At 51.7% G+C, this 68,174-nt stretch overlaps 1 protein-coding gene across 2 annotated transcripts; it reads left to right on the top strand.

The window, feature by feature from the left end:
* Positions 1 to 10,886: 10,886 nt before the first annotated feature.
* SDC1 (syndecan 1) lies at positions 10,887 to 34,465 on the top strand. 2 transcript variants are annotated; one of them, XM_072647011.1, is made up of 5 exons: positions 10,887 to 11,088; positions 29,428 to 29,506; positions 30,657 to 31,087; positions 32,010 to 32,145; positions 32,943 to 34,465. In XM_072647011.1, exons 1-5 carry the CDS (start codon positions 11,020 to 11,022, stop codon positions 33,107 to 33,109), a joined length of 882 nt encoding a protein of 293 aa, XP_072503112.1. In that variant the 5' UTR covers positions 10,887 to 11,019; the 3' UTR covers positions 33,110 to 34,465. The 2 variants fall into 2 exon arrangements, with proteins under 2 accessions (XP_072503112.1, XP_072503040.1); XM_072646939.1 differs by having other exon boundaries at positions 29,425 to 29,506.
* Positions 34,466 to 68,174: the final 33,709 nt, after the last annotated feature.

Here is a 68,174-nt window from a genome sequence, read left to right as displayed (position 1 = left end):
CTGAGTACAAATCTGGCCTCAGACACTTACTTACTAGCTGGGTGACCCTGGGCAAGTCACTTCACCCTGTTTGCCTCAGTTTCTTCATCTGTAAAATGAGTTGAAGAAGGAAATAGCCAAGCAGTCCAGTGTCTTGCCAAGAAAATCCCAAACAGGGTCACAGACAGTTGGACGTGACTGACAGAAACGAGGGAATGAAGCAAAATAGCCAGACTTTTGCTTCTCTGAGGGCAAGAAAAGAAGTCAGATCATACATCAGAGTCTGTGAAGGCATTTCAAGTAATCCACTTACTCATGGAAGACTCAGAAAATGTTCACGGCCTGATTTACGTTAGCAGATAGCTGAACAGCTGGAGGACAGTGTTGGACTTCAGTCCCCAAGTAGAAATCTTATGTCTACTTTAGTGCTAGGAAATGGAAATGATTTTTCCTTATGCAGCAGACCATATCATTTCTTAAGTCTCCTGTTCCAAATGATGATAAAAGTCATGAATTTGAGAGTATAATGCTGCTTTGTTATCCTCTCTGGTGATTGGTCCATCAGAAGATGGTTGGGCCCCTGGAAGTCATTTCCTCCGTTTACTACTATTGTCAATGTCACTTTTCTCTATAGTTAGACAGGATCTAGGCCGACTGAGCAGAGCCCAAAGGAGCAGCCCCCTAAGGACAGAGTCTTCTTGATTATAAATCTGCTATGGCCTGTACACTGCACTGGGACAGAGGGACTGTGGTTTGCATTCTAGACCTTTTCAGTATTTCCTCTCGTTGGCACATTTTAACTCCAGAGTAGAAAAAATACTTTTCCTTCTTTTCTGCCAGACTTTTCAGCCTCAGTTTCTTGAGGATGTAAAAACATCTTCAGTTGCAGTGTGGGGATCCACTCCTTGCTTTATTTTTTCCTTCACATCATGACTTTTTCTTCTTTGACTTTGTGAGTCATTTCTTTAGGAAGGAAGAAATTCTTCCCTGAATTAGGGAATGAGAGAAGCTGAGACTCATTCAAGGGTTGGTCCCAGATGACTTCAAACTGATCCAGTGATGCTCTGCACCAATGGGCTTGTGGCTCAAAATGGTAGGAAAGAAACCCACTTCCACCTCAGGGCTCCATGTTGTGAGCTCATGATCCAAAGTGTCTTTCTTACCATGACAACTGCCAGCCCCGGTGACCTGGCTCTCCCCATAGCTCAGACTCAGAGTTTAAATTCCTCAAGAGCTTGGAATTGTCTTTGCTTTTGTAGTTCTGACACCAGAGCTTTGCACCTAGTAAGGGCTTAACAAGTTTTTCCATTGATTCGTTCACTCCTCATCACCCTCCCACCCACTGACCATGCTCTCAGAGAAACTGGACCAGTAGGAAACTTCATTCAGTCAGTAGCAGGGAGAAGCTGAAGATGCCATGAGGACCAACACAAAGTCAGAGAGACAGCCAACCGAGGGAGAAAGGCACTTCAAAAGGTACCATTGCCACCAAGAAGAAGGCTGACCACGGACTCAGGAAAGGCTCTCTGAGGATCGCACTGACTGCATCCATTCTCTGTCACTTTGAGTGCGGTCAGTCTTCCCAAAGACCCTTGTGTATTTGAGAGAGAATGTGCTCCAGGCCTGTGAGTGGATGTTTGGTTTGTTATTATAAATATATTTGTAAATGCCCTTTTCTCAATCAGCACACATTTTTTAAGAGCCTACTCTGTGCCAGGCCCTATGCTAAGTTAAATAATGTCTGGTGAGCTAAGGTTAATGGTGAGCATGACCAGGGGGCTCGTAAGAGTTAGTTCTGAGAGTTGAACCGTTCAAGATTACCCCTAGAGCTGTACATAGTAACAGTCAGCTGCCATTTGGAGGGAATCAGGAGGTCAATCAGCACAAGATTTGCCAAATCCCTACTATGTGTGTCAGGGCAGGGGATACAAAGAAGGGCAGAAGACAGCCCCTATTCTCAAGCAACCTCACAAGGGAGACAGTCTGCAAACCACAACATGCACATAAGATGTGCACTGGACAAACAGGAGACAATCTCAGAAGAAGGGTGCTGGCGCTGAGCAGAGCAGGGGAAGGCCTCTGGCAGAAGGAAACACCTGAGGTGAGTCTTGAAGGAAGCCAGGGAAGTCAGGAGGTAAAGCTGAGGGTGAGAGTATAGGAGGAAGGAGAAGGCAAGTGCTTCCCTTGGTCCCATGAGGAAGAGAGCCTTCTCCTTGGCTCTGGGAACCCCAATGTGTGCACAGCTGTCTGCTCCCTCAGCATCTCCTCCCTCTCCCTTGCCTCCAGTCTCTCCCCATATGCTACCTCCTTCCCCCATTGGTTGTTGGCCTTCATGCTCAAAGAGGACCAAAATGACATCCCAATGTCGCAGTCAAGGTACACTGTGTCCAACTGTGGCTGATCAGACCAACGTGAGCTTGGAAAGCTCTACCACAGTCTGGGCACAAATAGTCTGTGTGAACATTTGGAATGGAGGTGTCTGAATTTGTGCATCCTGGATTTCCTTTAAGCTGTTTGAATTCTGCTTTGCTCAAAGAGCACAGCATCCTTTCTGATGTGGGCATGCCATGCTGAGCTGTCCTGTGCCAGTGTCTCCCATGTCGCATAATCAAATCCAAAGGTCTTGAGAGAGACCTTGAGAGTGTCCTTCTATCACTTCTTCTGACCAGCTTGTGATCGCCTGCCCCATGTGAGTTCTGCATAAAATAGTCTTTTGGCAAGCATACATTTTGCATTCGAATGATGTGGCCAGCCATTGGAGTTGCACTCTCTGAAGCAGAGTTTGAATGCTTGGCAGTTCAACTTGAGCAAGGACCTCAGTGTCTAGTACCTTATCCTGCCAGGTGATCCTCAGCCTCTTCCTAAGACAATTCAAATGGAAGTGATTCAGTTTCCTGGCATGGCACTGGTAGACTGTTTGCAGATGGCTGTGCTCTCGTAGCCTCTGAGGTTGACATACAACAAAGGATAGATTGATTCTCTGATGCTTGTGTTAATTTTAGTCCAACAATTAAGAAAACATAGGTTCTCCATCAGTCAACACCACATCATCCATACATAGAAACATTAGTTACAGCAAAAGGAGAAGTTTTGAATCCTGTGGATAAGTTCACTTACCTTAGTACTATACTTTCCAGAATGTACACATTGATAATGAGGTTGATATACACATTGCCAGAGCTAGCTCCGTGTTTGGGAGGCTCAGAAGGAAAGTTTGGGAGAGAAGAGGCATTAGACTGACTACCAAACTGAAGGTCTACAGAGCCATTGTGCTGACCTCATTGTTGTATGCCTGTGAAACTTGAACAGTTCACCAGCGCCATGCCAGGAAACTAAATCACTTCTTTTCCTCTACTGCCTCAATTCATACACAGGTCTTCCCCATTCTCAAAAAACTCGCTCGATCCATCCATCCCTACTAGCTCTCTCTCTCTCTCCATATATATATATGTGTGTGTGTGTGTGCGCGTGTGTATGTGTGTGTGGTGTGTGTATGTATATATGCACACATATAAGTATATATATATATGAATATATATGTATGTATGTGCATATCTGCCATATTTCTCCTCCCTTTTGTGGTTGAATTCCTTGGGAAGGCTGTTTACAGCAGATGCCTCCAGGCCCTTTCCCCTTACTCTCTTAGCTTTCTACAGTCTGGCTTCTGACCTCATCCTTCCACCAAATGCTCTCTCTCCATAAGGTACCAATGACCTCTTAATGAATTTTTCCCTAATCCTCATCTTTCTTGACCTCTCTGCAGCCTGTGGCACTGCCAATCACTTTCTCTGGGATGTTCCTGCCCCTTTTATCCTGGATCTCCCTCCCATCTCCTTTGCTAGATCTTTAGGTTATGCTGGCTGATCTTGAGTGTCCCACAGGACTTTGTCCTGGGCCCTCTTCTCCCTCTATGCTGTTTCAATTGCTGATCTCATCACTTTCCATAGATTCAAATATCCAATATCATCTCCAAGTCCTATCCCCTCTGTTGACCTTCAGTCTCACATCTCCAACTGCCTATTGGACATCTCAAACTGGATGGATATAGATGTCTCAAACTCTATGTGACTAAGACAAAATTCATTTTCTTTGCCCTCAAGACTTCTCCTCTTCCTTTCTTCCTTATAACTGCTAAGGGCACTACTATCCTGCCAATCTCCCTGGCTTGAAACCTAGGTGTCATCCTTGCTCCCTCTTTCTTATTCTCCCATATTCAATCAATAGTCAAGGCCTGTTGATGTCACCTCAGCATCATCTCTTCACTACTCCCCGGCCTCTGACACTGCCCTCACCCTGGTGCAAGCCCTTATCACCCCATACCTAGTCTGTTGCAATGGCCAGAGTCAGCAAATTATGGCCCCTAGGGTTTTTGTAGACCTTCAAGCTTAGAAAGGTTTCTACATTTTTAAGTGGTTGGAACAAATAAATATCATTAGAGTACTTCTACATGAAAATTATATGAAATTAAAATTTCAGTGTCCATAAAAAAAGCTTTGTTGGCACATGGTCACACTCATTTGTTTACAGATGGTCTCTGAGTGCTTTTGAGCTCCAACAACAAGCAGAGTAGCTTTTACAGAGACGCACTTGGTACTTCTCATTGATGGCCACTGTTGTCTGGTGAATTATAAATGACAGGGACAGCCTTTCAACTGCCACCTGTATTGCTGTACTGAGACTTTACAAAATTACCAGCACAAACTCATTATGTCAAAACAAAAAAAGAAGAGGAAAAAGTTTTCTTTTTTGAGCTCAGGGCCAAGACTGAAATTTTTCTGAATGAGAACCACCGTCAGTTACCATTATCAACACTGACTGAATGACTTGGAGACTTCCTGTTTCTTAATGAATTAGACCTAAAATTACAAGGCCAAACTGCACATATATATGAAACTTATGCTGGAGAAAAGCCAATTTGATGACAACTAACATTTTAATCACACATGTCAAGCTGCTCTAGACATTTCCTGTGCTGCCAAAATATAAAAAGAGAAGTGAGATCTCCATTCCCACACCAAATTGCACTGGACACATTTTCTGAGCTCAAACTACAGTTCCAACAGCATTAATCAGATCTTGCTGCCTAAGCAAAAGAAACATCTTTATTTCACAATCCATTCACTGTGCAATCAAGAAGCTTCTATCTAAGCTGAAGGATATAATAGCTGTTGCTGAACGGCAAATATCAGAAGAATCTAAGTGAGTTCTGTAAATGCCTTCCAAGCAATGAATGTGTTCAATTTAAATCATGTGCTTTTGGACTGTGCCCCTTAATTTTGTTTTGTTTTTTTTGTATCATCCCATCATCTAACTTATACCCACACCCTCTGTCTACGTAGAATCCTTCTAACTGTCCTAATAATGATAATGTTCTTAGGGGTTACAAGTATCCTTTTCCCATGTAAGAATGTAAACAGTTTAACTTTATGGAATCCTTTATTTTTTCTCTTTCTTCCTTACCATTTTATATTTCTCTTGAGCTCTGGTCTTTTCATCATTTCAGTAAATACTTTTTTCCCCTGAAGGATTATACTCAGTTTTGCTGGGTAGGCAATTCTTGATTATATAATCTTAGCTCCTTTACGTTCCAGAATATCATATTCCAGCCCCTGTGATCCTTTAACGTTAATGCTAACTCCTGTGTAATTCTGAACATGGATCCATACTATTTCAATGATTGCTTACAGTATTTTCTCCTTGATCTGGGAGATCTGAAACTTGACTATAATCCTGGAATTTTTCATTTTGGGATCTCTTTCTAGAAGTGATCGGGGGCTTCTTTTGATTTCTATTTTATCCTCCATTTCTAGAACATCAGCATAATTTTCCTTGATAATTTCTTGAAAAATGATGTCCATCTTTGTTGATAATGTCTTTTAGGTAGTCCAATTATTCTTAAATTTTCTCTTCTGAATCTTTTTTTTCAGGTCAGTTGTGTTTCTTTTCCTTCCAAAGATACAGTTCATATTTTCTTCTATTTTTTCCATTCTTTTGATTTTGTCTTTTGATTTCTTGATGTCTCATGTAGTCATGAGCTTCCAGTTGCCTAATTCTAATTTTTAAGGAATTATTTTCTTCAATGAACTTTGGTACTTCCTTTCCCATTTGGCCAATTCTATTTAAGGAGTTTCTTTCTACAGTGAGTTTTTATAAATCCTTTTCCAGTTTTTGTGCTTCCTTTATCAAGCTGTTGACTCTTTTTCTAATGATTCTCTTGAATCACTCTCATTTCTTTTCCTAATTTTTTCTCTGCATTTCTTATCTTATTTTTAAAATCCTTTTTGAGCTCTTCCATGAGTTCTTTTGGGCCTGAGACCAATTCACATTTTTCTTTGAGGTCCTACAAATAGCTGTTTTCACGTTGTTGTCCTCTTCTGAGTATGTTTTGATCTTCCCTGTCATGACAGTAACTTTCTAGGGTCAGGTTCTTTTCTGTTTGTGTGCTTTTTTGCTCATTTTCTAGCCTACTTCATGATTTTTATTTATGTTAAAGTTGGACTCTGCTCTTGAGGTGAAGGGGGTGCTATATCAAACAACATGCACTGGAAGTGCAGGGCTGGGCTGGGCTTCACTCCCTCTCCACTGGCCTGCTACAGCAGGGGCTGCTGGTCCTCACTGCTGACTTGCTGGAGTGTGGCCTGCTGCTGGCTTACCTGGAAGCCAACTGTGTGAGCTGTACTCCCCTTTTACCCAAGTGAGACAGACTTTTCTTGCCAGCCTTCTAGGTTCTTGAGCTGGAAAAGTGTTTCACCTTGTCATTTTGTTGGTTCTGCTCCTCCGGAATTCATTTTGAGGCATTATTTTATAGTTGTTTGGAAATGCACTTGAGAAAGTTCAGCTGAGTTCCTGACTTACTTTGTTTTCTTGGCTCTGCCCCTCTTTACAGTCAGTTAAAACAAGACCTGGATCAGAGTGTGACTCAGATTTTGAGTTTCTTATTGGAAAAATTGGACCTAAATGGAAGAAAGTAGGGAAACCATCAGACCATATAGGTACAACCTAAATAACATCCCTTATGAATATGAAGAGGAGGGGATAAATAGATTTCAGGGATTAGATCTGGTAGATAGAGTGCATGGAGAACTATGGACAGAAGTTGCAATATTGTAGAGGAGGCAGCAACAGCAACAAAAAATATGCTGAAGGAGGGGAAAAGGGCAAGAACACAAAATGGAGTCTGATAAAGCTTTACAAAAAGCTGAGGAAAGAAGGAAAGTGAAAGCAAAAGGAGAAAGTGCAGGATTCCAGAGAACAGCAAGGAGAGATAAGAAGGTTTTCTTAAGAGGAAGAGAATGAGAAAAACCAGAGATAATTAGATAATTATCTTCAAGATTATTAGGGATATCAAGGGAACATTTCACAGAAATAATGAGCATGATAAAAGACAAAAACGGTAGGGACCTAACAGAAGTAGAAGAGAAGTAGTAACCAGCCCGTAACTGACCTAGAGCCAGACGTTCTGAGGAATGAACGGCCTTAAGAAGCCTAGCTAACTGTAAGACGAGTGCAGGTGATGGGATTCCAGCTGAGCTATTAAAATCCTAAAAGATGATGCTGTTAAATGGCTGCACTCAGCATGATAGCAAATTTGGAAAACTCAACAGTGGCCACTGGGTTGGAACAGATCAGTTTATGTCTCAATACTAAAGAAGGGCAATGTTGAGAAATGTTCAAATTACCAAACAATTGTGCTCATCTCCCACACAAGCCAAGGAGATGATGCTTAAGATTCTGAAAACTTGGCTTCAGCAACGTGAACCAAGAATGACCAGGAGAGCAGGTTCGTTTTCATCAAGGCAGAGGAACTAGAGACCAAATTGTCAACATTCACTGGATTATGGTGAAAACAAGGGAGTTCCAGGAAATCATCTACTTCTGCTTCATTGACTACACGAAAACCTTTGACTATATGGTTCACAACAAAATGTGGCAAGTTCTCAAAGAGATGGGAGGACCAGATAATCTTACTTGTCTCCTGAGGATCCTATATGAAAGCCCAGAAGCAACAGTTAGAACTGATCATGGAACAACTGATTGGTTTAAAATTGGAAAAGGACCAGTGTGGAGTTGAACATTGAAAAGTCACAGGACAGTACAAGAAAGAAAAAAACAGGCACATGCTAATAACCACATCTTTATGGCACCATCTCTCCTAGAAACACTTCAGGAATTTAGAGATTTCCTGCATTCTTATACCAACTGCAAAAAACAAATGAAGGAGAAATTCCTTCTTTCTTGACATCACCACTATGAAGTCATGTGGTTAAAGCAACATGAGAAATATCTACCTTATTATTTCCACCTGTTTGCCTGGTCAGCTAGCAGGACTAAACAGATAGCTTCCAAACAGAGATCAAGATACAGTTTATTTAAGTTCAATAACCTCAGAACTACAGTAACCATAGTATCCTTTTACTAAGGTGCTGGAAAACAAATCTGTGTGGGAGAGGGAGAAAGAAATGGCCCAAGTCACAACTGGGAATCTTTTCTCTTGTAGCACTTCCCTCCAGGGTCTCCCTTCATGTTCTACAACACAGTGGTCTAATTTGAGCTCAAGCCTTCACATTTTAAGTCTGCTCAAAATATTTTAATCCTAATCATGTAGCTGCCTATAGTAGATGAGTAGAAGAGATGTCCTTGAGAGTCCCTTGGACAGCAAGGAGGTTAAATCAGTCAATCTTTAGCGAAGTGAATTCAGGCTATTCATTGGCACATCAAATACTGAAGCAGAAGCTTAAACACTTTGGCGGCATAATGAGAAGACAGGATTCACTGGAAAAGATGCTGATATTGGGAAAGATTGAAGGCAAAAAGAAAAGGGGACGGCAGAGGATGAGATGGATGGATGACGTCATGGAAACAGCAACTCAGCTTGGACAGACTTGGGAGACAGTGGAGGGTAGAAGGGACTCGCACTCGGAACCGCTGAACAGCATTAGTAGACCTGAATTACCATTCTCAATGACCATTATTAGTTTGAATTTCATCAACATAAAATTTGTGGAAATGTGTTTTCTCTCTTGTTATGTAAGTAACTGAAATAATATCCTTGGTTTTTCCTCTTGGCCTGAAAAGCCTAAAATGTACCACCTGGCCCTTTACAGGCAAAGGTCGCCAACCCCTGCACTGCCCTGCTTCTTGGTCTGCCTGCCCCCCTGCCCCTTGATCAAAGTGATCTTCAAGCTCAGGTCTGACCATGTCATTCCCACCCCATCCCACTAAATTCCTGTGGCTCCCTATGACCTTCAGGATCGAAGATCAAAGCCTCAAGTTCAAAGCCCTAGTTCTCCCATCTTAAACTCTGTTCCCACTCCCCAGTGTACTCTGCACTCTTCTTTCTCTTTCTCCTCTGTTTCTCTCCCTCCTCTCTTTTTCTCTCTAACTCCTCTCTGTCTCTCTCTGCCTCCTCTCTCTATCTCTCTCACTCTCTCTGCCTCCTCTCTCTCCTTTTCTCTGTCTCTAGACATCTTTCAGGCCCAGCCAAAGGCTCTCTTTCTGGAAGCTGCCTGTCCCAAGCCTCTCTAGGTTTAGTGTCTTCATTTCTGGAGGTTTTTCTCCATTTTATTCTTTCTCATTTTGGTTCTTGAAGTTGTCTGCATGTTGTCTCCCCCATGGACTGTGAGCTCCTTACCACCAGGGCCTTTCTGTGCCTTTCTTTGCATCCCCAGAGCTTAGGCACCTGGCACATATTAGACTCTGACCGACTAAATGAAATGCCCCCTCCTACAACCTCTCCCTTGTTGATCATTTCCAATTTGCTCTGTCCACACTGTGTTTGTACCTGGCAGTTTGCACATTGTTAGCTTGGGGAAACAGGGCAGGGACTGTCAGTGACCCTCAAACTTAAAAAAAATATTAATAAATGCTTAATAAATATTAGCTGATTGAGTGACAGCTGGAGAAGAGAGAAGCCTTTCAACCTTATGTTTCTTAGAAGTGGATCAGTAAGGGGTGAGGTGAGGGGACAGAAAGGCGGGTTGGACTTTGCAGGGGACAAAGTAGTTACTTTTCTTTGCAACTTTGTAGAAGGCAGAGGCTACTGTGTCCCAGAGGGAGCCAGGTGTGGAGGCTGGCAGGTCTTGGGGCAACTGGTGAGCTGGGGGGGGCCCTCCAGGGGAGGTCTCTGAGCAGTTTGGGGGTGGGGAGGGCGGTCTTTCGCAGCCTTGAAGGGTCAGTTTCAGCATCCGCCAGGTAAGGGGTGGGATTCCAGGGTCCCAGCCATCTTAGAGCCTGCCAGCCTAGGCTCCCTTTAGTGGTCCGGACCACGTTCTCTTGGGTGCAAAGGCCAGAACAGCCGAGTGCAGCGTTCGGGTCCCGCGGGTCTTTGCTTTTTCCGGACGAGCTGTGGTTCTCAGCCAAGGTTCCTGCGCACAGGACGTGCCCGGAGTGTGGGGCATGGGCTCGCCCAGACTGGCAGAGGGCCTTCGTGCACACAGTAGGTGCTCAGGAAGTAGACTGGGGATGGAGGTGGGGGGCTGGATAGGGAGGGATGGGCAGCTCTCCCCCAGGAGTCCATGCCCCATCCGACGATACCCGCGCCCTGCCCCGGCCGCCACCTCTCGGGGCGCCCGAGCAGGAGGGATGGCCGCCAGGTGAGGCGGCCCCGGCCCCGCCTCGGAAGCCCGGGGGAGGAGACTGTGGGCCCGGGCTGGGGGGCGGGGCTGCCGAGGGTCGGACCCTGTCAGGGGAGGGGGCGGACAGGGGGCGTGGTCCGGGCAGGCGGGGAGGTAGAAGCTCGGAGGGCACTTAGGGCTCCGCCTCGGCTTTATTAGGAGCGCCAGGAGGCGATCGAGCGAGCCCCCGGCCCTGCCAGCCCAGCCGCGCCCAGCGAAGCCTGCCCCGGCGGTCAGAGCGGCCCCCGGCCCCAGCCCAGCCGCGCCCAGCGAAGCCTGCCCCGGCGGTCAGAGCGGCCCTCGGCCCCAGCCCAGCCCGGGCACCGCGGCGGCGGCTCGATCGATCCAGCCCGAGCCCGTCCCGAGTCCGAGCCCGAGCCCGGTCCCGAGCCCGGTCCAGCCCGAGCCCGGCGGCGGCACCGGCATCATGCCCGGCGTGGCGGCGGCGCTGCTGGGGCTGTGCGCCCTGGCGCTCTGTGGGCAGCCGGCTCTCTCGGTGAGTGTGCGTGCCCCGGGACACGTGGGGCCCCCCCACCCCGCCCCCCCATTCACTTCTTCTAAGCGGCCGCACGTGCGCGCCCCCCCTCCGCCGGCCCTAATTCAAACCAGACCCCGGCCTGCAGCGCGCCTCCTCCGGAGCAGATCGGATTCCTGCCCCCCTCCGCCCTCCCGGCCCGTTCCCAGGCGTCCCGGCCCTCGGCTTCCTGCAGCAGGAAGTTTTCCAGGAGGCGGTCCGCGGGCTCCCTTCTGGCCTCTCGGACCCCCCTCCCTCCGGTGGGGCTGGGGGCGCTGGCCCTGGAGGGAGAGAGCTGACGTGGGGGGCTGTCCCGTGGAGTGGAAGGGGCGGCTCTTGGCCCGGGGCCGCAGCTTCCCCTGGTGACCCCCTCCCATGCATTGAAGCGCCCCCCACCCCCAGGGAGAGCCGAGGAGGGGGCGGGGGTGAGCCCCACTGCGGTCCGGGGGTCGTTTCTGCCGCCAGCCCCTGCCCATCTCCAGCGCGCCCCTCTCCCTGCCGTCTCCCTGACTGTTCCCCAAAAACTGCAAACTTGGCCGGGTCGCCCCTTCAGCGTTCTGAGCTCTCGGGTGGACGGTTCCCCTGGCTTTGTTCATCTAAGACAAAATGCAGAATAAACTCCCCTCCCCGCCCCCACCCAGCCGACCTGGGCCAGAATGGGGCCCCTTTGGAATCCCCTCAGCGGGACCTGCAAACATGGCTGCCAGGTGGACCCACTGGGCATAGAGCACATCAGGAACTTTCCCTCCATGCCACCCAAAGCTGGAGTCAAGCCTCCCCAGAGGTCCAGCATGAAAACTAGAGCCCAGTCAGACCCCTCCTCTTACCGATGGGAGAAACTGAGACCCAGTGAGTTTCCAAAGGGGGCCTTAGAGGGGAAACTGAGGCCTAGAGAGGTCCCACAGGAAGTAGCCTCACTGAAAAGAGAAGCCAGTAGGCAACAGGTTTTCCAGCAGTCTCCAGCTTTCTCTGTAGGCTAGGTGCCTAGGGTGACGGCACTCTCCAAATGAAGGGCCCCTAACTACTTCTCCCCACCTCAGTTAGCCTAGTAAGCAGGGATGGGGACCCCTTGGGAGAGTCCTCCTCCTTGGGCCCAGCCTTTGCTAGATGCCGCCTCCCCTTGCAGATGGCAGAGGAGACATGCTGGCACCTTGGGGGCAGGTGTATGTGTGTGTCATGGAGTTGGGGAACGAGGAGGGGGCTTGTCAGTGAACAGCCTGGTCAAGAGGCCTCCCCCCACCTACAGGCCACTGTTCTTGGTGACCTTTGCCAGGTCCCATCCTCCAGGGTTTGGTGCCCTTCCAGCCCTGCATACTCCTCGAGGAGTCAGCTGTAGTGGAGCCTTAGCCTGATCTCGGAGCAAGAGTAAGACTTTCATGGTCTTGGCCAACAGGGAGAAAGTGTGTCTGGGTTCCCTTCCAGCCCTTGGAGCTTGGCTGGGAGCCAGTTGTCTAAACTGGCCCCGGCTGCTGGCTACAGTGGCTTGCCCTGCCCTGCCCTGCCCTGCCCATGTCTAGTGATGGATGCCTCATTTGAACCTCTTCCCACCTGGCCTCAGGGCCACGGGTTACCCTAGCTGGCACCTGGGGTCCTATCTTGGATGTGCGACAGGTATAGAACCTGGGCTTCAGGTTGACCTATTTCATGCCAAGCGTGGTGTGATGGGTTAGCTTTGAGACCCCCTGGGCCTCTCTGTGGCAAATGGCTCTCCCAGCTGGAGGTGGCTGACCTCTCTGAAAATGTGTGCACATGTATGTGTGTGGTGTCGGAGGGAGGTCCATGAGCATCACAGGGGAATGTGACCGTGGACAAGTGTCTGAGGATGGACTTGGATGCCAAGGCCAGTCTTCTGTCTTCCATGTCATCCTGCCTCTCAGCAATATGGAAAAAGGATTGGTTAGAAGCCAGAGGACCCAGGTTCCAATCTTGACTGCCCCCTGGCCTGAAATAGGAGGTAGTTCTTTATCTGGAAAATGCTGGGTTCAGGCATGACGGCCTCTCTAGTCCTCGTGTTGGTACCTTGTTTGGGGAGGGAAGAAGGAAGGAAGGGATGACCTGGGTGTTGTGGCCCCTCTACTGCTTAGGGTTAAAGAGTAGTCGTTCAGTTGTGTCCGACTCTTTGTGACCCCATTTGGGGTTTTCTTGGCAAAGACCCTGGAGTGGTTTACCATTTCCTTCTCCAGATCATTGTACAGATGAAGAAACTGAGGCAAACAGGGTGAAGCGACTAACCCAGGGTCACACGGTGTCTGAAGGAGAATTTGAATTTGGGACTTTCGGACTCCAACAGTTTGGGCAGCCCAGGGTCATTTCTGTTACCATGGTCAGCGTTTGTCTCTCTCTGTTTAAAGGATGGTCCTTCCTGGCCCCAACGGACTGAGTGGACGGGAGGGGGGGCATACCCAGCCCCCTGCTCTGATACCGGTGGAGCCCCAGATGACTTGGCTGCTCTGCCCTCCCTTCCCTTCCCAATGTGTTGGGAACACAGCCCAGCTTGTTTGGTCCCTACAGCAAGGACTAGGGGCCACTGAACCAGCCCCAAGAGAATCAGACAGGTCTGTCTGGGGACAGGTTGGAGGGTTGACTGTCCGCTTTCTGGTCTGGCCTTCCATTCTCCTGGCTGAGTTCTTGGTCTAGAGTAACTTTTTCCTTTTCCTTTTTTTTTAAAGACGACTCCCTTAATGATGGGGACTGGTAGAGACATTTCCCTGCGTGGTAGGAGAGGCTCCTGGGGAAGGAGGGGAGGGAGCTGGCTCCCTGGCCTGCTGCTGCTTTCCAGAGATGATGTCACTCTTGGCTCGGGCTTCTGGTTTCACTGGGAAGCCACACTAGGCTGGCCATTCTCTGGTCGTTACCTGTGGCTGGGGGTGGGGGTGCCACTGTGACTCAGACTGAGAGCATGAAGAGCCCGTCCGGTCCCACCTCTGCCTTTTACAGATGAGGCAACTGAGGCAGCCCAGAGAGGCAGTGACTTGCTGAGAGTCACACGGCTAGTTGGTGAGTGACTGGCAGACTGGGAAGCCAAGTCTTCTGGCTGCCCAGGAGTTCGACTGCTATGGAGAATGGCACATGCCCTACGAGTTTTAGCCCCAGAATGTTGGGCCTTGGCTATGCTTTTCCCTGAATGGGTTGCCAGCACATGGAGCTCTGCATACAGTAGGTGCTTGTTTCATCGAGGCTCAGACCAGCAATGTTTGCTGGGTTATAGCTCTGCTATGGGCTTAGGAAACTACATCAAGTTTGTTAGAAATATACGTAAAATAAGGATCAAGAGGCTTGAAGTGAGCTATCCTTTATGGTCCGCCATTTCTTTCCCTCTACCAGATTTGTGTTTTAGACACGGGTTTGTCTGAGACAAGGGCCAGCCTTACCCCTTGTGGGTCGGAGGGTGACCTCAGCCCCCTCTGCTGTGAGGAGGCCAGCGGGACTGGCTTTTGAACCACTTCAGCGATTGAAAGGGCAAGGCTTAGTTTCTCCCAAGGGTAATGATTTCCTGCTTCCTGTCTTGACTTGTCATGGTCCATCTCGGGGATCTTGGGGGAAACTCTATAAACAGAGGCAGAGAACCTGGATCTCGTGTGGGCCAGTCTGCTTGAACCCTGCTCGCAGAAGTTGGAGTTGGGGCTGGAATGGGGGTAGGGGGGCAGTGCAGGCAACTAGATGGATAGAGCTGGGATTGAGGAAGCCCCTGCCACCCCACAGAGGGTGCTGGGTACTAGAGTCCTAGGTTATGCCAAGCGAGCACTCATGGCTGGTCAAGGGGCCATGCGCCGGTCAGTTCAGCCCGGGTTCCTCAGCCAGGCTGGAGTAGGGGGCCAACACAGGTGCCTGGTTGGATGGAGCTGGAATTGAGGAAAGCTGTTTTGCCCCACAAAGGGATGTAGCCCTTTCCCCTCCTGCCACAAACCTGGTGTGAGGGGAGAGTGGAAAGTGCAAAGGGCCTTGGTGCCCAGGGTTGCCCAGCTGGTAAAGCAGGGGGCTGGGGTCCGGATCTAGGCCTCTTGCCTCTGACATCATTGTTGTCTCCAGGATAATGATGAAGGTAATTATGTTTACCAAGCACTTGACCACCATTCTCCCTATTTTACAGGTGAAAAACTGAGGCTCATTTTGGGGAAGGGACTTTGGAGGCATTGTGCTGTGGTCAGAGGGGTTTGACTTTGGAATTAGAAGGCGTGGGTTCAGATCCTCCCACATACTTGACAAATGGTCACCCGGACTTGGCTTGAGGCCTGCCAGGGAGAGGGAAGCCCATGGACAAGTTATCTCACTAGGCCTCAGTTTCCTCCCCTGTAAAATGAGAGTGTTTCTTTGAGGTTCTTCTCTGATCCTACGATTGGCCTGGGGTCACTCCGTGAGAATCTGAGGTAGAATATGAACCCAGGTCTCCATGATTATAGGTTCCTCTTACTGCCTCTGGAGGAGGCTTCTGGAATCTTGAGTACATCGAATGTGCCAGACATTGGGCAGGGGGGGGTTGGCAGGAGAAGGCACAGCCCGTTCCCCAGGAATTCACTTCACTCCCAGCCAACATGGAAGGTAGTGGGGCCTGACCCTTGGAGGGAGGGTGGGCTGTCATGACTGGGACAGTCAGATTGGACCCTGCAGGATAGGGAGGGGTCAGAGAGAGGCAGAATCCCCCTGAGGGCAAGCCCATCCCCCAACCTGGGGGACCAGTCTAAAGCAGGGCTTGTGATGAATGGAGTGAAAGAAGGAACAGGTGTGTGTGTAGAGAGAGGGGCGGGAATGGGGAGGGAGCCAGGGACCCACTGGATGACACAGGTTTCTTGGATTTAGTGTGGATCTGGGTTCGAATGCAGGTGGAATCACAGTTCCTTCTCTGTCTCTGGGCTTCAGGTGACACGGAGGGCCCCCTTGTCCTGCCCCCCCCAGATGACGCCCTGGTTGGGGGTGCTCTGGAGGCCCCCCCCCCCCCAGCCATGGCCAGCTTAGGGGTTACAGAGCAATTTGGCCGTCTCTTAGCTGCTGGGGACTGCTGTTGATGTCTATCCAGCTGTGGCACATCTGTCTCTCCTTTCTGTTCCCATCCCTTTCCTCCCTCAGGCCTCTCTGTTAGGGCCTCAGTGGCTGCCTGACTCTAGGTGTTTAGCCCTTCTTCCTTCCTGGGGGTGACTCACCCAGGTATGGGCCCCAGGGAAGGCAGTGGGCTGTGTTTGCCTGGGGAAATTTGGGAGAGATACCCAGAGTTAAATCCCTGGCCCCTAATGAGAGTAGAGAGTAGGGGGCTGATCGAGTGGTACAATGAGGGGCAAGTGGAGATCAGGGCAAATCCCTTCTGCTCCCTGACTCTCAGTTTCCCCATCTGCCCAGCAAAGGTTGGATCCATTGGTCCCCAAGGGCCTTTCTGGCCCCACCATCCCATGGCTCTTTGTCCTGTGTCCTTTGCTGGGATGTTTGACCTGAGTTTCCTGCAGAACTCAGTCTAGTCTGTGAGGGAAATGGAGACCCTTCTTCAGGAAACTTTCAGTCTGAAGGGGCTGAGGGTGAGGATGGTGCTCCCTGACTTGGAACTGAGAGAAGGGGGCACCCCTGGCATGGTGCACTGAATGAGCAAACACAAGGAGATGAGGTATGGTATGGCAGGACAAGGTCAATGGCCGAAGTCCACTTGGACCAGAATGTGGAGATCATGAGCGAGATCTGGTCTCCACCAGCCCCAAGCCACCAGGATCCAGCCCTTGACTCCATGACCTTGGGAAAGTCCCTTGCCTTTTCTGGGGCTTCCTTCTGTCCCATCCTCCCTACCCTCCAGGGCCAGTGAGGGGCCTGGGCTTTGGGGTCTCCATGTCTCATCCAACTGACAGTCTGGGATTTTGCCTGCCTCCTCCCACCCCAGGAGTTCAATAAGTATTTGTTGATTGAGTAACTGTTCAGTTTGTCGATTGGGCTCCGCTGTCTGTCCCCTGATTGTCAGGTGGCCGACCCTCAGACCCTCAGCTGTAGGAGGACAAAGGTGGACTAGGCCTGGGTTTGAGGCGTGTAAGGAGAAGAGATAGGAAAATATATCGATTTGGGGGCATTAGCCCCGGAATCAAAGCACTGGCCTCTTCCAGGCTGGCTGAGATTTCCCAGAGGCAGCCCTGGGGGCTCTGCTCCTAGCCAGCTGCCCTGGGCCTGGCTCTCATGGCTTGAGGGCTGGAGCTGACCCTGGATCCTGGGATTTTGAACCCTCCCGTTTTACAGGGGCCGAGAGCAGGGAGAACACCTGCCCAGGTCCCACAGCAAATCAGCCACAGAGCCAGAGCATCCTCCTCCCCCCCAGGCAGGTGGCATCTGGCTGCACTGATGCCTTCCTGGGCCTGGCTGACACTGCCCACCCCCCACTCCACGTCTCTGAACCCAGCAGTCCTTGGTGAGGGCATCTGGGTTTAAGCCCCTGGGACCATGGGGGAGGAGCTAGGGGTGCTGGCTTATATCATCTGCTCTTAGTGGGCCCACAAGCCTCCTCCCCATACCCCTCCTCCCCTCACTTCTCTCCCTTTCCTGGGCTCTGACTCTGTTACTCCTTGGAGCCATGGCCCTGGAGACATTGGAGTCACCTCTGTCCTGGGGAGTTTCCCTTCTGCCCCGGAGGCAGGTCTCTCTCAGGCTCAGAGATGGGCCAGTCAGGATGAGCAGGCTGGCCCCTCCTCTCTGTGACCCCTCTGGGGTTTCCAGGTGCTGTGCCAGGCTAGGCAGGGCCCATTTTACTGGGGGAGGGGGAGACCAAGGCTCAGGGCCTTCCTGCAGCCTGCTTTAGGTCCCAGGCTGGTAGTGGAGAAGCCCCTGAACAAGGCTCTGGGTTTGAATGCTGTCTCTGCTCAAAGCAGTCCCACCGTAAATGAGGGGCATGGACTGTATAATGTGGTAAATGTCTGAGAAAAGAGAGGGCAGCGGATGTCGCTGGCCTGTGTCTATGGCTGGCTGTGGGGCTTTCACAAGGGAGGATCCCAGGGTGCTGTCACCTCTGGGTGCCGGGGAGAGAGCCCAGGCCTGGGTTTGGATCCAGCTCTACCCATGACCTCCTGTGGGACCTGGAGGAAGACCTTTCCCCTACCTGGGCCTCACTGGCTGCTCCAGCTCCCACACTTTGGGCTGGGCCTCGTTTGTCCTGTAGAGTTGAGTGTGTGCTGGACACGGGCAGGGGGTGATGAGAGGGTGGGTATCCACACCACGGCCTGGGAGCCACAGAAAGGGCCCCGGTCGCTTCTCTGGGGGGAGTCCTGAGTGGAGGTGGGGGTGAGTCAGCTCAGCTTCCCTCTGAGGCAGTTTTGGGGGCTATCACCCTGAAGTTCATTGTAGGGATAGAAGTCCCTCTGTAGCTGTGGCCCTGGTGATTAGGGAAGGGCCCCTCCCAGGACACTGGCAGGACCTTTTCCCACCCTCGCTTTGGGCCAGTCTGGCAGCCAACGGCTCTCCAGCCCTATCCTCCACGGAAGCGTGGCTTGGGGAGGGGGGTCGGTGGGGACAGCTGTGCCCCTCAGGTACCCACTGGGCCCAGGCAGTTGAGAAGTGTCCAGAGCTAAGGCTGAGCCAAGGTCCTGCCTGGCCCCAGGGAGGGGATGCCCTTAGGGTAGGGAGCATCCTAGGAGTGTTGGCCGCTGGGCTGGCCTGGCCTGGAGTTCAAACCCTGGTGGTCTGGGTCACCTGTGTGACCTCCAGCAAGGCACTACCCTGTCTGGGCCTCAGTCTCCCCCTCTGTAAACTGGAGTCATTGGACTGAGAGACTGATGTTCTGATTTTCTGCTGTGCTGAAGAAACCCCCAGACCTGTGGAGGCCACATTGACCCCCTTGGGAGGATGGGCAGGATTTCCAAAGGGGAAGCCAGGGGGCCCAGCACAAGCAAATGGGGTGTATGTACACATGTGGCTCTGCACATGTGTGCATGCACATGCGTGCTACATACATGTGTGTGCATGTGTGCATCATTGATGCTTTAGGGGACAGCCAAGTGTCCAGTGGGTCTGGCCCCCAGAGGCCAGGCCAGGAGCCGGCCTGCCAGAGGCTGGGTCTGGTGATGGAGTCCTAGACTGGACCTTGTGGAAGGCAGGGGCTGTTTGTGATTCCAGAGTCTGGAGCTGGAATTCCTCTTGGTGAGCCATCTCTTCTACACCCAGAAGGAAACTGAGACCCACAGGGAAGGGGGTCTTGCCCCCAGTACCCGCCCACGTGTGGGGAGCAACATTGCCGGCTTTGGTTCCAGGGCCTCTGTGGCAAGGGGGCTGCAGCTGGGTTTTTGGCCTGTCTTCATGGGGCACTGCGTGGAATGGGTGCCCACCAACACAGACACTGGTGCCAGCTCTTCTCTCTGGCCTTTGTCTGGTCTGAAAAGTGGCAGGTGTATCCTCGATGGAGCTGCCCCTAAGTCCTGCTGGGGCTCTGGCTCTGGATGCTGTTGGTCCAGCTGAGGGTGAAGGCTCCTCTGTTTGCTGGGCCTGCCTCTTCCCAGGGCCAGCTGCTGGTTGTTCGCTTTTGCCCTGCTTTCTGCCTAGCTGGGTGGGAGGGCAGAGGCAAAGTCCAGCAGCCATGGTGGGGAGGCAGGCAGGCTGGCTGGGATGGTGTGCCCAGGGGGTACTGGGCACTGGGCCACCTCAGAGCCATTCAAATGCCAGTGTCTAAGGGCGGGGGCCGTGAGTCTGCCCTTCTTTGTGCCCCTGGGGCACTTAAGACACATCCAGAGCACAGTGGGAGATTGATCACACTTGGTGACTGACTCTCTGTTGGCATGACTGATTGATGGGTGGGGGGCTCAAACCTTGCTTGGTGTCAGGGCTGGGAGAGACTTCGAGACACAGAGCTGACCTTCAGGGGTCAGCTAGTGCAACTTGCTCATTTTAGACCTACATCATGCTAGCTCTTTATGGGGAAACTGAGGCCCCATCCAGGCTTTTGTCTACCCGACATTCCCAGAATTAGGTCCAAGCTGCCCCAGCTGGGAGCCCACCTCCAGGAACCCCAGGCTGAGTCAGAAGGACTTCATAGCCCGACTGGAGTCTCCCCCTACCCCCAACGACTGGCACCTTTTTATAGATGGGGAAAGTAAGGCAGACCTGCCCTTTAGAGGGGCTGAAAGGGACATCAGAGACCAGTGCTAAAAATGCCAGGTCTTAAGAGCTGCAATCTTTTCAGTGAAGGATGTTGCACATTGCTGAAACATTCATCCTTGAGATAAGTGAGATGACCTGTGCCTGGTCTCCTGTGCCCTGCATATACCCCCAGCTCAGACATCCTGCCTTCTTCATAGGCTGTGCTCTACTGCTCTCTGACTGGGGCTGGGAACCTGCCCTAGGCCCTTTCCTGCCACCCCAGGATAGTGCAGACTCGCAGCCTAGAGAGAGGACCTGACTTTGGGCTGCCAAGACCACTTAGTGGCTGAGTGGGCGCAGCACAGGAGAGCTGGGTTCAAGTCCTGCCTCTAGCGGACATCACCTTGCATGAGTGGCTTTACCTCTGAACCTTGGCTGCTTCATCTGTACAATAAGGCCCTTGAACGAGAGGGAAATGAGAGCAGATCCTTTATGAAAGCCGTCCCAGCCTGGCCAGAGGAAGGAGCCTGGGGCCCTCTCTGCCTCAAGTCTCTTGGCCTGCAAACACTATTGATGATGCATTGGGGGGAGCCATGGATGGGCTCCAAGGCCTGGCTCCTCACTCAGGCCCTTCCCCTCCATGGCCTCGGTTTCCCCATCTGTAAAATAAGGGGGAAGGGGATCTCTAAGCTCCTTTGCAGCCAGGGGCTCCAGTGAGCTCCAGGAAGGCAGCTTGGAGGCAGGGCCAGTTCAGGAGCCTGGGATCCTTCTGAGAAGAGGCCAGCACTGCATCCTCGGGGTTTGGAGGAAGGCTGGAAATCCCAGTTCAGATTGGCAGAGCATCTCCTCCAGCAACTTTGTGAGGGAGATGAGGGATCAGAGACTCCCATTTTATAGGTGAGGACACTGAGGCTTATGGAGGTCTATGGAGCCCTAGTGAGTGTCCACACCTTCTGGGCAGCTGCCAATGTCCTGTGGGGTCGTCTTGTGGCAGTTCAGCTGGGGCGGGGACAGAAGGGGCTTTCAGGAAGCCTGGAGGGTGAGTTGGCTCCTTCCAGGGTTTCCTGAGCTGGAGGATGGTGTCCCTGCCCTGATGTGCAGGAGCCTTTCTTTGCAACAAAGGAGAAAGCCAGTTAACCCAAACCAATGGACATGTCCTGAAGTGTGTGCAGCATTACACACCCACAGTCCTCCGCCTGTCCTAAGCAGGAAGGGAAGTCAGACTTTAATTTTTTGTAGAATGGAAAACATTTGGCACTGAATGTTCTCAGGGGTTAGGGGTGTCACTGGGGCAGGACCTAGGCAGTTTGGAAAAGTCTGTCGTGGATGGATTGTACCGAGGGCAGCTGGGTGGTGCCACAGTGGATAGAGGAGTATCTGTCTTCCTGAGTTCAAATCTGGCCCCAGATACTTACTAGCTAGATGACCTTGGGCAAGTTACTTTACTCTGTTTGCATTAGTTTCCTCTTCTGTAAAATGGAGAAGGAAATAGCAAACTGCTCCAGAATCTCTGCCAAGAAAACCCCCAATGGGTCACTAAGAGTCAGCTCCGCAACCAAAGCAGCCTCCTGCGTCTTGGGGCATTGCTCACCCCTCAGGAGACAAGAGGAACTGTGGGAGGGCTGAGAGGTCAGGCCGCCTCCCTATTTTACAGAAGAGGAAGTTCCTGGTGCTTCAGGAGGAGGGCCTGGCACTGATGGTGCAGGTGGCAGGGAGAAGAAGCAGGACTGGCCGACTCGCAGGCCGCCCAACTCCTGGACTGGGCTCCCAGCCAGGCTGTAGGCACTGGGGGAGGCTTGGTCACTGAGTGGCGCTGCCCGGGAGGCAGGGGAAGGGGCAGGGCAGGGATGCCTCACTTTCCCCTGCCCCAAGGATGGCTAGTTGGGCTGGGGTGGAGGAGAGGAGTCTGGGCAGGGCTAGTGTGCCCACCCACGCCCAGGTGAAAGGCAAGCTGAGGAACTGGTCTTCCCCCGCCCGCCCGTTATCCCAGAGCCCGGCTCCCCCATGCCTGCTTCAGGGACATGTCCTGGCATGTGCCGCCTCCACCCAAGGCTGGGTCCTCTCCCTAGGCCTGGGGCCCTCCCTGTGCTGCTGGGTGGGGGGAGTTTGGTGGAAGCCCCTGCCAGGGAGAGCTCTGGCAGGTCATTAGCACCTCAGTATGAATCACCCTCTCTAACTTTTGTCTCCCCCTCCTCTCTGTCCTCCTGATAATTGCCAGCCAGGGCAGGATGGGGAGGTGGGTGGGAGAGCAGACCTGGGCATAACAGTGAGCCCTCAGGAACCAGGTTCTGCACGGCATCCTCCTACTGATCTCTGAGGGGCATGAAGAGCTGTGTGGGGTCAGACCCCACCCACCCCAGCCCCATTGAGGCCCAGGACTGGGGGGTGGGGAGAAGCTCCCCTGGACTCTTTCCTTGAGAAGGTCTCTGTTCTGGTCCTCACTTTTCCCATCTGTGGAATAGGGGTTCTATGGCCTCCGAGGGTCCCTCTGGATCTCCCCCAAAGTTAAGGCTCATGATTATCCCTGTGGGGTGTGTGTGTGTGCATATGTGTGTATGCATGTATGTCTGTATGTCTGTGTGTATGTGTGTGTGTGTCTGTGTGCATATGTATGTCTGTGTGTGTATGTGTATCTGTCTGTGGGTATGTCTGTGTGCATATGTATGTGTATACATGTGTGTGTCTGTGTGTGTGTGTGAGAGAGAGAAAGGATTTTTGCCCCTATTTATGGTGGAGGAAACTGAGGCATTTTACCTGTGCTTCTGCAGCTAGTGCCTTGGAAAGTTGAGAGGGCAGCCCCCCACCCCCAGCCTCTCAGGAAGAAAGCTCTGTGAAGCTAGAACAATAGTTTCCTATCCCCCAGCCCCATCCTTGTTCCTCACTCAGGACCCTAGAAGATGCTCCCTCCCAGCCAGCTGGGAAAATGGGCTGTCAGCTTGGTGACATTGGCTTGTTGGCAAGGGGCGTGTGCCCAAGTGTGATTTTGGTTAGAGCCAGAGTGGAACCAGGTCTCTCCCTGCCTTCCCTGCATGCCCCCTTGTGCCAGCCTTGCCCACAGCACCTGAGCTCTGCCCTCCCCCTTATGCAAAAGGGGTAAGTCCATACGGCCCTGGGCAGATGAGCATCCTGTTCCAGAGTGCCCCAACTCTTACTCCTTTCAGAAAGGCCCCTCCTGGGATGACTCAGGGCTCACTCCTCTGCTCCCCTGCTCCTCACCACTGGGTCCCCCCCACCCCTTACCTTGCCCTGCCCTTCCCTGCTGCAGCCGCACCCAGCCTGGGCACGCTACAGCTTGTCTTGGATTCTCTATGGCAGGAAAGGAAGCTGATAAAGGATTGAGTCTGCCAGGATGGAAGATGGTGATGTCTGCTAGCCACTGGCAGGCGGGTACAGGGGTGGATGGCTGGGCTCCTGCCTCTCCTCAACAAAGTTTTGGGGCACAGGCCTTGAATTCTCTGAGAGTTTCTCCCTTGGTCCCTGGCAACCCTGTGAGAGGGCAGGGTGTTGACCAACAGGGAAGGGCGGCTGCTCTGTGGCTTGGACCCGGCCCGAGGGTACAGATTTCTGGATCACTGACCCCAATGGGCCTCCAGAGCTGGCCTGGGCAGTGCCCAATGAGATGGCAGATGGCAGGGCTGTTCTCTGGTCTATGCCCCTTCCAAAGTAGACCCCATCCTGACAGTGGGACATGCAGGAGGAGAAGTCTGGAGGCCTCAGCCCTGGTCCTGGCTGTGTGACCTCAGGCAAACTCCATTCCCTTCCTGGGCCTTGATTTCCTCATCTTCAAACCCAAGGGAGAGGGCCCCCCCAGCTCTGTCCCAGCTCTGCCCGCTCTGCATTTTGCTCCTGGGTTGTCAGCTCCACCCAGACTCACTGAGGCTGTCTTTCCCTGGAGTGTCTGCTTCTCTCCTCACTAGTTTTAGGGTTGATTTGCAAGTAGGGTAGGTTCTAGAGGGGAACACCCGGCTTGGCCCCCAGGCGGCCCCCAGAACAGCTGCAGAAAGCTGCTCAGGCCCATGAAGGAGCAGCGGGGGGAGGGGCTGGCAGCCAGCTGTTTGAGGACACTTGGTTCTCCAATGGTGAGTGTTGCAATGGTGTCCTTCGGGCTGGGCCTCAAAGGGCCACTTACTTAGTGGGCATTCCTGCTCCAGGCAGGGCAGGGCAGCCACGTTTCTCTGATAGGGAGACATGTGCTCAGCAGTCCTCATGTGCACTTGAGCCGAGCCAGGACCGAGTTCTTCCTGAAGGATGGTTACTGAAAATGAGTAGGAACAGGCTGCCTAAGTGTGAAGAAAGTCTGCCGCATGTGAGGACTTAGAGCAGAGACACTCAGGGAGGCCCTCGAATTCAGCCCCCATTTTAGAGGGGAAACTGAGGCCCTGAGAGGCTTGCCCAAGTTCCCAAGGATCTGAGACCTAAAGCCAAAGGTGCTTAGTAAAGGTCTGGGTACATCTTAGGTGCATAATAAAAGCTTGTTGCCTCACAGGCCAGTTTGGATCAGGAGAATTCCAGGCTTGAACAGACTGAATTATCGCTGGGACTGTGGAGTACTTTCAGGAAACGTGCAGCTCTGTCCTGATTCCAGATCCCCGTTGCTGATGGGGGCTCTTAGCTCCGGTCATCCATTCCATGACAGAGAACTCAGGGAGAGGGAAACTGCCTGGAGCGGCCATGGAGCCAGGGATTTCTTACAAACGTTCGCTGTTGGCCTCTGGGCTGGCTAATTCGGTTTCTTCTTCATTCTCGAAGAAGACCATGACATCAGGAGGATGGCGTGACTTGCACTTGACTTTGATTTCAGTGAGGGACGGCTGTGCAAGGTCACCAGCCTCACCTCCTCCTTGACTGGCTAATTAAGTCCATTTTAAAGGGCAAAGTTTTGTAAGAAGCTTCTGGCCAGGCCAGCAGCCTCTTGGGTGCCTGAGGCTCAGGGCAGGGTCTACAGGGCCTCTGCCTATATTCCCATGATGCTTCAAGGCCCTTCATCTCTCCTCTTCTCCCTCTTGAATCCTCCTTTGTGACCAAGAAAAAGTGAAGCAAAAATCTGCCAGCCGAGTGACCAGGGACCCCACGTATGCAGCACTGTGCCCCTGTCCTACCCCACTTGCCTGGGGAGAGGAGGGAAGGCGCTACATTTCTGTCCTCAGTGTGGACTGCCCAGCTTTTGAGTTTGCTCTGGGTCAGGCCTGAGACTCTGGTGAATCTGGCCCTTCTTTCCCATAGTGAGGAGTGGACCTTGGACTACTTCCTTCCCTCAGTTAGAAAAAGCCCTCTCCAGCCAGGCAAAACCGAGAAGCACAGGCTAACATCTCTGGCCAGAGGCTGAAACCTGACTCCCCGGGATGGCATGCACTTTTGAGAGGGAGGCTCAGGGGCCATTGAATCAGCCCAGTTTGAACCCATAGCCTCTGACCGCAGATCAAGGGCCCTCCCCTGGCTGAATGTTCAGAATGTTTTCCTTTTGAGCCTCTTTCCAAAGATTCAGGGAAGGGGAAATGAAAAGGCTGGTGAAGGAGGCTCCCTTGGCTTTAGGTCCGAGGGTGGCAGGCAGGGCACACACATTTACTTCCCTGGGATTGAGGGGAAGGAGAAGGATCAGAGAGCTCCTGACGCCTCAGGGTCTACATGTGTGCCCTTTGTGCACACTGGGCATTCATGGGTGCCCTCTGTGCCCCAGGACTGGCCCTTCCCACTCTCTGGGTACCACCTGGAATCCTCCCTGAGCAGGAAGTGAGTGTGCCTGCATGGACAGAGGTGGTCCTGCTTCAGGGACTGGACTCTTGGCTTTGCCCCCTGGGTGATTGTGACCAGTGTCTTCCTTCCCTTCAGGCTTGGCTTTTTCACCTGTATAGTGGGAGGCCTGGGTCACAGCTTCCCAAGCAGAGCTGCTTCCTGTCCAGTCTTCTGTGCTTTGCAGGCTCCAGGTCTTGGCAGAGATGCCTGGGCTGGGGGCCGAGATGCCTTGGGGGAAGCTGGCTGACTTTGGGCAAGCCCATTGCCCTCTCTGGGCCTCTGCTTCCTTCTTTGTAAACTGAAGCTCATGGACAAGGGCTGGGCTCTGGGCATTCTTGTTGTGTGGACGACTTGACAGTTAGTCCAAGGAGGTGAAACCAGCCATCCCTGCTTGCTCCTGGGAGCCCAGACATCTTTGTTGTTATACCATTAGCACCTCCAGTGTGCTCAGTGGGGACTGGGGATACTACCCCTCAACCTAGCCTGGGCCCTGTTGCCAGCCCAGTAGAGAACGGGTCATTTGCAACATGTGCCCAGAAAAATCCATCAAGGTCGAGCATGATGGGGGCAAAGGGAAGGCCAGACACAGTGTTCAAGGAACTTTTGGGTGGATGAGTGGGTGGGCAGCAAGAAAGGTTGCTCTCTTTGGGCCTGGAAGAAAGGTCAGCATTTCAGCAGCCAGTGACATGGCTGATCAAAGGGGCTTCCTCCTCTGTTGAGGGCTCTGAGCAGGGACTCCAGGAGAGCTGTGTGCCCACTCAGCCCCCAGAAGAGTTAACGTGCCCACAGAGCCCCCAGGAGAGCTACAATGTTGTGCCCCCTCATCCCCCAGGAGAGCTGTGTGTGCCCCCTTGTCCCCCAGGAGAGCTATGTGTGCCTGCTCAGCTCCCAGCCTCCAGGCAGAAGGGTTTGACGTAGCTGCTTCTCCAATGTGGGTCAATTCCCTGGCTTAGAGAGGGTTATGAAAGACTCTTGCCTAACCTGTTTCCTCTCCACAGGCAACTCATTCACCCCAGCCTTGCCGCCCCCCCTCTCCCCAGGGTCCTGACTCACCAGATACATTTCTCAGATGACTTCCACCCACAAGTGCCGGGGCTCCCATTACACCACCCAGCCCGGCCTCCCTGTTCAGTTAGGCTCCCACTCCTGGCTCCTTCCAGGGCCCCCCTCCTTCAGGAAACCCTGACTGAGGGGAGCCCCTTTGGCTGCAGTGGCAGCTCCTCTGGGGCAGGGATATTAGGCCACTGATCCCACCTACCTCATTTTACAGAGAAGGAAACTGAGGATGAGAATGGTCAAGGGACTTGTCCAAGGTCACACAGCTAGCATATTATCTGAGGCAGGATTTGAACCCAGGCCTCCCTGACTCCAACCTCTGTTCCCTCTCTCCAGCTTTTCTGACTCCTTCCATGGCATTGCCAACAACATGGCTTCATTGAGCATATGTGAAGGGTTGACTTCCAGGGAGCAGATCTTGGGTGGGCTCAGGAAACGGCTTTCTAGAAGCCTACTCCTCTTGTGTGGATCACTGCGGAGGGATTGAGGGTGGCCCCCGTGCTCTTGACCCGTCTTTTGAGCCATGGTGGGCAGGTGGGGGGCCTTTGCCACCCAGACCGCAGCCTCCTCCTTGGCCTCTTGCTCCCTCCTGGCCTCTCTCCTTTGCAGTCAGCCCCTCACTGCCAGAGTCTCCCAGAGGCATCCTCATGATCACCTCGGTCCCTCACTCAGAAACAGTCACTGACTCCCCATTACTCATCAGGTAAATCTTAGACTCCCGACCCTGGCATTCAGGGCTTCTTTCTGTCACCAGCCTACCCTAGCTCCTGGTACCCTCCTTCCCATACTGTCCATTTACGCCAAGTTCAATGACTTCCTGTTGTCACCATCTGCACTTTGTTCTCTGGCTCTGGCTCCCCTCCTTCCTGTGACCGGCCTCTGCTCCCTGCCCTCAACCCACATTTATTAGGCACCTCTCCTGGGCCAGAACTGGGGGAGCTGAAACTTGCCCTGTCCTCTGGGGCCGGCATGTCCAGGATGCTCCGAGAAGCTGAGGGGTCAGCCCTGCCAGGACCAGCCGAAGGCTGCCTTGGAGAGGCAGGAGGCGGCTTGGTCTGTGTCTAACCAACCCTAGCATAGTCAGCGGCCTGGGGTCTAATCCCACCTCGGCTGTGTGATCCTGGACTGGTCACTGACTCTGTCTGAGAGGAGGCTGATCAGCATGGGCACAGCCTCCCAGCAGGGCAGCCAGCAAGAGATGTGCCATGGTCAGTGGACTCCATATGGGAGGTGGGGGCCTTGGTGCTAGCCTGGGCTGGCTTCCTCCATTCACTGGAAAGGCAGTCTGTGGCCCAGCCTGGGAACTTTGGCTTCCACACCTGCCAGGTGACGCTGCTGGGGACCAGCCTCCACCTCTCCTTGCCTGTGGGAGATGCCCAGCAGGAGCCGGGTGCCTGTCCAACACCCTGTACTGGGGAACAGAACACCAAAGAGGAACTTGGCCTCTGCTCCTGGGGAGCTCTCCCTGATCTACTTAGGGCCAGCCCATCTGATCTGGGCTCCCAACTACAAGTCCCAACCTTAGCCTTGGCCTACAGCTCCCAGCCTGGGCTGCCAAGGGCCCCTGGGCAGGAGGAAGTCTGGTGATGGCCAGGCCCATGCCAAGTCAGCCCCCACACTGACCCTCCCAGAATGAGAACCTCAGAGCTAAAGAAGGCCGTCCCAGAAGGGGTCTCCTCCAGCCTCCCTGAGGGGTCTGGGCCACAGTGAAAAGGCCACTTAATTGGCTTCTGATGGCCCTGACTTCCACCTCACCTTGGCAAGGTGGCTCCTTTGGATTCTCAGCTTCCTGAGGGAGAATGAGAGGGTTTGACTGGACGGTTCCAGATCCCCTTCAGACCTGTCTCTGGCCTTGTCCTCTTCCAAACAGAGGAGAAGGGACTTGCCTAGGGTCTCTTGGCTTGAAGGGCAGAGCTGGGATTTAGCAGCATCACTTTGGCATGGCTCCCACGTTGACTGTTCTTGGTCCTTGGCCTTCTGGGGGAGCCTTGGCAGGGAACCCCTGGCTTGGAGCTCATAGGCTTTCTTTCCTCATAGGCAAGTTACTGAAAGTGGCCACGTGGCCCAGAGCCCTCTCTTCTGGGCTTGTGGGGTGTCCATGGGAGGGGACCTGCTGGTCCCCAGGCCACCCTCTTATGGGCCAGCAGAGGAAGCTGAGGCATGCTCAGAGGGACTGACAGGGGCTCCACATTGGGGAGGAGGCCCCTGCTCTTGGAACAGCTTTTCTCATCCCTTTGGGAGTGGATTTTATGGGTCACATCCATCCATTCTGTGAAAAAAGCCTGTAGCGTGGTGCTCAAGGTCCTAGCCAGGGCCTGGATCCAAGGAAGCTGGGCTTGAGGGAAAGCCAGCTCCGCCTTTCTGGGGCCTAGTGTCTGGTCCTCAGCCCTCACCCTTGCCTCCAGCCTCCTCTCCTCCGGTGCTGCCTGGAAAGAAGGGGCTTTGGCCCCTGGCCTGCTTAACCACCCCACTGATATCTCGTTCTCTGAAATCTTTTTACAGCAGATCGTGGGGACAAACACCCCTCCAGAGGATCTCGATGGGTCTGGTGATGATGATGATGCCTTCTCTGGCTCTGGGGCGGGTGAGTTTCTTGTTGCCCCAGGAGCTGGGTGGTGTGCTGTCTCTTCTCCCCCTCACCTCTCCAAAGTGGGGTCTCAGGTTTCTCCCCCTCAATCACAGGCATTTGAGGCTCACTTGAATGAGCTTCTCATTCAAGGTCCAGAAAAGGGAAGGGTCTAGGAGCTCAGGGCCTCTGAGCTCTGTAGACCTTTCTGTGTGCTCAGCCCCATGAGAGGCCCAGCAGAGAAGACTCCAGGGTGAGCCCATCTCCTCTCCCTCCTGGTGAGGCCAGGGAGGCTGGGGTCAGCTGGAGACCATCCCAGGAGTGTCTGTGAGTGGGGAGGTGGCCTGTCCTGTCCTCCAGAACCTTACTCCAAGGAGGTGACTGGACCGAGGATACACAATCAGCCCCTGAAGGCAGCATGCCTGTCCTGTCCTGTCCTGGGAGGGTCCTTTGAAGGCCGGTGAGGTCAGAGTTAGGAGGGAGCTGGAACCTAGAACCCAGAATACCAGCCAGGACCAGGACAGCAGACTTTGGCTGAGGAGGGTCCACTCATGCTCATTTGTCTCCAACAACTGGCTGGGCTGCCTTTGGGAGGTAGTGAGCTCCCTGTTGTTGGAGGTCTGCATCCAAAGACACAAATCCTGGCCTCGGGCTGCTTGTGGTCTATCAGCGATGATAATGTCAGTAATCATCCCCATGATTATTCCGAACCACACCTGTTCGGAGAGCATGGGGAGACTCACAAAGTGTTTTCCTTGCCACCACTGGGGAGCAGATAGTTTGTACAGATGAGGAAACTGAGTCTCTGGAGAGGGAGATGACGCGGCCAGAGTTGCACAGCTGGGAAGTGCCTGGACGCAGATTGGAACCTGCTTTCCAGGGTGGGCTTCACTAAAGCTTTTGGAAAGTCATTTACCCTGATGTATTTGAAGGCCGTTTTCTATAGGGTCTTGCAGCTTACTCCCCTTCCCCCCTTTTATTAGGGCAGGCATTTTATCCCCCTTGAAGTGGGAGGAGAAGCCAAGTGTCTTTGCCCCTGGGTTGTCTTTTGTGAGCCAGCCTGGCCAGGCACCTGCTGCCTCCTCCGGCTCACTTACTGAGGGCTGTAGTGCGCTGTCCCACCCACTTCCTGTGCGTCCTGGGCCGCTGAATTGTCATTGTTCTGCAGGGGCCTTGCCCAGTACGTCAGCGCTGGACCTGGCCCTCATACCGAGGAAGACTTCTGTGTTCACCACGACCTCGCCTGCTGCTCCTGCTGAGCCCACACATGCCAACCTAGGGGAAACATCGTCTGCTGGACAGGAAGCCATTGGAGAGGCATCTGTGCTCCTGATTGACCACGGGACTGAGGCAGATCCTGCTCCCAATCATGAGCCCACCCACTCATCTCCTGCAGTGACACAACCTCCCACCACCCACCGTCCTTTGACGGTGGGAGCCACTGTGGGCTCAGATCCTGGTGTGGTGCACCCAAAGGTGTCTGCACCTGAGCCCCCGAGCTCTGGAGATGAAGGCCCGTTGGCCAGTGGTGCTCCAGAGAGTAGCCAGCCAGACAAAGACTCAAGTCAGCATCTAGGAGAGGAGAGTTCAGGAAGCGGGGTGAGTATTGTTGTGGCCATGGGCAAGCGGGCACAGGGGTGGTACAGGTCTGGGCTGTGTGTATGTGCAAGACTGAAGCAGAGGGTCAGTATGGAAGCTTGGAAGGGCCCTCAGGCTACTTCCCTGTACTGAGTGAGAAACTGAGAACTTGGCCAGGGCAGAGACTGCCCAGGGTCTCCCACCCACGGGGCCCCCACCTCAAGCACCACTCTTGACTCCTTGCTCTTAGAAAAGGAGGCCAGAGTGGTGAGGTATCTGCACCCACTCATAGCGTCTCCCATAGTCTGCTGGCCCCCCTCTTATGCCATTGCTGAACTACCCTAGTGCCCCCCTCCTTAACAGGTGAGAGTTAGGCGAGTGCTGGGAGAAGTGTCTGAATGACCAGACTTGGTCCCAGAGGGAATGGCTGACCCAGAAGGCCCTCGCTGGAGGTCTCTGTGTGGAGGCTGGAACTGCTAAAGGCTCACATGTGAGCCGAGGCTAGACTCCTGACCTTGGAGGGCCCTTCAAGTGTGGAGGAAGCTCTTCTGTGGGAACCTCTGGGGAGAGGCTGTGGGTGGCCAAGCCTAGAGAATGAGGCAGCTGACCGGAGGAGGCAGAGCCTCAGATTTGGGTGGGACAGGGCAGGAAGGACCAGTAGCAATGTGTGATGAGGTGAAGGGCTCTCAGGAGGGATGCACAGCCTGAACAAAAGCTTGGTGGTGGGAAAAGTGGATCAGGGACAAGAATAAGTCTGACAAGGTTCTTGGCTCCTCCCTTCAACCAGGGGAGCAGAGAGTGCTGATGATGGGGAAGGGGGAGCCCAGGGGAGTGGCATCTTGCAGAATGGGAGTGGGGTGGGCAGTCAGGGCAGAGAGCCCCCGTCAGAGTCCTGGTATAGGCTACGTGAGAGCTGACCTCTGCTTGGTGTCTCTTTCCCCAGAGCGATGACTTCACCTTTGCTTCATCTGAAGAGAAACCTGTCACTTCTCTGGAGACAAACATTCTTAACAAGAAGGTGGAACCCGGGGCCACAGGAGCCTCCCAGGGCATCCTGGACCGGAAGGAGGTTTTAGGAGGTGACTTTGTCTTTCATTAAGTGTCTACTGTGTGTGGGTGAGGCTCGGAGTCGGGGTCCTGGGCATAGCCTAGGGGAGGCCCAGGAACAAGGGAGAGCCCTGAATGGAGCCAAGGGAGCCGATTGGAGGCATCTGCTGTTTAGGCAGGGCTTGAGTTCCCCACCTCCGAGTCTTTGTTCCTGCTGTTTCTCCTGCCTGGGAGTCCTTCCCGTCCCCCCTCCAAAGCAAATGAAAGCTCTCAACACTGTTGTTTTCCAAATCTTGCTCTTGTTTGGGATAAGCAGCGGTGGACACTTGTTGGGGTCTGACCGTGGAGGGAGGGCGAGGGACTTCCTGGGACCTGCTGCAGGCCAGTTCACATTGATGTTGGGCACAGGGAAGTCCTAAGCCCCAGTGCCAACCATGGCAAGGTGCTAGCTTGCTCCTGACATCCACCATGCAGCTGGAAGTGGGGTGAGGGGCGCAGACAGGTTGGGAGCTGGGTGAGGAGAGACATCAGCGCATTTTACAGATTGGGAGTGGTGGGGATCGAGGTTCAGCGATGGGCTCAGCCAGGCCCCACAGGCAGAGACATTGCCTCAGTTTCTGAGCTGTGCAGCCGAGAGCTTGTCTTCCCATGGGGAGGGGGAGCCAGCGTGAGCTTGCTCCAGCCAGGGCTGGGTCTGCTGGCTAGTTCTAGTTTTCTATTTTGTTCTTTCTTAAAGGGCTGACTCTGTGTGTGTGTGTGTGTGTGCGCATGTGTGATGTATGTACATGTATGTGTGCATACACGTGTGTGTCCTCTTCTGCTCCCCCAGGGATCATCGCCGGCAGCCTCGTGGGCCTCCTTTTTGCAGTCTTCCTGGTTGGATTTATGCTTTACCGGATGAAAAAGAAAGATGAGGGCAGCTATTCCTTGGAGGAGCCAAAGCAGGCGGATGGTGCCTACCAGAAACCTCACCGGCAGGAAGAGTTCTACGCCTGATGGCCCAGCCATCTCCTGGAGAGTGGCGGGTGTCTCTCCCTCCCCCAGCTGCCTTGCCCCCTTGCACACAGACCCTCAACCATCTCTTCCACTTAGGACTTGGAGCCTGGAGTCTCCCCCACACCTGGCTCTGTCTCTAGCTTTGGCTCTGGTCTGGTCCACTCTGGCCCCAAGCTCATCAGAGGCTGGAGCACAGACTCGACAGCTTCAGGCTGGGTCTCTATTTGCCAACTTGGGGTGGGGTGCAGGGCAGGAGGGAAGACTTAGATGTGATCTTTCAAAAAGAGTGAGACTTTACTCCCTGGTTCTTCCAACCTTGGCCTTGCCAGTTGACACCCCTCCCCTCCCTCTGGCCCCTTCTCCTCTCTCTGTTCTCTTCCCCTTATCTGGCCTCCGCTCACTTCCTAAGCTTCTGTCCCCTCCCTCTAGACCCCTCTCTCTCTGTCCCCCTTCCCCCATCCAGCCCTGCTCCCTTCCTCCGCACCCTCCCTGTTGCTCAGCCCTCCTCCCCTCCTTCTGACCACCTCCCTTCCTCAACCCTCTTCCCCTCCCTCCGGCCCCTTCTTGTCTCTCAGCCCCCCTCCCCTCCCTCCAGCCCCCCTCAGCACACCCCTCTCTCAGAGGGGCCTCATCTGGCTAAGGCTGTAGCCAGTGGCCAGTGGTGTTTCTCCTGCTGGTTGGCACCAGCAGGTGCCCCTGTGAATGCCCGGGCTCCAGGGGTCCCCCAGCAGCCCCTGCCAGCTGGGAGGAGGGAAGAGTTTTGGATAACTCTGCCTTCCCATTGTGTGGGGGGCAGGTCTCCCCCAGAACCCCAGTGATTCTTTGCACATTCCTCTGTGGTCCCCACGTGTAAGTAACTGGGCTTTGTTACTTTGGACATAAGTTAACTTCACCCCCACCCATCCCGTCTGAAGTCCACAGAGCCCCAGGACCCAGGGGTCCGGGGAATAAGGCACGCATTTAGTTTTCCCCCAAATTTGAAGCCAAAACATAGTTTCTGTTTGTGCTGTTTAACAACAGGGTATGAGTGATCTGGTACGTGTTCCCAGGGAGTGCCAATAGCTATGCCTGGGTCCAAGCTCTGCCGCCTCCACCCACTCCGACCTGCGGTACTAAGACAAGGGCACTTGGCCTGTCCCTGGGCTCAGGAACCGGGGCTGACCCATCCCGGGGCCTCCAGCCTCCCTCATTGGAGGCCACACAGGTGGGACGCTTTTTTGGAAGTGGCCCAGCCGGAGGCGGGGATCTCCCTTTCCGAGTGCTGGTCTTTGGCTTTCGGCAAAGCTGTGCTCAATCCAGTGGGTTTTTTCATGTACAGTAGATTTTCAAAATGTAATAAACTTTTAATATAAAGTAGTGAGCTCCTGCCTCTGACTCTCTCTGCACCAACTGGGAACGGTGGCTGAGCTTTGGGGTCCGGGAGGCCCAGCTGGCCTCACTTTGCTCCCAGCTTCCCATGCTACATTGGGGAGGGGCAGAGGGATGACATGGATCCACGGGAGGTTTCCTAAGGCCTGGTATTGACAGGCTCCTTTCTCCAGCTGCTGGAGACCACAGAGCCAAGTCCCTTATTTTACACAGGAAATGAGGTCTGAAACCTCTTGTCCAGGGTCCCAGGTGCAGCAGGCATCAGAAGTGGGGTCTGAGGCTTAGGTCTCCGACTTCAGAGTCGGGGTTCCCTCCCCCAACACCTCCAGCCTTGTTTCTCTATCAGTAAGACACCAACCCAGAGACCCCAAGACACAACCACAGTGTCCTAGGCTATCCAGTTCTGCCCAGAGCCCTGAAGTCACCCAAGGGGGACATGTCCCCCAGGAGAGGGCCAACCCCAAGGGAGCAGCCACCCAGTCCCTGCCTCTCTCTGCTCCCTGCTAGGCCCTGGGCTCACACTCACTCGACCGGGGGCTAGCCTCTGAGCCTCGCCCCAGTGGGCCAGGAGGAATAAATCAGTAAGCATTTGGTAGGTGCCCATGGTGTGCCCCCCACTCCTACGTGCTGGGCATGCAGAGCAAAACAGGGATATGAGCCCTGTCTAGACCTATACCTGCAATATGCCTGAGGTCCTCTTGGGTGGGGAGGAGGGGAGGGTGACCACCAGCATGTGGCGAGGGGCCAGACAAGGCTTCATGGAGGAGGTACCAGGGAGCAGGAATTCCAAAGATGGAGGAGAGAGGGGAGGTGGAAGATGGTGGGCTTGGGAGGACAGTGAGGGCCATGGGATGCACATAATGGTGTGTAATGAGCACACTTGGCGCAGAAGGTTGGTGCCAGACTTGAAGGAGCTTTACCTGCAGATTTTCTGCTTGGCCCTGGACGACATAGGGAACCTGTGGCATTGCCCTATGGGACTCAGTTGGCGATTTAGGGAGATTGATTGGACCACAGAGTCCTGGGTTCGGGTCCTGCCTCTGGGCCCTGGTCAGCGGCTTAACCTCAGACACAACTAAGTTGGGGCTCTGCCCCGGGGGAGGTTCCCCACACCGGCCAAATCACCAGAAGGCCCTTGTTCTGGGTCAGTGCTCCTGGATGCTGGAGGGAGAGCCCTGAGGTGACAAGGCCCATGACCTTGGCAGGTAGGATGAAGGCTGCAGCAGAGAGGCCATGGCAGGGAGGGGCAGTAGCACATGGCAGACACTGAGCCTTTCAGGATGCCTGAGCAAAGATGTTCATGGCCTTTGTCCCCCAGTAGACTTAGCCCCCACCCCCAGGCTCTTATTTGTGGTCTTGTAAAGGGACACGCCTTGGGGCAGCCTAGGGAATCCCTGTTTGAGGAGATTCTGGGGGATCCTGTTTCCAGGGAGCTGGAGCAAGGCCTAAGTATCCTGGTCAGGGACAGACAAGGACAGACAGAGAGACAGCTATGGAAAGATGGAAGGATAGGGAAGGTGGGGTGGAGGGTTCCAGCCAGGATGGAGGGGCAGTGTGTGCCTGCCATCCACCTCTGGCCATGGCAACCCCCCATTTCTGCAGACTGCCCCAGCCCATACCCCACCCAGCTCCCTCCTGGCCCATCCAGGAGTCCCCTCAATTGACCTCCCCTTCCAAGAAGGCTAGAATAATCTGTTTAACTTCTTAGCAGCCAGGGAGGAGGAGGGAAAAGTAGCTGAGAGATGGGGGTGAGTGTGGAGGGGTCACGCCCAGACCCACACCATCCATTCTGGGGAGAGACTGTTTGTTTTCTCATGTACATTGTTTCCTACTCAAACACATCTTTCCTGATTTCAGTGTTTTGGTTTTTTTTAATGTCCAGTTTTGTTGCCTGTCTTTTGGGTTTCCTATGTATTTCTTCCTCATCTCTGGCCAAATGAGCCATCCCTTGTAATAAAGAGTGAAAATGAGATGGAGAGAAAAGCAGTTCAGGCAAACAAAGTTGAGTTCCTGGGTGTGCCCATTCTCAGGGTTTCCGGGGATAAGTCTGTGGGACTTTGCAGGTACCACTCAGTCATGAGCCCCCACTGGTGTGTTTCCTATTATCAGTTAGCAAGTGGCCTAATTAGTTCTTAGGAAAGGCATTTAATCAAATACCATAGCAAGCATAGTAATATCCTCCCTTCCAGGAAGATCTCCATGGCTAACCACCCTGTCATCCATGGACAGCCCATCCTTCCCTCTGGGAAGCTGGCACACTCCATGTCCAGGATCTGAGCTTTTGGGCCATCTTTCAGGGAGGCAGACTGCTCTGAAGTTTTCTAGCGAATGCAGTCCTCATAGGACCCAGTCACCTACCCCCCAGGGCAGCCTCAGAGCCCATCACAGCTCTGGCTTTGCACCATCCTGAATCTGTCTGTCCCAGAGCAGGAATCCAAGGTGTAAGAGCTGTCTGGGGTCTTAGACTGGCCCAATCCTTTCATTTTAGAGATGGAGAAACTGCAGCCCAGGGAAGGGAGAAAATTGTTCAAGGTCACACAGGTGGTGAGGACGAGAACTGGGATCTAAACTCAGTTGTCCTTGATTCCAGATTTGGTGTGCATTCCCCAGGACTGTCTTTCTTCTTCTCATGGCCTTGGCCAGGGTTCACATAGCCCCTGGGGAGCTGAGCTCAAAATAAGTAATGTTTGGCCTGAGGTTCAAACAGCTCCTTAATTTGTCTCAGGTGAGGAAGGATGACCCTGGCACACTAAGGCCCACAAGGGCGAGGCTACAGGAGAGTGGAGAGGGGCATGGTCAGGTCAGGGAGGGGAGAACTTAGCTCCCTGTTGTAGTTAGCTATGTTTGTTGACTGGAGGGGGGTGGTGCAGCATCCTGTGATAGGCCTCTGAAACATACTGCCTTTGTGACCCTGGCAAATTGAATTGCCCAGTTTACTCTCCAAAGCTAGATTTCAGAGGAGGCACAAGTCATCGAATGGAAGCATATCCATGAAAACTCAGGTCTGGACAAAGCGAATGCCATCAAAGCTGATGCTGAGCTCAATCGTTTCTAAGTTGTTCAAAGTGTGGTTATCCTCACACTTTTCTGGGGATGGACTGAGCGCAGGATGGGGGACAGAGAAGCAGAGAGGTGGACTAGGGTCAGGGACCAGAGTCTTCAATTCCATCAACTTTTATTGGGAGCCTTGGGGATGCAGCCCTGTGAAGACCAATCTGACATGGGAGCTTTCCTCAAGGAGCATAGCGTCTCATGGGGGTACAGAGCACTGGGAAGGCAGCTGGAGGACCCAGGATCAGATCCCTGCTCTGCCCATAATTCACTGTGTGACTAGGCAAATCCCTTCTTACTATGTGCCTCAGTTTCCTGGATCTGACCAATGAAGGAAGTAGGCTAGATGATCTCTAGGTGCCTCCCACCTCTGGCATTCTATTATTATTTTTTGAAATAATATTTTTTCCAATTACATGTAAAGACAATTTTTCACATTCAATTTTTATGAGATTTTAAATTCCACATTCTCTCCCTCCCTCTTTTCCCTCCTCCCTCACTAAGATGGCAGGCAATTTGAAATAGGTTCTGTATGGGCAATCATACAAAACATATTTCTATTTTTGTCATGCTGTAAAAGAAACAGAACTAAAGGAAAAAAACTATGAAAAAATTACAGTGAAAGTCATCTGCTTTGACCTGCACTCAGACTCCATCAGCTCTTTCTCAGGACATGGAGATCCTTTCCATCATGAGTCTCCTGGCATTTTGACATTCTTTTTGAAGACAACCTCCATCTCCTGACTAAAGTGTCTTCTAGCTCTGACAAGACATGTCCTGTGGTACAAGTGTGGGGATCCCCACTCCTCTCAATTTGCACAGTGAGCCCCAGAGGAGCTGATCCAGGTTCAAGTGACATATGCATGCAAAACCATAGCTTACGAGCCCCCACCAGTGGGTTTACTTCTACTAGTCAGTAAAGGGTCATAATTAGTTCATAGCAAAGGCATTTAATGAAATAGCATAGCAAGGAATGAAGCACCAGAGCATTCCCTCCCTAATCCTGGGGTGTCTTCTTTCCCATTCTGAGTGGGAAGAGTGGACATGTGGGAAATAAATTTAGGTGACATTTACATTCAGGGCACCCATGTGGAAGAGTGCTGGTAGGCTTAGGTTCTACATGGGCCTTCCTGGAAGGATCCTTCTCTCAAAGCCTGCTGGTTCCTGGCTGGTTCTTTGTGCAGCCCTGGCTCGGATGAAGTTCTTCCTATGGTTTCCTTTAGGATTTCTTGATCATTATTCAGTCTGGTAGCTTTCTCGTTATGTTCATCCTTCGTTGCCAAAGAAGACCATGCCATCAGAGAAACAATGACAAGACTTGCACTTGGCTTTGTCCTGAGTGAGGGAGGGCTGTGCAGGTCACCAGCCTCACTTCTCCTCCAGAGCCATCTGGATCCAGTGACCAGACATTCATCAGGCTGACTGGAGATGACCCAGGATGCACTGGGAGATCTTGGGCCCTTCAGGCCAAGGTCTTTGCAGGTAATCACTTAGGATGAGGCAATGCCCATTCATTGAATAGGCCTGTTTAAGAAGTAGCCAGGGCATGGCCCCTTTAATGAGGTCAAGAAAACAAAGACATCAGGCTGGATGGGAAACAGCAACAGTTACTATTGATAATCACTCTAAAGCTAGCGGGGTCCAGGAGCCCTTGGCAGGGGCCATTGGAGTCCCAATTTCAGAGTGTAGTAGGTTTAAGGTTTGGGGAGAGGACAGGGGACAGGAGAGGAGAGGAGAAGAGATGGGAGGGAAGGGGAAGAGGCAGTAAAACCCGAGTCAACTGGGCAACTTTTGGCCATCCAAATTTACCTTCCTTTGCAGAGGAGAAGGAAGAGGAGGGAAAGGCAGACAGGAGAGGAGGAGGTAAGGTACCCAGCTAGCATTCAGCTGTATCTACCCACAGGATCGAGTTTGTCCTTTGTTACTGAAGAAGACCAGGCCATCAGAGAAATGATGACATGACTTGCACTTGACTTTGTTCTGAGTGAGGGAGGGCTGTGCAGGTCACCAGCCTTACTTCTCCTCCAGAACCATCTGGATCCAGTGACCAGATATTCCTCAGGATGACTTCCTTCTTTCCTCCCTCCCTTCCTTCCTTCCCTCCTCCCTCCCTTCCTTCCTTCCCTCCTGTCTTCCTTTCTTAAAATCCAGACCTGTGATTATTTCCACATTGGGCATTCCATGTGTTGCAGAAGCTCCTTCCAAAACAGTGGTCAGCTCAACAAATTGAATTGCCTAAGGTATTGACCAAGAGGGGAAGTGGCTTAGGCTCCTGGCCACAAGGTACAGATGTGCCTGAGATGCAGCTGGACCTCAGTCTGTCTGGTGCACAGTAGGCACTTAATTAATGAGAGGCCTAGGTGACTGATTGATGAAGAGCCTTGCTGGGGTCAGTGTCTCCTAGACAGTCTGTGTCAGAGATAGGACCATAATTGGGATCCCTGGACTCAGAGATTAGCTTTCTTTCCCTGCCTTGCCTTTCCTTACCACACAACAGTAATTAATCCATGGCTTTAATGGGCCATGCTTTATTCTGCCTACCCAGGGTTGGGTGAATGGCTCGTTTCCAGCTGAAAATGTCTGTGTGCAGAAAGGGTGACTGATCTTAACAGCTTAGTTTTCGTTCTCACAATAACGAGCTAATTTTAATGACCCTGATCCATTCATTAAAGCTGGTTTGTCAGGCTTTATCGCCTGCCGAACTTCACACTGATTGTAGATTTGTGAAAGCCTCTTTCTCCATCAGGATTCACTGAGTCAAATCAATTCTGGAGATGTGGATGAAGCATCTGCTATGTGGCCGGTGAGACAAATGTGACTGGAGAAGAAGGGGGTGTGTGCCTGGCCAGTCATACCTAATACATGGTGGGGGCTCTTTGGGAATGACAAAGCCCTCTCCCCGCTTCCTGGACCCTGAGCAGGAAGAGACCAGGTCTCAGTGGGCCTGCAGGGGCAGTGTCAGCATCCCCAAAGTACCCACTGAGTGCATGTACACAGGTGGTTGGTCAGAAGCAGGAAGGGCTGCTCCGCACATGCCCCATCTGGCCCTCAGTTACACCAACATGAAAAAGACACAACTGGTTGCGCTCAAAGAGCTCCCATCTTGCTTATTGATGGGACTGTGTGGGTAAAATGAAAGGTGGACTGTGAAGGAAAGATCTAAACAGAGTGTCCTTGTTGTTGGGGGCAATCAAGGAAGGCTTCATGGAGGAGGAAGTACTTGAATTCAGTCCCCTAGGAGAGAAGGAAACATGACCTGAGTGAGTGGAGATGGGAGAAAGGGTCACCAGCCCATGCTGCCGCACTGGCACATGTTTGGGACATGTGACTCTGCATGTTGGAGAACCTGCTTCTGGGAGAGTTGGGAGTACCTTCTGAGGGAGCCTGTGTAGGTGTTCTGTAACTGGTTCCTTTTGCTAACCATGACGTTAAGAGAAATCTTCTTGGCTGGATGTGTAGCTGGAGCTGGCGGTGTCTTGGCCTTTCCCTTCTCTTGGTGGAGTTCTGCTCTTGGGGAGAGACAACATGGTCGGGAAGAAGCCTCGGACCCTCTTCTCTCTGAAGAAAAGGGACATGCGGCCTGTGAAAATGGGCCTTGGTCTTTCGCTTCACTGGTTGATCTTCAGTGAAGATTAATCTGGTGGCTCTGACCTTGTGGGGCCGGGAGTCTGGAGTGGGGGACAGCCCAGCATCAACACATCGAAGAGCCAGGAAGATCCTTCAGAGGTGGGACAGAGTCACCCAGCAATCCTGCCACGTCTGACCATGAACTTGGCGGATGCCATCTTGTAGACCCAGCTGAGTCTGGGCCTGCTCTCCCCAGAGGCTGCAGGGATGTGGGCCCCTGGGGAATGGGGAGGAAGCATATGTTCCCACTACTTCTACATAAATGCCCCTTTGCAAAAGCTAATGGATAGTAAGTGGTTCAAAGGAGAGACCCCAAACAGCAGGGGGCACATGCAGGGGAAGCGGGGGTTGAGCCAAAGACTTGGAGGAAAAACAGCTCACACCACCAGGGCAGCCCTAGGACACCCTCCAGGGGAGGGGGTGGACAGCAGCACACTCAGGTCTTCACAAGCTTCTCTTTGCCCCTTCCCCATAGCTGCTGGTTCTGCCCTGGGACCAACGCCTTACTCCCTGTAGGAGACTTCAGATCCTTGAGGACAGCTGCTCATAAACTCTTATTAAGTGCCTACTACATGCCAGGCAAATTGTGCTCAGTGTTGGGGATATAAAGAGAGGCAAAGGACAGCCCCTTCCCTAAAGGAGCTTACGCCTTAATGGGGGAGTTTCTTCCTGTGGCATGATCTTGAGGGGGCTTTATCTGCACTGTTTCCCCCGTTTATGAATCTAATGAAACCCAGGAGCTTCGCTGTCGATGGGGAGTACTGATTCTCCCCAGCCACACTTGCCTCCACCCATTGGGACCAGCTCAAGGTAGGAGAGTTCCTTGGGGTCCCCACCTCTTATCTCCCTCCTTTCTCTCCTGTAGGCGGTAGAGAAAACCCAAAGGCTCCTTGTTCAAAGTAGCTAGTGGTTCGGGAAATAAATAGATGAGCTCAGGACAGCTCATTTGGTCTGGACTAAGGATTCTTAACCTTTCTTGGGTCGTGAGGCACTTTGGCAGTCTGAATAATTTTCAGAAATTTCTCAGAATAATTTTCTAAAATTTATGATGAGAGGAAATACTAAATTTTAGTTAGAGAAAATAAAGCCGTCATTTTCCCCCCATCCTCATTCACAGATCTCCTAATATTCATCTTTGGACTCTGGTTCAGGGATCTGTGGACCCCAAGAACTTTTGATCTACTGTGAGGTCTCCCATAGCATTATTTCTCTGCAAAGCTAGGAAGATTAAAAATACAGATTATTAATGCAATTCCTAAAAGCACCGAGTGCTCAGATGATCCTCTGACCGTCAGGCTGGAAATGAGACATTCTGGCCAGTTAGATTTGTCAGATCCAATTATTCACTGGCTTTTCCCTAGTCCATGTTCTCTATGACAAAGGTACTAACTTAAGACAAAATAAAAATGATCTCATTTTTCTCTAGAAAACCATCATTTACAAAAAAATAACCAGTAATCAAATTTAAAAGATGAAATGACTGGTAAGCGATGCCAGCCAGTTGTAAGTGGCAACAAAGACAAAGAGGATCCACAGGAAAAGAGTAGACTCAGCCCCCTTGCTGCAGTTTCTCTGAGTAGGCAGAACTCTCACTCTCTGCTGGGTTCCCTCTCTTAATCAGCCAAGTGTTGAGCTAAGGAAAGGAAAAGACTGGCTCATCCCAGGTAAGAGTCAGCTCCTGGAAAGCATCCTCCATCTTCTGCTGCCCTGGGGGCTCCATCCCCTTAGCTGATTCTGCCCAGCCTCTCCCAAAGAGACTTCAAACAGCTGCTTCTCTGAAAAAATGCCACCTCCAGTGCCCATAGTGCCCAGGCCACGATAGCTTCATCTCTTCCTGGGCAGGGAAAACCCATCCTTCCCCATCTTTAGAGACTAGGCTCCCCTCCCAAGGCAGCTGGCCCAAGCCTTCTCTGAAGGCCTGTTATAATAGTGGCCCTGTCAGAGAGGAGATGAGGCTGGTCCAGTATAGTCTGTACCCAGTGAAGTCATGCTGAGCCTGAGCCATCACTGCTTCCTTTTCTAAATGCTCAGGAACCATCCCTTTAATAGCATGGTCCTGAGTTCTGCCAGCAACAGAAGAGCCTGTTGTGCTTTTCTCTCTCTCTCTCTCTCTCTCTCTCTCTCTCTCTCTCTCTCTCTCTCTCTTTCTCTCTCTCTCTCTCTCTCTCTCTCTCTCTCTCTCTCTCTCTCTCTCTCTCTCTCTCTCTCTCTCCCTCTCCCTCTCCCTCTCCCTCTCCCTCTCCCTCTCCCTCTCCCTCTCTCTCTCTCTCTCTCCTTCTCTCTGTTTCTTTCTCTCTCTCTCTCATACACACTCACACATTCTCTTTCTCACACACAAACACACACCCATATACAATCACACATGCACACAAGCGTGTGCATGCACACATACAGAGCGAACTCTTCTCACTCTGTTAGATGGCATGGAGCCTCATAACCAGCCCCTATCTACTGGAACAAGAATTCTCACTACAGAAGGACCTTGTAGCTGCTTCCTGAAGATCTCCAGGAGGGGAAGTCCACTCCTCTCCCCAGCAGCCCATTCTCCTTTGGAGCAGCTCTCATGGTTAAGAAATGCCCCCCAATATCCAGCCTAATGGGCCACTTTCCAGCTCTCTCCATTTCTCCTGGTTCTGGCAGAAGACACAAAGAATATAAAAGGGAGAGGCAAAAACCCAAATGAATAGCCAGCATTTGCATAGTGTATTTTTTAAGGATTTACAAGTCATTTTACACACGGAACAGCCTGCCCCTCCCCCAACCTTCTGCCTGCCTGCCTCAGTTATGCTCTACCTGCTTCTGGCTGCCAGAGACTCGTGGCGGGTCGTGGCCCCCCAGGCCCCAGTTGAAAATGTTCCCAATGAGGAGTATCCCCCTGGACAGAAGCAGCAGCAGCTTAAGGCTGGTGAGCTTCTTAGAGGCAGCTATTGATGGCATTCCAATCAGGGTCTCCTCCCAAAGACCCCTGGCTATCTTTGCCTCCCCCTTTGGGATTCCCTTGTCTGGCATTGACTTCGTGAACAACCAAAGGTCCTGTGAGGTCTGAAACATTTTTTTTTTTTACTCCTTTCACCTCTTCATTGGGGAAACCCTGGAGTAGAATGAAAGTAAAATGACTGCAATTGGACGCTTTCCTAATGAAGCCAAGGTGGGAGGAGGAGCCAGTGAATGTGAGAACTACTGCTGGTCCATGTCTATGGAGAGCTGAGTCCTAACTGCCATGTGACTGGGGCACAGGGAAATGGAGCAGACTTGGAGAAGAGAAGGGGTCTCTCAGCAGGATGGAGGCTCAGGAGCTAATTCTGAGGGGCGAATCCACATTTCTTGCACTCTCTAGATGGATGAGTTGGTTTAGCCACCCAGACAGAGGCAGAGCTGGGAGTTAGAAGGTTTTCCCCTTCTCCCCACCCACTCCCCCACCTTCCCACCCCGGGACGCCTCCAGCATTTTTTAAAAATGAAAGTTCAATTGCTTCTTTTATTTCACGTTATTTTTAACTGTTACCTTCTGTTTTTACATCACAAGCATTTCCAAATATCTCTTCTACACATTGAACCTTTGTTTGTAACAAAGACTTGGAGAGAAACCAAAACAAACAGTTCAGCAAACCAGACAATGTGCAGTACAAGGCAGGGCAAATAATATTTTGTGCTCAGAGCCCTTTGTTTCTTCAATACAGAAAGGGAAATGCAGCTTTTCTCCACCCCCAATACTTCTGATCTGTGCTGTTCCTGTCAGGGTATGTATGAGACCCTCCCAGGAATGGAGCCTGCCTATTGAATTGGATCAGGCAAGTGGCTAGCAGCACCACCTGGTGGCCATATCTCTTGTCAGCACAAGGCACAAAGCTTCATGGCTGTAGAATTTATTAAACCAGTCTGTTTCCAAAAGCCCTACTTTCCATTGGCCCTTGAGGAATTCAGAATCTCTGTTGGGCCTGCTAGTCTTTAAAACTTACAATATTAATGGGCCTCCCCATTTACAGAAAGGAAACTGAAGTCTGGGGCTCGGGGAAGACTTGTCCAAGGTCACGTAGTCAAGACCTAGGGGTATAACAACAGCAAGGACCCTGACATACACAGGAGGGCCTGCTGTACAGGTTCTTAGATCTGCTTTTCTAAAAGGAAAGCAACTTTTGAGGGGTCAGCAATCACTTTAATCAAGCACGTATATCATTTACTTAGTTCAGGGGAAGATGTCAGCACCCCGAACTTCAGAGAAAATACAAACAGAAAAATAAAGACCGACAGACAGGGCTTCCCAATGTCTGAGCATAAGCAATTATACATCACAGATCAACAGACAGACCTCACTGTCTGACCATTACATACATACACAGAGCACCAACATCTGGGCTTTCAAAGCCGGGGGTCACTCCTTAGTGACTGCCCAGGGTCTCATCTGGTCAAACAAGCACTTCCAGTGTGAAGCCCCAAAGTGAAACCTCACCTCAGAGGATTTACACACTTTTCAGGGCTGGAGGGCAGGACCCTCTGACCCAGTGCCTCAGTAGAAATTAATAAAAGGAACTTGAGGCTTATTACTGGGTACGGAAGATCTAACTAACATTGCAGGGGACTACAGAACCTTTGCAAGTATGAGCATAAGGAGTGCAATGTAGCCCATGGGCACCTTTCTCTTGCCTCTAAGAAGGAGGGCTGTGAACCTGTTTTTTTAAAAAAGGGTTTTGATAGCTGTTTCAGTAGAACTGTCTTCCTTTGCATTTTTGTGCATTTTATTATGTGCATCAAAAAAACATGATTTGGAGAAGCAGTCCATAGCATAGGTTTGGCCAGATACAAAAGGGGTCAATGACACACACACAGACACACACACACATACACACTCACTCACATACATACACACAGACACACACACACAGACACACACACACAGACACACACACACAGAGACACACACACAGAGACACACACACATACACACTCACTCACACACATACACACAGACACACACACAGACACACAAACACATACACACTCACTCACACACATACACACACACAGACACACACACACAGACACATACACACTCACTCACACACATACACACAGACACACATACAGACACACATACACAGACACACAAACACACACAGACACACGCAGACATACTCACACACAGATGCACACACACACACAGACACACACACACAGACACATACACACTCACTCACACACATACACACAGACACACACAGACACACGTACAGACACGCATCAGACACACATACACACAAACACACACAGACACACGCAGACATACACACAGATGCACACACACACACACAGACATGCACACAGAGACACACACATGCAGACACACACACACAGACATGCACACAGAGACACACAGATGCACACACACACACCCCCCAATGGGAAACTTGCTGATTTAAGATGACTCTTGTGCACTCACACCTTCCCATCTCCCCTCTCTATGGTGGTACTGTCTGTCTCCAGGCCTTTGCCTAGGCTGTGTTCCCTGCCTGGAATGCCCTCCCTCCTCTGCTCTGCCAGGCTCCTTTCAAGGCTTGATTGAAGAGTCTTCTTTCCTTTCAGGGCTCTCCTAAGGCCCCCCTTTGTTAATTCTCCTCCTCCCTCTTCTCCACCCCCCTCACTTTTTATTTCCCACTTACTACCTGTATGTGGGTTATAGAACATTCTCCATCCTCCAGAAGATAAGCTCCTTGAGGGCAGGCACGAACTCTTGCTTAGTTTTTACTTTTGGATCCTCAGCACCAATACCTCCTGAACTGAACTGAATCTTTTCCAAGGGGTTTCCCCTAAAGTAATCCTGCTAAGCACTACAGTAATCCTGCTACTCACTTTGATGACTGAGCACTAGAAGTGGAGAAAAGAGGGGGGGAAGAGGAGGAAATTTAAGACCATAGTAGGACATTTCCATGACAAAAGACAAGTTGGTTGCACAGGAAGGGGGAGGTTCTTATTTGCTCTTGAACCCACCCTGGCCAGGAGAGCCTCTGGGTGCTCCCATCCCTGGTCCTGGGCCCAGACAAGGCTCAGACCATCCAGAAGCTGCAGGACCCCCCTCCCAGGGTCAGGGCCCCCTGGGGGGGCTCACTTCCCCTATCCCAGCCAGGGGAGCCTCTAGGTGCTCCTGTCCCTGCTCCTGGGCCCAGACAAGGGCTCCCTTCCCCCTGCCCCCCCAGCACACCTGCCAACACTCTCTCTTTGGTGCCTTTCTCCTTGGTTCAACTAAACTCATTTCACTGGAGAGAAGGAGAATGCCACATCCCAGGAGTGGCTCTCATCTCTCTAAGGTTTTCAGGTTTACAAAGCCTTTCCTCATGGGCACTCAGGGAGGAAGTGCAAATGTGATCACCTCCATTTTACAGAGAAGACTTGGGCTCGTTGGAGGAAAAGGACTTACCTAAGGTCACACAGCCAGTAAGTGTTACAGGAAGGATTTGAACTCAGGTCTCCAGACTTCCATGGAGATTGTGGAGCCCATCCTGAACCTGAACAAGAATTCCCTTCATATCTGCTTCCCTGGTATCATCACTCAGCCTTGGCTGGAAGCCCTCAAGCTATGGGGAACCTTTGGCTTCCAAGGCGACACAGGCCACCTTGGGTTGCCCATTGTGGCATGAAGCATTTCCTTGTAACAAAAACAAGATACCCCCCCAAAGGGATGTGGCTCCCACCCATTGGAGGGGCAAGCAGTCACCTGCCCAAGAGCTGGCAACTCCAGATTCCCAGGGCCTGGCTCTTTCCTCCCTAGTATCTGGGCAGTGAAGACTTGCCCTGAGGACTTCCTCCTCCCATGGTCTTAAGGTGCTTCCCCTCCTGACCCCAGGCTAGCTGTTGGTCCAAGGATGGTCAAACCTTCTGCCTGCAGGGCTGCCTGTTCATACCTCTCCCCAGGGTGGAACTGCAGAGTCCTCAGGGCCTGGGAGTGCCCAAAGGACCCAGCCTCCACCTGCCAGAAAATTCTAGATGGAAGGCCCTGAGGCAGCCACCATTCTAGGGCCCAACTTAGCACTGAAAGTGAGTGTTGGGAGAGGCTCAGCCCAAGGAAGCTGGAAACCGGATTTCCCAGCTCCACTTCACACCTGTTGGGTGACCTTGGAAAAGTCCCTCTATCACCTGCCTGGCTCTGCTCTAGGTCTGGACCATCCAAAATTTCTCCATTAGAGAAATATCTCCTATCCGAATGTATGGGTGGTGGTCCTCAGTTCCTTCTAGCTTCAAGGTGTCAGTGCAATTCTATTTCTATCTTATATTATTTCCTCGATGGGTACAGGAATTATTCCTGTAGAGGCCTGAGAGCCATGAGACCTAGTTTTGAAACCTACCTTGGCACTTTATAAGTCCTATGCCCCTAAACCAGTCTACTCCCCTCCCGAGGCCCCCATTTCTCCATTTGTCAAATGAGGGGGGTGGGCTGTGTGACCCTCAGACTCCTTCTAGCTCTGAGATCCCTCTGGCAAGACAGGGAGTGAACATCCCCAGCCCAGACTTCCCTCCAGGCTCAGCCTGAGGATTCTGTGAAAGAGCTTCCCAGCCAGGTCTGGAAGTGGGAGGAATTATTCTTCAGTGAAAGGGTTTAGGGGAAACATTCATGCTGACAAAAGCCTGCATCCCAGCCCTGGTGGGCAGAGGGCCCAGTCATGGTGGGCACAGAGCCCACCTGGGCAGGCAGGTAGGCCTCCTGACCTGGTTGACTCCTGACCAGGGCCAGGGACCTGGACCCATCAGCCCCAAGGCCTGGCTGGGGCGGGGAGGGGGAAGGGGGTGGAGAAGGGGGCCTACCAAGATCCACCCATGCACACCTTCCCTCTAAGTGCACCCACACACACACACAGACACACACAGACACACATAGACACACACAGACACAGACACACAGACACAGACACACAGACACACAGACACACAGACACACACACACACACACACACACACACACACACACACACACACACACACTAGATCTAGAGTCAATAAAACCCATGTTTTTCCTGGCAAAGCCCATAGGGAGCCATGGTCACCAGGTATACAAATATGGAGAAGAGAGGCTGGGTGGGGCCCAGGCCTAGCAAGGAGCTGAGATGGGGCCAGAGCAAGTGCAGACCTGCCCCAGGCAGGGAGCTGGTGCTGGTGTACTACCCTCTCCTGGGGCATGTGGGTGACCCAGGGCCTTCCTGGAGCATCCCTGAGGCTGGAGCTATGACAGGGGGCATGCCTTCTGCATGCCTCAAGCCCTCAGGTGGTGTTCCAGACAACCCAGGAGGGTGTCCCTGCATGGTCAGGGTGTCGGGGCAGCTGCTCTGCTCTCCCACAGGGGCTCTGAGACAAGGGGTGGGAGGTAACATGGCCAAGGTCACTCCAGCTGGGGACATAGCCAGAATCTAAACCCAAGGCTCCCCATGTCTGGGTCAGTTCAAATCTGCCTTATCTCAATAAGGAAACACCAGAAAGAGCCCTAGCTTTGAATCCAACATAGAATTCCAACATCTCACAGCTGAGAGGAAGCTCAGAGGCATCTGGTCCACCCCAGAAGTGAAGGGGGGACTCCTGCAAGAGGTGATGAACTTCCCATCCCTGGAGGTCTCCATGCTGAAGCTTGTCCAGTCCATGTTAAAGTGGGGATCACTTTGGGGGGCTCTGAATTACTGGGCCCCTGCTAGCTGTCAGATTCTGTCTGTTCAGCCTTTCTTTAAAGGATACTAGTGTAAGGGCCATATCTGGCCACTAGCCCCTGGCCCTGGATGGCTCTGGAGGAAAGAATGAAGCAGGTGACCTTGTCCAGCCCTGCCTCACTTAAATCCAACTCACTTGCATGTTGTGGCATCCCCCCCCTGATGCCATGCTCCTTTTCAAGAATGAAGAACAAACAACAACTAGTAGGGGCACTCAGCCTCTTGAGATGGTCTGTCCCAACCTGGAACAGTGCTCACTTAGGAAAGCTTTCATGACATTCAGCTTAAACTGGTCTTGGCTGTGAAGCCTGGCCACTGTCGATCACTCTCTTCTCCTCGTCCCTTTTGCCCTCTAGATTTTCAGGACACCTCTCTGGTTCTCCTCCTGGTTCTGGTGTCCCTGGTTCTCCTCCTCCCTCTTTAATAGCTACTTCTCCAACTCCTTGATTGGATCCCCCTCTAGGTTGTGACATCCCCACATGGGGCTCTGGGCTGGGCTCCCTCCTCTTCCCTCTTTGATTGTCTTGGGAATCTTCTCAGCTCCTATGGATTTAATGACTGTCTCCATGATGGAGATTCTCAGAGCTACTTGTCTGGCTGTAGTCTCCTCCAATCTCCCCTCTCAAGACGCCTCTCAGACATCTTGAAGTGGATGTTCTCCAGGCATCTTATCCTTAACGCATCCCAAACAGAGGCCACCTATCCCGCCAGCTCTTCTCTTTCTCTCTTCCTTACTTTCACTGGCAAAGTCACTGCCATCCTCCCAGGACCCAGGCTCACCACCGTTGGGTCACCCCCTGCCCCCTGACTCCTCATAGCCTGTTGTGGAGTCCTGTCAATTTTATCTTCATAACCCCCTCCTCTGCCTTGGCCCCCATCCTCTGCAGACCCTCATCACCTCTGGACTGTGGCAGCAGCTGCTGGGAGGGGGAGTCTGCCTGCCTTCAGTCTCTCCCCTACTCCATCCTTCCTCCAATCTGCCACCAAAAGGATTTCCCTAAGCAAAAGTCTAACCATGTCAAAGGCAATCAACTCTGGCATCTATCACCCTTAGGATCCAATATAAAATCCTCTGTTTGGCATTCAGTACCTCTCCCTGACTCGTCCCAATGACATCAAAGGAAGCCAAATGGGTTTCTTTCTTTTACCATGTTTCTCTCTGGCAATGGGGAAAGTGCCATACAGACGATGATTGTTCCTGATCTGAGGGGCAGATCCTGGGCTAGGCCCCTCCATTTATTTACCCAACAAGCCTTTCCTAAAGCCCTCTGTGGGAGCTCCAGGAAGAGGCCCGGTTTGGTCCTTGGGGTGCTTCCAGTCTGCTCAGAGACAGCTCAACTCCTAGGATAACTGAAGGTCATAGGAATGTAGAGGGGAAAAGCCTCAGGAAGAAGGTCAAAGAAGAAACTAAGGTGGGGTGGCCAAGGCTTTGTTCCAGGCACCAGCATCCAATGGGGATGTTTTTCCTTCCCATTTATCCTTTGTCAGCCTGGGTTGTTTATGGCACTGGTGCCTGGCACAGGGTAGGCACTTAATAATGTTTCATGAGATTAGATACTTAGAGCTGAAAGGGACCTCAGAGGTCTGCTAGTCCAACCCCCTCATTTTACAGGGAGGAGACATGACTTAGCCAGGGTTTTCTGGCCTCCAAACCAGTATGCTGGGGGGCAGTTCATCTGGTTCACCTACTGCTTCCTACCTGTGGGCATCCCCCACAGCTTTGTCCTGGGCTCTTTGTTCTTCCCCTGCCATCTCTGAAGCTCTGATCTATGAGCTGGGGTCAGGCACGGACCAGAATCAGAGGTCTGAGTGACCACACAAGCCAACAGAGGCCTCACTGTGTGGCAGGCGGGGTCTGAGCATGGGCTAAGGGATCCTGGGGCGGGGCTCTCCCCTGACTGATTCATCTCCCTGTCCCCCAACCCTTGGCTGACTTGGGGGAGGTTAAGAGGGCTGCAGGATAAGACAGGGAAACTCAGCCCCAAGTCAGGAAGGTGGAAGGTTTCAACTTGTCCCCTCTTGACTGTCCAGAGTCACCCCATTTCAGTTGCCAGCCTCTTCTGCTGATGCCAGGCCTCTGGGGCGGTGCCTTCATGGTGGCATCTTAGAGGCCAGCCCCAAGAATAGCCCAAGATCATCCACGTGGAAGAGGCAGGGCTGGGATCTGTCCAACATCTCCTGGCTCCCCTGTCCTTTCCCCAGGATGCTCAGTGTGGGTCCCAACCTGGAACTGTTCCTTCCCCACTCCTCTCCCATTCACTCAGCCTTTTAAAAGACAGTTGGGGTGGAGGAGGGGAGAGTGTACCAAAAGGGGAACAACAGGGGAGCTTCTGTGAGAGGACTGGATCTTAAGAGACTTCCAGGGCTCCAGGAGGCAGGCAGCACTGGCTGGGGGGGAGCTGCCAACAACTTCCAGGAGGGGAAATGCCCCTGTGCCCACTCTGCTCCCTCTGGGGACCATGTGGGGAGATCTGTGAGCCTGAAGATGAAAAGAGCAGAAATATCTGTGGACAACAGGCCTTCCAGGAAAGAGGCAGCTCCTCCAGAGCCATCTGAATCCAGTGACCAGATATTCATCAGGTTGACTGGTGATGACCCAGGATGAGGCAATTGGGGTTAAGTGATTTGCACAAGGTCACACAGTTAGTGAGTGTTAAGTGTCTGAGGTGAGATTTGAACTCAGGTCCTCCTGACTCCTGCACTGGTGCTCTAGCCACTGCACCACCTAGCTGCCCCTGCTGGCAGTAGAAAGAGAAAGAAAGCTGGAGTCCAGGGAGAAGACAGCCTGAAAGGAGACCCAACTCTTGACCTTTCTTGGTCCTTCCCTCTTTGCTCAGTCTACATGGCCAACCTCTGGGAGAGATTGCTCCCGTCCTTTGCATCAGCATGATGAAGATCCTCCAGTGGTCCTCTCTGGGCTAGGAGTAAGGCAGAACCTGGTACCTATCTGGTGCTGAGAACTGATGACAGGCCTGGGCTAGCGATGGCCCAGGGCTCACGGGCAGCTTGTTCTTATATGTGACTTTCATGAGGCAAGTGAGGGACCAAAGGGAGAGGTCAGAGGGACCAAATGGGGGATGACCAACTGGACATACAGCCCAATCCCAAGGCTGAGGGAAACCCCTCTGGGGAGGTGCCAGGAGCCTAGCAGAGACCCCTGAGTGGCTCTGGGCATTGGCTGGTGAATACACTGTGTCCCTGCCTCAAAGAACAAGGACTGGCTGATCCATCTGTAAGGAGCCTTCCTGCTCAGCCTCCCTGGAGGAGGAAGGAGTGAGAGGAGGGTGAGAAGGAGGAAGAAAGGGTCAGTGGGGGCTAGAAGAGTCTTCAGGAGGCCCGTAACCAGCCTGGGGCTGACTGACCCAACCTCCCCAGTCTTTGGATTATGGATTCTCCAGATAACAAGGCCCTAAATGTGTGGTCTGCTGGAAGCCATAAATGAAGTCATTTGTCTGTAATATTCTCACCCAGCAGACCATGGGGTAGGGTGGAGTGGTGTTCCTGGTGTCCTCTGAGGAGCCTCTGGGCACTTGGGGAGGTGAGGCTGACAGGCCAGCCAGTGCAGCCCTCCAGAATTAACAGAAATTGAGGACAGAGGGAGAGGTGCTCACCCCCTCTCAGAATTAGGAAGCCAGAGATTTCCTTAAGGTGAAGACATGCCCAGAAGCTGGCACAATTTGCTCCCTCGGCCAGAGGGGTGGTCAGAAGCAGCATCTCATTTTAAGATCTTCTGACCTGTTTTTTGTGCCCAGGCTCACCAGAGCCCTTGCTCCAAACCAAAGCCACAAGCTTAGCTACAACTCTAGAGCCAGAGGAGACGGAAGCCCTGGAGATCACACAGGCTGATGTCCTCCATGTCCAGGACCTGCCCACAGTCACACAGCTGGGGGACAGTGAAGTCAGGATTCAAACACAGGCCTCAAAGCAGGGCCAGATGACCACCTGTTGGGGATGGTATTGGGCACGGATTGTACTGGAGGGGAGGGAGAGTGGAAGAGAGTAAGCATTTATACAGCACCTACTGTATGCTGGGCACCATGCCAAGAGCTCTGCAAATATCCTCACAACAATCCTGGGAGGGAGGTGCTGTTATCCCCATTTTACAGTGGAGGAAACTAAGGCAGGCAGAGGCTAAGTAACTTGTTCAGTGTCACACAGCTAATAAGGATCTGAGACTGGATGTGAACTTGGGGTTTCCTGACTCTAGGCTCAGAGCTCTCTACCAACTGTGCCAGCAGCTGCCTCTGGAAGCTCCTCAGGACCATTACAATGTCTTAGTTCTGCAGTCCTGTGACTCTACTTTCCTCTCCTACAACATGGGGCAGTTGGGTTAGGTGGCTCTGGGACTACCAGAATGGGTATTACCAGAGGATGCTCAGGCTGGGCTGCACAGGCCTAGCGTACAGGATCCTGGGGTTGCTGCCTCCTGTGGCCGGGTCAGGGCTCTGGTTGGGATCACTCTCCCAATCTGCCTCAGGTCTCCACAACTTAGAAGGGCCTGACAGGTGAAGGCACCTGGGTCCCAATGACACAGAGGTGCGGGAGCCGCCATGCCCCCTTTCTCGCAACAGGTCCCATCCACCAGAAGTGGGTGGGCAACTCCCTGCCCCATGGAGTTGAGCCAGCCTCTCCTGTTTGCCCCAGCCTTCCTGGAGGCCTAGAAGGAGCAGGGCTTTCCACACTGACCTATCTCCCCAGCTGGTGCCTGGCTCTCAGGGCCTCCCCCTCCCCAAGGGTCCCTCCCTCCTTTGAGCTCACCCTGGGCACCCAGGACCCTATTCCTATGCCCACACAGCCATTCATTAAGTACCCACTGTATGCCAGGCATTGAGCTGGAACCTGGGTTCGGGGTGGGGAGGTGGGGCAGGAGAATGGGAGATTGGAAAGACTGGTGATAGCGACCATGCCCTGCCTGGGAGACACTCATATTCCATAGTCCTTCAATGTTCCCCTTCCACAGCTCCAGGCCACCTCAGAGGCACCCAGCTGGAGGTCTCTGGCACACTAACAGCGTCTGTAAAGTGGGGAAAGGTAATAGAGAAGGGGCAGTGTCGACCCGAATCAGAAGGCCTGAGCTGGAACTCTGCCTCAGCTTTGTGGCTCGAGTTGACTCCCTTAACCTGCCTCAGTTTTCCCATCTGTCCAGTGGAGTTAGTAACAGCAATGCAAATGTGTGCTGAGGAAGACATATGTATGTGAAGGGTTTGGCAAAACTGCAAGCCCTTTGGAGCTGTGAGGGATATGACTTCAGACCTCCTTCCCCCCATCTCTGAGTCTCTCTCTAGAAAACAACCCAGGTCTCCTTCTATATCTTGGCTTTGGGTTGCTGGCCCTGGGGTCAGGCCGTCCACATGAGTGAGGGATGGTCCATCTCCTGCCCTCCCCATTCACCCTTAGTCTGTGACTCTGAGAACAGTTACCAAATTATCCCTGGCCTTGCCCAGTCTTGGCTCCCCTCTCCACCAGCCCCATGGCTCTCCAGCCAAACAGCACTACCCTCCACATTCAGCCTCTTTCCATGGACGTTCCTGGAAGGCAAGGCCTGGTACATGTTTTTATAACTATCTCAGACCCTGGGCTTAGCACAGTGCCCAACACATAATCAGACCTTAGGCACTGCTCATCCACCTTTGGTGTCTCCGTGACGCCCAGCCCTCCCTCCTCTATGACTCTAACAAGTGTGGCAGGTGCTGTGGCCCTACCCTGTAAACCATGAGGTAAACCGATGGGCCACAAACTCCTGGGCGAGTTACGGGCTGTCTACCTCCAACCTGGGAAGATATTCCCTGTGCAAAATGGGCTGATGAGAACAGTTGTTTCCAATAGCCATGAAGGCGGCTGAAGTACTTAGCACTTGGTCAGACATGGAAGACCAAGGTTATCCACTGCATCCCGGGCCAGTCTTGACTCATCCTGCCACTGGACTTCAGTGACTCAGGAGAGCGTGAGGTTGACAACTTTGTGCAGGCAAGTCAGGACATCGCCCATGACGTCATTTGTTCTCCTCAAAAACATGAATGATAGCTGTGTTCCAGGCACTGTGCTGAAAAGAAAGACAACCTTTGCCCTCAGGGCACTTGTATTCTATGGGGGGGAGGTGGGGAACAACACATAAAAATGAGAGCTGAAAAGTTGAGGAGGAGGAGAGAGCAGAGCAGGCCCATGGCAGCTAAGTCCAGAGAATGGGAGAAGGCTGTTTTGGGCTCTTCTCCAAAATGGGGCTTCCATGGAGAACTCACCCACAGCAAAAGGGACCCACAAGAGCAGAGTCAGGAGGCAGCCAAGGCCTGGGGGCTCAACTGGGGCAACATATTTAATACATGCTCTGAGTTCATCCATCCCTCCCTCCATCCATCTATCAATCCATCCACCATCCATCTATCTGTCCCTCTATCCATTCATCCCTCCCACCCTTCCTCCATCCCTCTATCTCTCCATCCCTCCCTCCATCCATCCCTCTATCCATCCATCAATCCGTCCATCATCCATCTATCTATTCCTCTACTGGAGTGCTTGCAGTGAAGGGGAGCACCATGAAGTTGGCATAGGTTTTGTGATCAAAACTAATCTAGTCAGCAAGTTATGCCTGCCAAAAGGAGTGAATGACAAGCTCATGACAATGCTACCATCATCAGTGCTTATGCTCCCACCATGATGAATCCTGATGAGGTCAAAGAAAAATTTTATGAAGACCAAGAGACCCTTATCATTAATGTGCCAAAAGAGGACAAGCTTAAAATTCTGGGTAACATTAATACTAGAGCAGGCTCAGACTACCAGACTTGGCACAGAGTGCTAGAGAGGAATGGAGTTGGAAACAGCAACAGCAATGGTCATTTACTGCTGAAGACTTGTGCATCACATGACCTTCTCATCACCAACAGTCTTCCATTTACCTAAGTGCAATAAAACTTCATGGATGCACCCTCGCTGCAAACGCTGGCATCTAATAGACTATGTGATTGTAAGGAGAAGAGACAGACAAGATGTGAGAGTGACAAAGGCAATGTGTGGTGCAGAGTGGTGGACTGATCATAGACTTATCCTTCCAAGCTAAATATTCACATTCATCAAAAGCACCACCCCCAAGGCAAAATGACTACCAGAAGAATTAATGTCAACAAATTAGAGTCTTCTCTGAGCTTGAACAGTTTGTGGCTGATGTGGAGGGAAAGTTGAGCCAACACACTGGCAACAGTGGAGCAGAAAAGGAGTGGGCAGCTCTCAGAGACTTAGTGTACGGCCCTGCATCTGCTCATCTGGGTCAGAACACTTGCAAACACCAAGACTGGTGATGAAAATGATGAGGAAATTCAGAAGCTGCTAAATGAAAAATGTGAACTCCACAGAATTTACCAGCAGGATAGTTCATCCATCAAAATCAAAGTACAAGCAAAGCTTAGAGAGAAGCAGGATTCCTGGCTCAGTAAAAAGGCAGATGAAATTCAGTTTTATGCTGATAGTAACAATCCAAATCATTTTTATGATTTCCTGAAAGCTATTTATGGACCAAAAAATCTATGGTGCATTACAGCTACTCAGTGCTGATGGAACCACATTGATTAGTGATAAAGAAATGATCTCAGAGAGATGGGCTGAACACTTCCACAGTGTTCTCAACAGAACATCATCAGTCAATGCTGAGGCCATTGATCGTTTACCTCAGGTTGAAGTCAATCCCTCCTTAGCTGAACTTCCAACTGAAGAAGAGGTTTTGAGGATCATTAGGCTCCTTTCATGTGGCAAAGCACCTGGTGCTGATTCTATTCCAGCTGAGACTTACAAGGTAGGGAGACCATTGCTCATACACAAGCTGACTGAAATTTTCCAGGCTATATGGCAAGAGGATGTTATCCCCCAGGAGTTCAAGGATGCTTCCATTGTCCATCTCTATAAAGGTAAAGGGAATAGATTGTCCTGCGACAATCACGGGGGGATCTCTCAGTCATTGCTGGCAAGGTTCTTGCTAGAGTCCTCCTTAACAGGCTAATCCTTCACCTGGAAGATGGTCATATGCCTGAGAGCCAGTGTGGCTTCAGAAAGGGCTGAGGAACAGTCAATATGGTGTTTGCTGCCCAACAACTCCAGGAGAAATGTCAGGACCAGAACAGAGGTCTGTCCACAACATTTGCAGATCTGATCAAGGCCTTTGACACTTATTCATGAGGGCTTATGAAAAATTATGTCAAAATTTGGCTGCCCAGAGAAGTTCATCAGTATTGTACATCAATTTCATGATGGCGTGTTTGCCTGGATTCTGGATAGTGGAAAATACTCTCGTGCCTTCCCATTCACCCATGAAGTGAAACAGGGCTGTGTGCTTGCTCCCATGCTTTTTGACATGATGTCTTCAGCCATGTTGACAAATGCTTGCAATGAGGATGAACACGGCATCAAGGTCAACTACCGTACTGATGGCAAGTTCTTCAATTTGAAAAGGATCCAAGCCAAGACCAAAGTGGAGGGAGTGTTGATGCATGATTTTCTGTTTGCAGATGATTGTACACTCAATGCAGCCTCTGAAGCTGAGATGCAAGAAAGCATGGATCAATTCTCTGCTATCTGTGCTCATTTTGGCCTGATAATTAACACCAAGAAAATGCAGGTGCTCCGTCAGCCACCACCACACCATTCATATGTGGAACCATCACAAAGGGAGAAGTTTTGAATGCTGTGGATAAGTTCACTTACCTTGGTAATGTACTTTCCAGGGATGTACACATTGACAATAAGGTTGATGGGCACATTGCCAGAGCTAGCTCAGTGTTTGGGAGGCTCTGAAGAAAAGTTTGGGAGAGAAGAGGTATTAGACTGACTACCAAAGTGAAGGTCTACAGAGCCGTTGTGCTGATCTCATTGTTGTATGCCTGTGAAACAGAGACAATCTACCATTGCCATAGCAGGAAACTGAATCACTTCCATTCAAACTGTCTTAGGAAGATTCTGAATATCACCTGGCAGGATAAGGTACCAGACACTGAGGTCCTTGCTCCAACTAAACTGCCAAGCATTCAAACTATGCTTCAGAGAGTGCCACTCCAATGGGTTGGCCATGTTGTTCGAATGCACAACATATGCTTGCCAAAAGACTATTTTATGGAGAACTCTCATGGGGCAGGTGATCACAAGGTGGTCAGAAGTGATACAACGACATTCTCAAGGTCTCTCTTAAGAACTTTGGATCTGACTGTGCCTAGGAGACACTGGCACAGGACTGCTCAGCATGGCATGCCCATAGCAGAAAAGGTGCTATGTTTTATGAACAAAGCAGAATTGAGACAGCACAAAGTAAATGTAGGATGCGCAAATTTGGAATATCCACCCCATATGTTGACATGGACTATCTGAGCCAAATCTGTGGTAGAGCATTCTGAGCTCATATTGGCCTGATCAGTCAGACCAATACTGACACACTGAACCTTCACTTTATCATGGTGATGTCATTTTGGTCCACAAATGTTTAGATTACAACCAACCATCTATCCCTCTATCCATCCATCCATCCCTCCCTCTATCCATCCATCCTTAGTGTAATGTTTTTCATGGAACACAATGTCCCTTGAGGACAGAAGCAGTTTTGTTTTGTATCTATTCCTATCCCCTAGCACACACAGGGCCTGGCACACAGTAGGTACAAAATAGATGCCTTTTGATTGATCCCTTCCCTGCTGTGATGTCTGAGCAGCCTGTGGGGCAGATAGATGGGGTGGGGAAGGGACCCCCTCTTCGCAATGAGTTCCCTTGTTCCTTCCTCACTGACCTGAGTTTACATGACCCTGGGCCAGATCCTGACTTAAAGTCTTGCCTGCCAGGAGGGACAATCTGGAGGTCCCAGAGTCAGGTAGCTAGAAAACCCCCACAAGGCTGAACATACTGCTGGGCTGGGGAGGATAGGGGAAGGGGGGACAGAGACCACTTGGTGAGTCAGAAAGAGGGGAGAATGGATACATGCCTGAGAAGCTAGGTTCTGTGAGTCAGTCAACAATAACTAGAAAGGACTGGGGCGGGGGGGGGGGGGGGGGGGGGAATGATAAGATCAACCTGAATCCACCCCTGCCTCAGTCTATAGGTTTGCCTCCGCTTTGCTGCTCACTATCTCTGTGACCCAGGCCAGCCTCTTCTCCAGGGACCTCAGTATCTTCCCCTGTCAATGAGGGGAGGGTGGGGGTGGTGACCCCTGAGGTCCCTTCCATGTCTCTGTCTCTCACCCCCACTGTGACAAGGGAGGGTCTGGAGCACCCAGACCTTGGGCCACAGAGATAATTGGGTTGGAGTGTGTAGGAGAGAAACCAGGCCCAGACTGGGAAAGGGATTGTATCATGGCCCTGTGGGTGAGAGAGCCCCTGTGGGTTTGGGAGTGAGCTAGAAACTTGCCTCAGGGCCAGGCTGATGAGTGACTATGGCCACAGCCATGAGGGGGCCAAGCTAGAGGATATTTGACTTCCTGGGAGAGGAGTGAGCACCCAATGAGCCAACAGGCCTGAGTCACCAAGGGGAAATCAATAGAACATGTTTGGTAAGGAGAGGCCAGGCTGGTGGGTGGGGTCCTAGGCAGGCTCTGCTGGTCCCTCTGTCTGTTTGCTGAGCTCATCCCAGGGATTCCCGCTCCTGAAGGGTAGGGTTGTCAGGGGGCTCACTGGGCTTGGGATTGGGGTAAGCATAAGGATCATTGGCCCATTCACCAGCCAGGGAATGAGCTCAGGTGGCTCAGAGACAGCCCAGAGCCTCCAGGTTAGGGAGTGGCTGAGTCAGATTCTGCCCTAGGTGTTGGTTTGGCTTCCAGCCCAACACCAGAGTGGGAAGGGTCTCCCACCCTGAGGCTGGACCTCCTGTTGAGGTCTCCCTGACTCCAAAGCAGCCCAGCAGCCCATGCAGAGGTGAAGCGAACCATCCATCCCAGGGAACCCAGTGGGGGGAGGGAGGAGTCTCTGACTCCTGAGTCCAGCCCTCCTACTGCGACCTAGAGGTGGGGGAAGCCCCGTCTTCTGTGCCCAAGGGACTTCAAACAGCTTGCTTCCTGATGTGCTTCCTGGGAGGTGGCCTGAACTGAATTAGGAGCCAGGTGTGGAGTGTGCCTCCATAGCTCAGCTTCTATGTGACCTTGGCCCCTCCCTCCTCTATTTGGACCTCAGTTTCCTTCCCTATCAAATGAAGGTCTTGACTGCTACCCAGAAGGGTGCTGAGCCTTCCCAGGGCTATGCCTACCATCTAGGACTCTGCAGCTTGGGAGGTCAGGTAACATTAGACCCATCTTACAGATGAAAAGACTAGAGCTCAACCCTGCCCAGGTTCAGGTCCATCCAGTAAAGAGAATAGAGCACCTATGCACATAGCCCCTGCCCCCATAATGTCCTCTGTGTTCCATTCATGTCCCCTGCCCCAGCCCCAGCTGCAGCCTTGGCTTCTTGGGTCAATGTGGAGGATGATCAATTATGCCTATCCTGGCACCTTAGTGACAGACCTCACTCATTCACCTGCGAATGCCAGAAATAAAAGGGCAAATCCTTCCATTGAGACAAAATGGTGGCCTAACACAGCAAAACGGCTGCTGCACCAGAGAATCCTTGTCCTGTTGGGGTGATCCCCTTTGGGTATTACTTCACTCCTGGAAATCTAGCCTAATCATTAAGTTGTGGGGTCATTTTAGTCATGTTCAAGTTTCTGTGACACCACTTGGGGTTTTCTTGACAAAGATACTGGAGTAGTTTGCCATTTCTGTCTCCAGCTCATTTTACAGATGAAGAAACTGAGGCAAACAGGGTGAAGTGACTTGACCAGGGTGACACAGCTAGGAAGTCTCTGAGGCCAGATTCGAACTCAGGAAGGTGAGTCTTCCTGACTCCAGGCCTGGTGCTCTGTGCACCATGGCACCCCCTAGCTGCCCATTCAGAGCCAAATTCAAATGCCTCCTCCTTCAGAAAGTCCCTTTGACCAGCCTAACAACCCTTCTCCACTGTTCTCAGATAGAGTCATGATTGAGCCTCTCTAAAGTGGCTTGTATTATGATTACAATGGAAGTGAGGGAAAGGACAACTCCCAGCTTCTCCATGGTGAGTCAGATAGAGAAGCTGGACAAGTAAGCATTTGGGTTTTTTGAGTCAATTGAAATGAAATGACTTGCCCAGGGTCACACAGATGCTAGTAAGCATCTGAGGATGGATTTGAACTCAGGTCCTCCTGACTCCAGGGCCAGTGTTCTATCCACTGTGCCACCTGACTGCCTCAAGTGAGCTTTATCATACATCCAACATGGGACTCTTAGTGGAGAGAACCCTCTGGAAGCTTGAGGAAGGGGATAGAGTCAAAAGACCACCATGAGGTAGAGGATGAGGAAGCAGGGAAATTCCAAAGCCAGTTAACATGTACTTCAATAGTCATTGATTTCAAGGCAAAGGTAGGAAGAGGGGGGGGGCAGTGAAAAATACATGTGAGAATATGGCTGAGAAGGAAGAAATGGGACCGCCAAAGGCTGCAAGGCTAGACAGAAGCCTCATGCTCATGCAACATGAGTGTTCTCAGGGAGCAAGATGGGAGGTGCTGGCTGCAGGGAGAGCCAAAGCATACCACAAAAGGCTTTTTATTTTATTTTTACAGACAGGAAAAACTGGCTACCAGTGTAGGAGTCATTTCCAAATCAGTTGTCTGCATACAATCATACCATTGACTTGTTAGAGCAAAGATCAGAATCAATACCAAAGCAGGAGAAAGAGGAGGAACCCGGCAAAAACAACTCCAACCTGACCTATTTATTTGTTGATAAAGTCAAAAAATGGGAGATGGATAAAAGCGTGGATATTGACACAGACCACTTCCATTTCCCAAGGAAGTTTAACCAATGTAAATCCATTGCCACAACAAGGAGACCCAAAGAACCTAGAAACCACACCAGCCAGCAAGCGCTTGATCTCTTTGCCAGGTGGAGAGATATTCCAGCCAAAGGCAACAGTGGCTTATAGTATACACTTGTTCATAAAATCTTCTGGAGTAGGTGGATGGAAAATTATGAGTATTGCCTCATGACACAGTGAGAATCAGTGGAAGGAGGAAAAGTTTTACAGATACCTGATTAAGCTAGCATCTCGAAACATGTAAGGATGAAGCTAAGGGGTGATACCATCAGCAGACGAGAAATGCAAAAGACCTGTCAAGATTTCTATGAGGAATTCTTTTCTCTATCACAGCCTCAGATGGGCTGCCCCGATAACAAGAAATGCAGCACCTACTAGGTGGTTCAGTGGATAGTGCACTAGACCTGGAGTCAGGAAGACCTGAGTTCAGATAGTTACCAGATGTGTGACTCCCCATGAGTCTCTTCCAGAGTGGAGTGGGCTGAGTGGAGAGGTCCTGGGCTCCTCCCCTTGGAGGTCTTTGAGCAAAGGCCAGATGACTGATGGGTGTTTGCTATGTTACAGAAGGGTTTTCTATGTTTAACTGGGTCATACTGCTACCTCTCCCCATTAGACTTGGTTCTTTAGGGTCCCCATGAAGGGAAGATCCCTGGATTGGTCTTAGGTAACTCAGAGTCAGCCTCTATAGCCTTTACATTGGGAGGCCAAAGGTTGAGGAAGACTAGATGAAAGAGAAGTGAGGGCCCCTTGGAACAGCCTCCCTGGTGTTCTGCCCTGAGAGGGAAGCCCCACTGGGGGCTGAGGCTAGATGGGAGCAGTGGGCACAGGCCCAGCCCCTATTCTCTGGGGGAGGCATCAGGAGCCAGACACATGAGTACTGAAGGTGGGAAGGGGGAGGATCCTGAGCTTGGCTCTTCAGTCAAATGAGGCCCTTCCCAAGCATGCTTATGGTTTGCAGTGGCCCAACAGGGCACCACTGTCTTAGTCCATGGGGTCCAAGGGCAGGCAAGATCCCTAGAAAGGTGAGCCATCTTCTGGAGGTTCTTCACTGCCTCTGGTCTCTTGCCCTTCAGGTCTTTCCTAAGGGTACCCTCAAGTCCAGACCTTTCTGCTCAATCAGCCGACTACCATCTCTGGTCTCCCAGGACTGGCTTTGAGGCTCTACTTTGTCTCTCCCTGTCTGTCAGTTTTTACCCTCTTTCTTTTCCCTGTCTGAACAAACTGATCATTGGGTTTCCTCAGAATAGGCCAGCACTCACAGGAGACAGGGATGGGATGCCCTAAGCCCAGTGGGCAGAAGTATCTGGAAGCTGGACCTGGAGACTTTTTTGTCCACCAGGGCCCAGGAGCAGATCTGGGAATTCAGTGGGAGTTCCCCATTCCCCCATCTCAAATCTCCTCAGAAGCCTTGGGAAAGTCAGGATGCCAGGTAGGATCCCATCCTGGAGGTTCTGCAAGTTGCCCCTCCTCACAAAGGTGATGCTGCCAGATCACTCTCTTGCCTTTCCACTCCCAAGCCAAGGGGCTCCTGTTCCTAGTAGAACTCTTCTGGGTTCACCCTCAGGGCCCTCTTTCCCCTTGGAAAGATCTCTCCATTCTCTTGTGGAGATGCTGACCGGCCTTCAATGCCCAGATCAGAGGCCACCAACTCCCTAAAGTCTTCCCTGATTCTTCCCCCAGCCCTAAGGGATCATCACCTCTCCCAGCTCTTGATTTGGCCCTCTCCTAGGACCCAGGTATCTCCAGTGCCTGGCACAGGGCCTGGCCCCTGCAGGTACTTAGTCCAGCTTCCTTGATTCTCCCTGGGCCTGCCAGGCTCTTAGGAAGATATTTACCGAGGTTATACAGCCAGTATGAGCAGCACAAGAGAATCTGAAGCCAGCTCTTCTGGACCCTTCTCCTACCAGCTCCATTCCCAGCAGCATCAGGCTGCCCTTCCCTCCCAGGAAGGAGAGCTCTAAGCCCCCCAGACATCCCTAAGGAAAGTGGGGGCTGCCCAGGGAGTCCGAGGGATGGTACGCCCTTGCAGGGTGAGAGGAGATGCTTGTACAGACATGGCTGGACTCCATGTCCTCCGAGGTCCCTTCTAGCTCGGAGATGGACCTGAATCAAACAGAGCAGAGCACAGCTCTGAAGGATAAAAGGAATTCAGGCTGGGCCCATGGCCTCTGGCCTCCTCCCCCATCCCACCTGGCCCCCACCCAATGACAAAGTGTTTCAGATGAAAGTCAAAGATTAACTGGGTCCTGGGTTGGTCACAGAACAAAGGATTCAAGTCTCAGCAGGGACAGATGCCTCAGGGGTGCCTCACCCCCAAAGTAACCCCAGGACAGCCTGGAAAGTGCCCCTGGCCAGCCCAGAGGCCAGGCCCAACCTGCATTTCCTGTTCTTGGTGGGGAAGAAGGCATCCCTGAGTAATAGGCAGGCCCCATCTCTCCCTGCACTTTCTCCTAACAGGAAGAAACAGCCTTTTCTGCCATTCACCTTGGTGTGGCCACATGGGAAAGCTAACCTAAGGAAGAGGTGGGGGCCCTGAGAAACCGTGAGGGGTAAGGGCAGGGCAGTGTGTGGGCGAGAGGCAGCCTGGCACAGGCAGAGTGGGAGAGCTCTAGCCCAGAGGCTCAGTGCAAAGCCCCTGTCCAGAGCTCTGTGTAGATGGGACGGTAGTGACCTTGTAGGGTGGCTGGGAGGAGCCCCCTTGGGAGGAAGAGGGGGTATTACTGTTTTGTTACTGTTCGGTGGAGGTCAGGTCATAGAGTGCTGAGCCTTGCAGACCCAAGTTCAAATCCAGCCTCAGGCACTTACTTAGACACTCACTGAAGCAACCCTGGGCAAGTCCCTTCTCCTCTGTCTGCTTCAGTTACCTTAACTGTAAAATGGGGATAATAACCTACCTTTCAAGGTTGTTATGAAGATCAAATGAGATAATATTTGTGAAGTGCTTTGTAAACCTTAAAGAGCCACATAATTAAACACCATTTTTGTTATTACTCCTTGGGCAATGTCAGTGACAGGTGGTGGACCCCCACCAGTCTCCAGTTGGTCCTCATTGCTTGTCTGCATCTTTCCTTGGCCTGTGTCTCCACTTTGGGTATCTCTGGTTGCCTTACCTACTTAAAGTTTGGTTTGACCATGCTCTGCCCCTGCTCTAGAATATACAATTATTGCATGAAGGCCAGTCTTCCTTTTGCAACATTCAAGGCCTGGCAGAGCCTGGCCCCATGCCACCTCATCTCCCACTTGTCCCTAGTGCCCAGCGCCTCTTATGTTATTTTAACACCTTGTTACCTGCTGGGTTTCTGGGGTTAAGTCTGATGGGCTGATGCAAACACCCTGTGAGCTCCTTGTAGGAAGGGGGCCTTATACAATGGGAACCTAGAATGTTGGCACTCAGAACTGGAACATGCACAGGCATTCTACATTGGTGTGCAGTGTGATTCGGAGCAGACCCTTATTTCCACTGGCTGTGCTTAGCCAATCTTAGCCCCTACAGAGGCTTTTTGCTGTATCTGTCTGAAGAAGAAGGAGACATCTTTATTTACGTGGTAAGTGAGGGCCTGGTTCAAAACCAGGTCATTTGGCCCCAATAATCCAGGCCCAGATCTTTCCCCTTTTAGTCACTTTTTCCATTCTAAATGGCGAGTAAAATTTCTGATCTGGCCCAGGAGCACAAACCTTGAGGATCTGGCTATCAAGCTGGATGTCCTGAGGAAAAAGAGTCCAGGATTCCATCCCAACAGGATGTATGAAGCTATGGTGAGTGGTTAGATTTAACTGGGGTGCCACTCACAATGGAAGCTGATGGGGGCCTGAGTCCATGGCAAAAAGAGGGACCCCCAAGCCCTTCAGTTACCAAAGAAGCCTGAGCAGGAAACCTGGCCCTGAGAGAGTGGGCCCAGAGTCAATCATGTTCCATAAATAAAAATGCCCTTTGAACTCCCTGTTCAGTAAAGTCAAAAATGGACATGAGGTTTGTCCAGCAGGAGTTGTTTCTAATTGCCAAAGGAACCCAGCAAATGTTGGAGCCTGGAACAAAGTCTGGGTCTCCCGACAGCATAGATTTCCCCCCTACCTTGGGTTATATCTCAGTTGATGAAATTAGAGCCTTAAGAAGGTGCCAAGCATTCCAAGATTGTTATTTTAATTGTTGAAGAAGCAAATTGAGGCTCCATGAAACTAAGAGAAATTAATGACAAACAAAGAGGTTTATGAAAAAACCTCTCAGCACGAGTTCTTCCACTGTAGGGTGGAGTGCTTCTTTTACCTCACTGGAAGTATTTAATTTAATTTAATCAGAGCCTGGACGGTATAGGGCAGAGGGAAGTTAAAAAAAAAAAAAGCATGGGTTGGACCAGCTCGCCCCTCAGAGTCACTGAAGATGCCTCCCGCTAAGGTGGGGCTTTTCTCAGTGGAGAAGATCATTATTTTGACACTTTGTAGGTGGGAGTGGCTCTTTGTGTTTCCTGTTTTTTGTTGTTGCAGTGGCTTATAATCTATTTTATATCTGAGTGCTTGCAAAGAAGCTGAATATCCTTTTCCTTTTTTTATGTGGAGACTTAGACACAAACCAAATTCTGATGTTTCCAGGGTAAACCCAGCAGGCACCAAATAAAAAAAAAAAAAATCTGTTCTGAATCATAGGTTACAATTTTTAGAAATTCAATTTGATTTTATTTTCAGTTCCAAATTCTCTCCATCCTTTCCCCCACTCATTAAGTAGGCAAGAAAAAAGAAAACCCATTACAAATATGTAGTCATGTAAAAAAAAATCCCTGCTTTAGCCATGTCAAAGAAAGAAAGAAAAAGAGAGGAAGAAAGGAAGGAGGGAGGGAGGGAGAGAGGAAAGAAAGAAGATGATTTCATTTTCACTTTTCGAGTTGTTCAGTTTTCTCTCCAAAGGTGGGTGGCATGTTTCATCAGGAGTCCTTCGGAGCTGATGATTGATACAATGTTGCCATTAGCGTTTACATTGTTTCCCTACTTCTCTTCTCTTCACTTTGTATCAGTTCATATAAGCTGAAGGTTTTTCTGAAACCATCCCCTTCATCATTTCTTATACCATAACTTGTTCATCCATCCCCAAATGACAAGCTTCCCCTCAGTTTCCATTTCCTTGCTATCACAAAAAGAACTGCTATCAATATTATGGCATTTATGGGTCCTTTTTCTTTGATCCTCTCTATTCTTTGATTTCTCTTTCTTTGATTTCTTCAGTCTATAGATGTAGTAGTGGTGTCTCAGGGTCAAAGGGTAGGCACAGGTTGATAGCTCTTAGGACATAGCTCCAAATTGCTCTCCAAAATTGGAGAAGCAGTTCACAACTCTCATGTTGGATGAGTGGACCTCTTTCCCCCACATTCCCTCTAGAATTGTCATGTTTGTTTTTTACCATCTTATTCAATCCAATGGGTGTTTAAAACAACATGGTTATTTTAATTTGAATTTCTCTTATCAGTGATTCAAAGCATTTTTTCATGTGACTATTGAT

This window comes from Notamacropus eugenii, chromosome 1, assembly GCF_028372415.1.
Source record: "Notamacropus eugenii isolate mMacEug1 chromosome 1, mMacEug1.pri_v2, whole genome shotgun sequence".
Classification (NCBI taxonomy): domain Eukaryota; kingdom Metazoa; phylum Chordata; class Mammalia; order Diprotodontia; family Macropodidae; genus Notamacropus; species Notamacropus eugenii.
The sequence above is the reverse complement of the archived record's forward strand: the minus strand, read 5'-3'. Positions and strand labels throughout refer to the sequence as shown.

Coding starts and splice junctions, on each gene's coding strand:
- SDC1 (XM_072646939.1), top strand. CDS start 11,020: ATGCCCGGCGTGGCGGCGGCGCTGCTGGGGCTGTGCGCCCTGGCGCTC. Junction 29,507..30,656: donor CTTCTCTGGCTCTGGGGCGG/GTGAGTTTCTTG, acceptor ATTGTTCTGCAG/GGGCCTTGCCCAGTACGTCA. Junction 31,088..32,009: donor AGGAGAGTTCAGGAAGCGGG/GTGAGTATTGTT, acceptor CTCTTTCCCCAG/AGCGATGACTTCACCTTTGC.